The 72089-nt window shown below is 38.7% G+C and overlaps 2 protein-coding genes and 1 long non-coding RNA gene across 3 annotated transcripts; 2 read left to right on the top strand and 1 right to left on the bottom strand.

The window, feature by feature from the left end:
* Positions 1-19281: 19281 nt before the first annotated feature.
* Positions 19282-20307, top strand: LOC118484243 (probable receptor-like protein kinase At2g39360). The gene has a single exon (XM_035980245.1). It carries the CDS (start codon positions 19282-19284, stop codon positions 20305-20307), a length of 1026 nt encoding a protein of 341 aa, XP_035836138.1.
* Positions 20308-43430: 23123 nt separating this feature from the next.
* On the top strand, positions 43431-47892 carry LOC118484242 (probable receptor-like protein kinase At3g17420). The gene is made up of 5 exons (XM_035980244.1): positions 43431-44300; positions 44535-44684; positions 47032-47124; positions 47238-47296; positions 47481-47892. Exons 1-5 carry the CDS (start codon positions 43431-43433, stop codon positions 47890-47892), a joined length of 1584 nt encoding a protein of 527 aa, XP_035836137.1.
* A 1668-nt stretch (positions 47893-49560) lies between these two features.
* Positions 49561-53777, bottom strand: LOC118484364. The gene is made up of 3 exons (XR_004873455.1): positions 53686-53777; positions 49796-49877; positions 49561-49706 (listed from the first exon to the last, which is right to left on the bottom strand). It is a non-coding gene; the product is annotated as an uncharacterized LOC118484364 (long non-coding RNA).
* Between the last annotated feature and the right edge of the window lie 18312 nt (positions 53778-72089).

Here is a 72089-nt window from a genome sequence, read left to right as displayed (position 1 = left end):
AAGAGATGGTGGAGTGGTTTATAACAGAAAAATTGGGGATAACAACTAGGCCTGTTCCGGCTTATGCAACAAATAATCGAAGGATATGTCTATTAGATGTGTATCTGATAATAGAACGAGAAGGAGGATATCGGTACGTAACAGAGAATAATATTTGGCCGATGATAGCCAAAGAAATGGGGTTCGAATATAGTGATGGTGAACTGATACGTCTAGTATACATGATGTACTTAGATGTTCTCGTTTATTACTATAAATTCAAGACTATTCAATCCAAGGTCTATGATAAGAAGGTGACAGATGAAAAGGAAGTGCTTGGAGGTATGATGGATCCAAGAGGCAGCCAGAGTGAAGGAGGAGACGTCGAACGAGATTCTTGGTGAAGATGCAGGAAATGACGACGGTCAAGAGGTTGCTGGAAATCCAATGGAGCACTACGCACTGTTCACTGACGATGGATGGAATGAGATCAAACGAAGGAGGATCAGAAGGACCTTCGATTTCAACAGAGCAAGGGCAGCCGTGAATGAAGCTAATGCAAGTGTCCTTGAATACTCTCGTAAACCGAATCATGTTTAGGGGAGAGTATTAGAAGTATTATAAACATAATTCTTATTTATGATATGTAATAGTTATGTTATTATGTAAGTAGTATAGCGATGTAACTCGAATAATGAACCGGTGTGTCGGTTGGTTGATACCCTTTCAAATGGCAGTTATTCCCGCCATTTGTTCAACCGAAATGAACACATAACCGCTTCCTATCTGATATATATATATATATATGGCTTGGCGGGAACCATTCTCGTTACCAAGACAATTATTCATCCAATTGTCCCTACATATTCGTAATCATTCACTATTGTCAAACGTTGTTGTTCATTGTTAATATGGAGCAACGATATGATGATGTTACTGCTGCAAATCCGATCAATGTTACCGCTGCAAATCCGTTAAGGGTCCAACAAAGTGGTATCAGAGCGCCAGATTACTCAGAACCCAGGGCATCTTCCACAACATTACCGTGTCAACACTGTGCAGACGAGAGACGGGAACGGAAGTGGGTGATGAAGCGATGTTACTATTGTAATATTCCAGGCCACCAAATCTCCAACTGCAAAAGGAAAGAAGAGGATGAAGAATCTCAGTTGATACGAATCGCCATTAACACCGGTATGGAACAACAACGTGAGGATGAAGACGATGACCAAAGAAAGGGTCAGATAATGGAGTATCTAGTAGTCGGAACAGACGGGGGTTTGTGGTCAGAAATGTGGTACGTAAGCAAGACTCTCAAACATCATTTTTCTGGAAACCTTGATATGTTTAAACGTATGAAATGTATGAATGATGTCGAAACCAGAACGAGTGAAAATCAGTTTTATTTTATTCGGGGAATAGGACCGGTAGATGTTATTTCAGGGGCCGAAAAGATCAAGATTCAAAGTGTGTTCTTTACACAAGATATAGATAGGAACATCTTAAGTTATGATCAGTTAATTACACAAGGATTTACTGTAAAATTTACCGGTGATAAGTGCAAATTATTTCCAACATTTAGTGTACCCCTGAATAATAATGTAAGTGTGAAGTCTGGTTTATCAAAAGAGGAAGAAATGGGTTTAGTAGAAAAACGAAAGATGATGGATATGGAAACAGAGTTTATGATGTTCAAAACAAAATACTTGAATGATTATTTCAGTAAACTAGAAATATCATCTAACGAACCAGATTGGAACGTGATGATACTTCAAACGATGAAGTTCAAGGATTTTCTGGATTGTAAGGCATTACTTGATATGATGGACGATGATGACTATGTCCGGAAATACAAGTTTATACTGAACGCAAAGTTTGAAGAGATGGTGGAGTGGTTTATAACAGAAAAATTGGGGATAACAACTAGGCCTGTTCCGGCTTATGCAACAAATAATCGAAGGATATGTCTATTAGATGTGTATCTGATAATAGAACGAGAAGGAGGATATCGGTACGTAACAGAGAATAATATTTGGCCGATGATAGCCAAAGAAATGGGGTTCGAATATAGTGATGGTGAACTGATACGTCTAGTATACATGATGTACTTAGATGTTCTCGTTTATTACTATAAATTCAAGACTATTCAATCCAAGGTCTATGATAAGAAGGTGACAGATGAAAAGGAAGTGCTTGGAGGTATGATGGATCCAAGAGGCAGCCGGAGTGAAGGAGGAGACGTCGAACGAGATTCTTGGTGAAGATGCAGGAAATGACGACGGTCAAGAGGTTGCTGGAAATCCAATGGAGCACTACGCACTGTTCACTGACGATGGATGGAATGAGATCAAACGAAGGAGGATCAGAAGGACCTTCGATTTCAACAGAGCAAGGGCAGCCGTGAATGAAGCTAATGCAAGTGTCCTTGAATACTCTCGTAAACCGAATCATGTTTAGGGGAGAGTATTAGAAGTATTATAAACATAATTCTTATTTATGATATGTAATAGTTATGTTATTATGTAAGTAGTATAGCGATGTAACTCGAATAATGAACCGGTGTGTCGGTTGGTTGATACCCTTTCAAATGGCAGTTATTCCCGCCATTTGTTCAACCGAAATGAACACATAACCGCTTCCTATCTGATATATATATATATGGCTTGGCGGGAACCATTCTCGTTACCAAGACAATTATTCATCCAATTGTCCCTACATATTCGTAATCATTCACTATTGTCAAACGTTGTTGTTCATTGTTAATATGGAGCAACGATATGATGATGTTACTGCTGCAAATCCGATCAATGTTACCGCTGCAAATCCGTTAAGGGTCCAACAGAGATATATATGAATCTCAGTAGATACATATATACTCAACTCGAGGACCTCTAAGAGACTTTGTAAACACATCTGCTAGTTGATCATTAGACTTGGCTGACTCGGTCACAATGTGTTGGGGAACCGTATTATTTGCAGCGAAAGGTTTATATAAATTCGAATTCATAGACATGATTTCTGATGTGGGAATGTGCAGAAAATATCGGAAGAAACAAAGTGTGTAGAATGTGAACGGTTGAGTGGACAATTTCGGTTCAAAGAAACTGTCTTGATACCGGATCATGTTGTCGGCAATCTAATATATATACATTGGTTTTGGTGGTTGATTTGGCGGGAAACTGCTCCGGAAGTTGTTTAAAAGTTCACCCACTTATCAACTAAATTTGCATAAGATATCTACCTAATCCGACTGCATATCACATAAATAATACATAAACATAATTAAGTTTAACTTTATTCTAACATAATCCCCCTTAAACTAGATTATGTTTTGCTGCATTCATCATGACACTGTAATTGGCTTCAACCACGGCTTTACGGGCTTCGTTGAAGTTGAACCGGCGACGTTTCTTGTGCAGGTTCCATGATCCTCCCTAACTATTTCCGGCATAAAGAGCATAATGCTCTGTTGCAGCATCCTCCGGCACCGATTCTGCACTCTTTCTTCTTCCTTTGTCATCGTCGCCGGCATTTGAACTTTCTCCTTCATTCATGATCTCTTTATCCTGCACCTTTTCTTGAACAGATTTGAACCTGTAATAGTATATCAAAACATCCAAAGACATGGCATAAATGACACTTATAAAGTCTCTGTCTTGATATTCGAAGCCCAAATCTTTTGCTATTGCCGCCATAAGTTATCGATGGTGACACTTTGGTAGCATCCGTCTCTTTCCACCATTACATACAAGCCAAGCAAATCAATCCTTCTTCCATCAAACAACAACAGTGGGGGAATGGATCTTGAAGTCATTCCCATCTTCTCCTTTAAAAACCAACCCACCATTTCTTCGAATTTCTTTTCAAGATCATGTTTGTATTTGAACACGAAATCTCGGTCATCAATCATATCTAATAATGTTATGCAATATGTAAAGTCATGAAATTCTAACGCCCTTATGATCATCCGACTCTAGTCATTCTCATTATCATTCAAAACATTTAATGATTTGAAATATGAATTCAAATAATTATCTTTGAATTCGTCATCCACCGAACACAGATTCATCAGTCTTTGTTTCTCATTTAAACCCAATTCTTCCTCTTTTGTTAACCCACTCACTTCATTTACCGAGTTCACTACCGGAGATGAAAACATGGGAAATATCTTACACGTGTCACCAGATTTCCTGACCGTAAAACCTTGAAGAGTTAATTGATCAAGGCTAAGAACATTCCGAGCAAGTTCCGGTGAATACAAAACATTGTGTATTCTCAGTGTATCATTCCCAGTCTTATTTCCACATACCCCACCCCTCGTATAAACAGGAAATTGTTCATTCCTGATCTTGTTTCAACACCCATCATGTGTTTCACCCTTTTGAAAACATTAAGATTACCCGTGAAATGATTATTGAACGTTTGATTTACATACCAGATGTTTGCCCATTGTCCACCCTCAGTCCCGGTGACAATCATTTCATTCTGGCAGTGAACATCATCTTCCTGTCTTCTAATTCCAGCGTTGATAGCCTACTTTATCAGTTACGTCGCTTCGTCATTTTCTTTGGCCTTGCACATGTAAATTTGGTAACCCGGTAGATGGCAGTAGTAGCAAAGTCTCACACGAGGGATTCGTCTTTCTTTCTCGTTCTTCTCATCAGTACAATGTTGACATGGCATGGTGGTTGAGTTTGGTTTGATTTCTGCACGATTCCCTGTAGTGGCTCTGATACCACTATGTTGGGGAACCGGATTTTTTGCAGCGGAAGGTTTGTATAAATTCGAATTCATAGACATGATTTCTGATGTGGGAATGTGCAGAAAATATCGAAAAAAACAAAGTGTGTAGAATGTGAACGGTTGAGTGGACAATTTCGGTTGAAAGAAACTGTCTTGATACCGGATCATGTTGCCGGCAATCTAATATATATACATTGGTTTTGGCGGTTGATTTGGCGGGAAACTGCTCCGGCAAAAGTTCACCCGCTTATCAACTAAATTTGCATAAGATATCTACCTAATCCGAGTGCATATCGCATAAATAATACGTAAACATAATTAAGTTTAACTTTATTCTAACACAATGGTCTCATCAGTAAGCTTTCCTTAGACGAAATGACTATCAATGTGCTTTGCTCTCTGGTGGAATACTGGGTTAGAGGCAATATGGAAGGCAACTTCATGGTCACATATGAGCTTCATCAGGGAACTTTTGCAAAACTTTAATTCCTTGAGATGTTGGTTGACCCATACAAGTTCACATGTTGCCTTTGCTATTGCTTCGATGCTTTGCCTCTATGCTCGACCTTGCTTCCGTGTTTTCTTTTTTACTTTTCCAAGAAACCAAATTTCTTCCAAGTACGACACAAAATCCTGAAGTTGATGGCCAACTAAAAGGACATCCATCATAAGAGTCACAAGGAGAGAATTCAAGAACTCACTAATGACACTAAACAACAAATGAGATATCTTGTCATGTTACTATGAGATTGTTAAGTCTTCCAACTAATTGTCGACATTTATGTTGATCTTCCAAAGGCTCCCTCTGTCATAGTAGTAGTTTTATATTAAGATCCATTGGAGTGTCTACTGGTTTGCAATCTATTAGACTTGCTAGCTTCCTCTAATATATGTTGGGCATACTTCTCTTGAGATATTGAAATTCCATCTTTGGATTGGGAAACTTCAATACCATGAAAATATCTAAGTTTTCTTATATCCTTAACTTGGAAATGTTTAAACAAATAATCCTTTATTTGTTAAAAACCAAAAGGATCTTTTTGAGAGATTACTATATCATCCATGTAAACTATCATATATGTGCAATATGACCCTGAAAAAAGATCACTTTCAGAGATTACTATATCATCCATGTAAACTATCATATATGTGCAATATGACCTTGAATAGTGATATAAAATTAAATGAACTGTCCAACACCTTTTCGTCCGAAATTCTTTTAATGTCGTACTGAATCGACCAAAGTAATCCCTTGGAGATTGCTTAAGACTATAAAGAGACTTCCGTAATTTTTAGCCATATTAAATAAAGTTGATTTTCATTCAGTTTGTTTGATGTTTCTCATATAAAAAACGTGATACGACATTCGCATTACTTCACATTCTGAAATGTGAAGTCTTCGTATATTGAATTTTCAATCCTTCTCATGGTGGTTTATCTACGTAATATTTATAAAAATTGAATTATTGGGAAATAAATAAAATGTAAATTTTATTTCGATCCTCTTAAGCTTTTCTGATGTTATGAAAAAAATTTTATGGGTTTATTCTTTAAAGTAATAAGGGGTAAGCATGTTATGGTTCTAGAACCACTAAACCATGAATCCGAACCAGTACCACAATGGACCCGAACCTTTTGCTTTGCAAGGGTCGCTTCGCGGGTTTCAGAATTCTCAAAAAATGGTTCCGGGTCACTTCCGGTTCCAACCCATAGGTATTGAAATAGAGCCACAAGAACGGACTTCTAATGATAAATTTTATCTTAAAATACAATACATATCTTTTAAAAAAATTAGCAGATACCATGCAAATAAACCATCTAATTTGAAGGTTCTTTTGATTGATGCTACTAGTTTGAATTGTTTTGTTTTTTTTTGAGTCTGTGGTGATTACTGTGGAAGAAACGAAGAATTTAGAGAGTGTTTCGACTGAGGAATTGATGGGAATTCTACAATCTCACGAACTGAGATTGAAACGTTATGAAGATGTCCCAACCGAACATGCATTTCAAATGCATAACTCAAATCAAGACCGATTTAACCCATCAAGAAATGATACAGGGGGAAAGGGACGCGGTAAAAACAAGAGTCGAAACTGGAGTTTAATTAGATGATAAGCATAAGTAATAACCGGTGTGATAAGCGGGTGAACGATTCAAATAACTGCCTCCGGCAGTTACCCGCCAAAAATCAACCGCCAATTTCTTCGTTTTATCTCTGAATATTCTGCATTGTTTCTTGATCTGCACACTCATTTCACCATGACTGCAAATCATGTAAAACCTTCCGCTGCAACTACATATAAACATGCATATGATGATGATGATCCGATTTTCCAACAAAGTGGTATCAGAGCCACTACAAGAATTAATGCAGAAGTTAAACCGACTGCAACTTCCATGCCTTGTCAACACTGTATTGATGAGAAAAACGAAAAAAAACGACGAACCCCTCGTGAACGATTATGCTATTACTGCCATCTACCAGGGCACCAAATTTATATGTGTAAGGCCAAGGAGAACGACGAAGAGACGCAACTGATTAGAAAAGCAATTAATGCCGGAATCAGAATGCAAAAAGATGATGTGTACTGCCGAGAGGAGATGGTTGTCACCGGGACTGTTGGTGGACAATGGAGTGAAATCTGGTATGTTAATCCAACATTCAATCATCATTTTGTGGGTAATATCGATGTTTTCAAGAGGGTAAAACATATAATGGGTGTCGAAACAAAATCTAGAATGAATAATTTTTTTTTATTCGTAGAGTAGGAACAGTGGAGATGAAAACAGGGAACGAAACACTGCACATTCCCAGTGTATTCTACTCACCAGATATCGACCGGAATGTTCTAAGCCTTGAACAGTTAACACTCCAAGGTTTCACGGTCAGAAAATCCGGTGATTCATGCAAAATCTTTCCCATGTTTTCCTCTCCGGTGGTAAATACAATAAACGATGTGACTGGGTTGACGAAGGAGGAGTTGGGTTTAAAGGAGAGAAGAAGGCTGCAAGACATGTGCGGTATAGATGATGAATTCAAAAATGATTATTTGAATTCTTATTTCGAAAATGTTTTGGATAAAGATGAAGTTGACTGGAATTTAATGATCTTAAAAGCATTAGAATTCCATGAATTTAGTGATTGCAAGGCCTTGATCAATATGCTTGATGACCGAGAATACGTATTCAAGTATAAAGTTGATCTTCAAAGGAAATTTGAAGAGATGATCCGCTGGTTCCTGAACGAATATATGGGAATCAATTCAAGGCCAGTCCCACCCTACTCTTCGGATCAAAGAAAGATAGATCTGTTAAGTTTATATATACTGGTGACAAAGGATGGCGGATACCGAGAAGTGACTACTGAAAACACATGGCCAATCATAGCGAAAGACATGGGATTCGAGTATAAAGATGGAGATTACATGAGGATCATATACGCCATGTATGTACCTTGATGTTCTGGAATATTATTATAAATTTAAAACGGTACAAGATGAAGTGCATGTGAATGAGGTGGTGAATGATGGTGCTGAATCCTCTCAAAGATGTCACAGGAAGACAAGGAGTGCAGATATGGTTCGTGATGTTACTGCAGGTGAGGGTCATAATGGTGCCGAGTCAACACAAGTTGCACTGGAATCGATGATGATGACTGGAATCAAGTGAAAAGAAGGAAAAGGTTCAACTTCAATTATGCGAGATGGGCCGTTGAAGAAGCTAATCGGAGTGTCATGGATCAAGCTCGGAAACATAACCAAGTTTAAGGGGGTTATGTTAGAAGTATTAAACTTAGTTATGTTTATAATTTATGTTTTAATTATTCGAATTTATAAGTAGTAACATGTATGATATGAACTCGGATGATAGATGATAAATGTATGTAATAACCGGTGTGATAAGCGGGTGAACGATTCAAATAACTGCCTCCGGCAGTTACTGCCAAAAATCAACCGCCAAACTTTATGTATTTATTCAAGTGTACCAGCAATCTTGTCGGATACCAAGATAGTTTCAAGTTTCCGAAATTGTCCATTCAATTTCTTCGTTTTATCTCTGAATATTTTGCATTGTTTCTTGATCTGCACATTCATTTCTGATGTAGAGAGTGATACGGAAACGAAGATCAAACACGTTGATTCAAAGAATACCCTTGTGTTCTTCCCCAACCCCCAAGATTCCACCCAAAAGGCACGGAATTTGAAGTAAAAAACTGATTGTGTCAAAATTCAAGTCTGATCATTCATATTACTAGAGGGACATATAAATAAAAATCAAAATTCGAAATGGGCCTAAAAAAGATAACGGGCCAAACACACGGCCTAAAACAAAATGCCCAAAATAGTTCAAAGAACATAAAAATGCAAATAACTAATAAAAATAAGCGTTTTTTTGGCCCGGACGATGACCAAACCACCGTAGGCCATTTCCAGCAAGATGGAGCTCGTTCACACGTTCGTTTTGCCTGGTTGGACGCCCAAAACGGACCCCCGTAGCCCAAGTTAGAGCCATTTTAGTGAAGCCCCTTTTGTTACGCGGTCTTGGGCCTCCAAATACAAAATAGCCTGTTCCTCCACACTTGGGCCTGCATCAATTTCACCATGACTGCAAATCATGTAAAACCTTCCGCTGCAACTGCATATAAACATGCATATGATGATGATGATCCGGTTTTCCAACAGGTTCGCGGGTTTCAGAATTCTCAAAAAATGGTTCCGGGTCACTTCCGGTTCCAACCCATAGGTATTGAAATAGAGCCACAAGAACGGACTTCTAATGATAAATTTTATCTTAAAATACAATACATATCTTTTAAAAAAATTAGCAGATACCATGCAAATTTAAACCATCTAACTTGAAGGTTCTTTTGATTGATGCTACTAGTTTGAATTGTTTTGTTGTTTTTAATTGTTTTAGCTACCGTACAAAAGTTGATTTTTTAGGCTTTGAACTTAGGTTGGCTTTATTGTTTTTTAGCTATTGGACATGTTAAGAGGTTGAGAATCATCCAAACGAGTGCCATCATTTTTTCACAAAATCCATTTTGTTGCATGCCTAAACCGAATTCATTAGAATGTGGGGTATGGTGGGGCAAGGGTTTAGAGCATGGGTTGACACGTGGATTATGGGGCACCCAATACCAAAACCCAATTTCATAGGGGTATGGTGGGCGTGGCTGGGGTGGCGTGCCCAAGCCACATCATTATATATTTTTTTAAATAGATATATATATATATATATATATATATAAACCATTAAAAACTACATAAACATAAATAATAATTACAAAAAACATAGTATCAAAATAAAAACAATCATTCTTCCTTTGAATCGTCGTCTTTGTCGGTTTCGAACCAAGGAATCGTTGAAACATGATCCACCAAATCAGATCGAAGATTGTGATGTATATCCCTTTACTTGATCAAAAATTCATTTGTCGATTTATCTTCGTCTGTAACTGTCGCGTTATCTGGTTGGGGGTCATCGTCATCATAGTAGGTAACGACCGCTCTACCCTTATCCTCCAAAATCATGTTGTGAAGAATGATACATGCGTACATCACGTTTCCAATCTGATCCTTGTCCCATAGTCGACAAGGCATTGCCAATATTCACCACCTTTTCTTCAAAAAAACACCGAACGTTCGCTCGATGTCTTTAGGTGCAGCCATTTAGACCCTGTTAAAGTTTAATCGCTTTGGGTCTATGATACCGTGTTTTGTGAACGATATCCTTAAAAATAAGTTTCTACTCATACGAAAATGACGCCTAAATATTTTTTCATCATACTTAGGTTCGGCTGAGAAATAATCGCTTACCAACAAATTGTTAGCGGTGTGCCGTCAACGAGCGATGTACCTCCTCCGTTTTGGTTTCGAAGTCTCTTCCTCATCGTCTTCCACGATAGGTTTTATCACCGTCGCAATCGTTTGTAGAAATATTCCGCACCATGGTCAGATGATGATGACGATTCACTTGAACTTGAAGAACTCATGGCAAGATTGTGTTTTATGTGTTTGATATTGTGTGAGAAAAATGTTAAATATGTTAGGGTATTTATATAGGAAAAAAAGTTTTTGTTTTTGTTTTTTTTTTTATAAATTTCATGCTCAACGGCTAGCCCAAACGGCTAGTATTCTTGGTCAATGAGATTCTGCCATGTCATGCTCGTAGACTCGCCCAACGCCTGGGCTAAAACCCCCGCTAAAGGGGCCGCGCCGAAACCCAAGCTCACCCGGGGTGGTGACTTGGGTATTTGTACCCAACCCCCGCCCCATACCCCATAGTCTTATATGTTGTTTGTTGCAAGCCCAAAAAATTTCACAAAAACCATTTTGTTGCATACCTAAACCGAATTCATTATATGTTGTTTGCTGCAAGCCCAAAAAACAACTTCTTTGTAAATGGTTCTACATGGTCCAAAAGGGTATAGGACCCGTGAGACCCTTCTCCGTCCCGAACCGCTGTCTTCTTTTAAGGGTCTTGTTCCGGTTCTTATATTTTAAGAGAAACGGTTCCTGGTCGTTTCTCGAAGGTTCGAAACCTTTGCTCGCCCCTAAAAGTAACGACTCCAAAATTTTGGAAATAGATACTGAACATTGACAACACTAAAGATTGTTTTATGAAATAGATAGTAATACAATATCTCCCCAAATGAAAATTGCATTGACATAAAAAGTAAACAAATACAAGCTGCACCACTACCTATTCTTAAATAACAACCTCATATATATATATATATATATATATATATATATATATATATACATATACATACATACATATATATAGGGAGAGGATCATAAGAAAACTACATCCAAATGAGAAAACTAGAAAACTAACTAAAAAAACCTAAAAAAAAAGGCAAAAAAACATACCAATTTTTTTTACAATTTTTTATAAAAAAATCGCTACTTTTTATATATAAAAAAATTTCAAAAAAAAAATTGTTGTACTACACATGTGCATTATATGTGATTATATGTGTACTACACATGTACTGCACATGTGCACTATAATACAACAATAAAAAAAATTTATTTATTTATTTTTTTTTTGAATTTTTTTTAGTCTTTTTTAGTTAGTTTTTGGTTTTCTCATTTAAACTAGTTTTCTCATGACCCATCCCCTATATATATACAGAGTGTGTGTAACGTACAATAGGGCTTATCGTACAATACATACGCGATCATCCTAGCCGTACGATCTGGTGCGAATTCAATCTTCGCATGTTATAAAAAGGCAAATGAAATCGCATCTGAAAAAATGGCTAGCATGGGGTAATGTGAAGATTGGTATGGGGTGTGCAGATGGACAAAATCACATGTGGAAGATTGAATATCGCATGTGAAAAAATGGCTAGCATGGGGTAATGTGAAAAATGGCATAGGGTGTGTAGATGGATAAAATAGCATGTGGAAGATTGAATTCGCACCAGATCGTACGGACGGGATGATCGCGTACGTATCGTACGATAAGCCCTATTGTACGTTAACTGACACACACACACACACACACATATATATAGGATTAGGTTCAAGACTGAACACTAGTGTAGCTTGCAAACTGAGTGAACTAATCATGGACATACACGTGCGTAGATTAATGGCTAGGATTTGATGTTGAAATACACTAGTGTATTTTACGATTTGATGACGAGATCCTGGCCATACATGTGTGTAGATCAATTGCCAAGATTTGTTCACTCAGTTCGCAAATAGACTAGTGTTCACTCTAGAAGTGTATTATAACACTATATATAATACTATATAACACCATATAAACACCGTATAACAATATGTAACACCATATAATACCATATAACACTATGTAACACTATATAACATTATATAACAAATATAACACTATACATCTATCATAGACATGCTATCAGACAACCTATAATGTTATATTTGTTATATAATGATATATAGTGTTACATAGTGTTATATGGTGTTACATATTGTTATACGGTGTTTATAAGGTGTTATACAGTATTATATATAGTGTTATAATACACTTCTCACACTTTGAGCACTTTTTACAGGATCCTCTATCTATACATATATATATATATATATGAGAGAATCATGAGAAAACTAAAAAAGTCTAAAAAACATACCATTTTTACAATTTTTTTTATTATAAAGCGCTATTTTTTATATATAAAAAAGTTTTCAAAAAAAAAAACCTTGTGCAATATATGTGTACTGCATATGTGCAGTATATGTGTAATACATATGTGCATTACATGCATAAAATTAGCTTTTGAGTTTAGTTTAGCTTTTAGGGTTAGGTTTTTTGGAGGCTTAGGATTATGATTAGCTTTTTGGGTGTGTGTGTGGGGGGGGGGTTAGGTTTTTGGGGGGTGCGGGTGGGGGGTTTAGGTTTTTTCGCGTTTGTGTTTAGGGTTTAGTTTTAGGTTTTCGGGAGAGGGGGGCCGGTGGATGGGGGTTTAGGTTTTTAGGGGTTGGGGGGAGGGGGGGTTAGGCTTTTAGTGGGAGAGTGAATTTAGGTTTTTTTTTTTTTTTTGGGGGGGGGGGTGGGGTTAGGTTTTTGAGGGGCGGGTTAAGTGATTTAGCATTTTCCGTATTATTGCACATGTGCAGTACAATTTTTGTTTGAATTTTTTTATATATAAAAATAGCAAAAATTACTAAAAAATGTAAACTAAATTTTGGTATGTCTTTTAGACTTTTTTAATAAGTTTTTGGTTTTCTCATTTTAACTAGTTTTCTCATAATCCATCCTATATATATATATATATATATATATACATACATACATACAGGATCAAGATAAAGAGAAAACCACTCCGAGTTGTGAGAACTTAGATAACTCGGCCTTCCCAAGTGAGTTTTACCACAATTTTTTTCGCATTCCTAGACTATGTAGGTCCCTAGAAGAGGATCTAGAACACCTTTCCTTGTTATCGAGAACACCCGCAAGTGCGGAATCCAATCAGGTATTCAAACCGAGCAAAGAACACAAAATACACACACAAGATTCAACGATTAAAGCTCAATGTATTGATTCCAAAAGAGTTTGTTACAAGATGATGAAACTAGAAAAACTACACAAACTCTCAAATGCTCATAGAGTGTTCTCTGTCTTCTGTCTTTTCTGCAACATGCCTTATATACTAACCTTATCCACAACTCAACGAAGAACCTATTGGGCCCAACATGAAGCCCACAAAAAACCAACACCCAAGAAGAACCAGGGGTTCTTCGGCCATGAGAGGTTCTTCGCATGGGGGTTCTTCATGAAGGGGGTTGTTCGGCCTTGCATGTTCTTCGTGGAGACCATTAATCAGCAACCAAGTTTTTTCAAGATCTTTGTGGAGATGTGCAGCACCAATACTTGCAGACATGCAGAAAGATTGCAGAATACACACATAAACATCTTAACAGATTGTAAATGCATAATCTGGTTTTCATTACTTATGAAGTCAAGTTTATTCCAAAACTTGACGGAGGATATTAGGCTTCGGACTTCATTTCGTAAGGCAGTCGAACCGAACGAGTCGTATCCACAATGTGTATCAACAAACTCCCCCTTGGATGCTGCTCGAGAGGTTCATTCTTCACAAGGTCGTCAGATCTTTAAATCTTCACATGTCACGAACAGGGAGTGTATTAGTAAGCTCCCCCTTGAACGTTTCTCGTGAGACGTTGATCTTCAAATGTTAGATTCTTGTGGTGTTGATGAGTGGTCAGCAGCAACTCGATCATCTTGATCCCATGATTGCATCCATGTCATGTCTTCATTCCAAGCTGGTCATTAAAACACGTTCTATTCACCTTTAGCTGGTTTGAAATGCCGCATCTGCACGTACAAGAAAGCTAAACAAGTAATGAGAACAACCTCTTGGAATATAATCAAACGACACACATGTGACCAACTCTCAATCAACTACCGACCGACAACCGTTTGAAAGTTGCAAAAATTAGATCAATTTTAGATTTATACTTTCAACACTTGTTAATTTTGACCGTTTATGAAGATGCAGTTGTTTTAGGTTTCGATCAGGTTTTAGGTGAAAAAGACTCGAGATCCAACATCGGGCAATCAAAAATAAAACATAAATAAAATCTTTTTGGCTTTTATTAAGTTTATATTAAAACACACCTAAAATCTTTTTGGTATTTTTGCATATTTCAAATGTAAAGACAGAAAGCAGTAAATAAATATATACAAGGATGCAGAAAGGGAAAACATTAAATAAATATTTACATTCTTTTTGCGAGTTTCGAGGGTAAGAGAATCATATCAGTGTACGGTCACGCCAAAACGCTCTTGTTGTTCAATTAGTTAATATTAAGATAAGCATTCTATAACGATTATCGGTATTGTTGTCCACTTAAGCTCAACTTATCAGATGTACTCGTGGTTTGGGGATACGTTAAGGTATGATTTATACTTACCGGCCGGTGTTCATGCACACACGACACATTCCCTATTAAGGTCTGCACGAGAGTTCCTCTTACTGGTGAGTATACCATTTATCAAATGTTTTCAACGTATATGATGTGAGATACTCACTTATTTTGGATGAATACAAGCCCTATGTGATAAAATCACTTATTAATGAAGAACTTGATATTCGATGCATGCAGGGCACAAGAGCAAGTCCGTGAACAGGTTAGTACCATCGTACCGACAAAGAGACGAACTTAACTCCTGCAAAAAAAAAACTGTGATATATTATCACTTATTGATTTGGGACATGTAATTGTTTATCACTTATTGAGGTCGAATGCATCATGTATTATATTTACACGTATGTATGGTATCATGGAAGATCTAGACTTGCGTCCCCGTTGTTTTCCGGAACAAGAAACAACCATGATACCCAGATGATAAACAACATAAAGACCACGTATCTCAAAACCTTGGTAATCTATCAAACGAAATTTCGGTACCAAGACCATATGCCAATGAGCGATTCCCACACAGTCTTCAGTCGATTTAGGTTTATATTACCCTGCACACTTTAAAATGATTATGAGCCTACCGATACATCTTATATAGAGCTGCTTATCATTTTTCATTTTAGGTTTAAAGAGGTTTGGACAGACCATTGATGTACTATCATTTTCTCTTTTTTCTCACCAGGAAACTCATTTTTGTTTTTATATTGTTTTTGTGTTTTTGAAATTTTTCGACGTTTTTGTATTTTTAAAATTTTTCAATGTTTTTGTATTTTTCGTTTTTACTCCCCCTAAAATGCAAAAAGTACCAGAAATTAAGAAAACACAGACAAATATTTACAAAAATGATTTCCGATGTTGGTTTTACTCTGGTTTGACCTTAATGCCGTTTACCATTAGTAAATAGTCAAGTGATTTGTCAAAAGCTTTGGTAAAAAGGTCGGCACGTTGGTCATCGGACCTTAACAACATCGATAAGTCTTTTATCAAAATAATCACGTATTAAGTGATATTTGATTTCGATGTGTTTGGTCTTTGAGTGCTGCACAGGATTTCTAATGATCTGTAAGGCAGCTGAATTATAAACGAAAATAGGAGTAGATAGGAATTCAAAACCGTAGTCGCGCATTTGTTGTTGGGTCCACAAGACTTGGGAGCAACAACTTGAGGCAGCAATGTATTCAACATCACAGGTTGATGTAGCGACACAAGTCTGCTTCTTGCACTGCCATGTGACCAGGCGATTTCCTAAAAACTGACATCCAGCCGTTGTGGATTTACCGTCGATTTTGTAACCACCAAAATAAGAATCACTGAACGCGATCAAGTCGAAGCTATCATCCCTAGGGTACCAGAGATCGGTGTCCGGGGAACCCTTCAGATAGCGGAAAATCCTTTTTTACAGCTGCTAGATGTGAGGCCTACGGGTTGGCTTGATAGCGAGGGAGCAGGCACGTAGGATACATTATGTCGGGCCTCGAGGCTGTGAGATACATAAGAGATCCGATCATTGTGTGATAAAATGAAGAGTTAACGCTCTCACCCTTCAAATCCGGAGTAATCCTGTGATTCTACGGAAGTGTGGTACAAATGGGCGTCGCTTCGGACATCTAGAATCGGCTCAAGATGTCACCGACATATTTAGTCTGATGGATGAATTTCCCAGACTCCGTTTGTTGAACTTGTAGGCCCAAAAAGAAGTTCAGTTCCCCATGGCGCTCATCTCGAATTTCTCCTACATAACACGCTCGAAGTCCCTACACAAAACATCGTTAGTGGAACCAAATATAATATCATCTACATATACCTGAACCAACAAAAGATCTCCATCTTTTTCTTTGATGAAAAGAGTGCAGTCGATAAGGCCCCGGCGAAAATCGTTCTCCGACAGATAGTTAGATAAGGTTGCATACCAAGCTCTCGGTGCTTGATGTAATCCATAAAGAGCTTTATTGAGCAACCAAACCCGATCAGGATGAATAGGATCTTCAAAACCCGGAGGTTTTTCAACATACACATCTTCTTCAACCACACCATGTAAGAATGCACTTTTCACGTCCATTTGGTAAACCTTGAATCCCTCGAAGGAAGCATAGGCTAGAAAGATCCGAATAGCTTCAAGACGTGCAACCGTTGCATAAACCTCGTTGTAGTCTATCCCTTCAACCTGATGGAAACCTTGAACAACTAATCTCGCCTTGTTACGGACAACAACTCCACGGTCATCCTTCTTGCATTTGAAAACCCAACGGGTGCCAATCTTCTTGTAGTTTTCAGGCTTCTCAACCAGTTTCCAGACACCAAGCTTCTGGAATTGTTGCGGTTCCAGTTGTAGGTCCCTAGAGGAGGATCTAGAACACCATTCCTTGTTATCGAAAACACCCGCAAGTGCGGAATCCAAACGGGTATCAAACCGAGCAACGAACACAAAATACACACACAAGATTCAATGATTAAAGCTCAGTGTATTGATTCCAAAAGAGTAAAAGAGTTTGTTACAATATGATGAAACTAGAAAAACTACACAAACTCTCAAATGCTCACCCAGTGTCCTCTGTCTTCTGTCTTTGCTCTAACATGCCTTATATACTAACCTTATCCACAACTCAACGAAGAACCTATTGGGCCCAACATGAAGCCTATGAAAAACTAACACCCACGAAGAACCAGGGGTTTTTCGGCCATGAGAGGTTCTTCGCATGGGGTTTTTGGTGAAGGGGGTTGTTCGGCCTTCCATGTTCTTCGTGTAGACCATTAATCTGCAAACAAGTTTTTCATGGTCTTTCGTGGAATGATGTGCAGCAGCAATACTTGCAGACATGCAGAAAGATTGCAGAATACGCACATAAACATCTTAACAGATTGTAAATGCATAACCTGTTTTTCATCACATATGAAGTGAAGTTTATTCCGAAACTTGAAGGAGGATATCAGGCTTCGGACTTCATTTCGTAACACAGTCGAACCAAACGAGTCGTATCCACAAAGGGTATCAATAGATTAAAATGTATAGAAATACTATAGTAAATTTTTTTTTGAAATGGTGTTTTCGGCTCCTTACAACAAGTGTAAAAAGCTGATGATATAACATGACATCACTTTTTAAAGTATCTGCGTGCTTTTTTTTCAAAAATTTGTTTTTTTTTTCAAAAATTTGTTTTTTTTTTTTAAATTTTGGTAAGATTTTTTCTTGGATAAACCTTTTTCTGATGCCGAGTTCTCTAAACTCTCACAACTCGTATAAGTTCTAATTTTACCATGGATAGGGTTCATACGAGATCCACTCTTATTGCAAGAATCTTGAAAACCAATATGAACACAACAAAATAAACATTACCATCACCCAAAACCTAAACACCCACCCCCACCTCACCACAATCCAAAAACCTAAACAACCCTCTCCCCCCCCCCCAAACCAACCAAAAAAGAAACCTATACCTCACAAGAAAAAACCCCAAAAACCTAAACCCCACCACCTCACAAAAACCTAGAAAACCCTAACCCCAACCCCCCAAAAATCTAAAAAATCCTAACCTTCTTCCACAAAAACCTAAAACCTAAACCCCCTACCCACCACATCCCACCAAGCTACATGCTAAAAACAAAACTCTAAAGCTAAATCACATAACTAAATGCTATTTTTTTTCAATACAAACAAGGAATGATCACATATACTTTGTTTAAAGCCAATATCAGATGAAACTTCAATAAGATTTTCGTTCCATTTTCTAGGAGCCTGTTTAAGCTTATATAACGACTTAACTAACTTGCACACTTTTGTTTCATATTTTTAATAATAACACCGAGGTAATATAAACATCCTCGAACCATACAAAAACGCATTATTTACGTTAGTTGATACAACGACCAACCCTATTCAACAGCAAGACTAATCACAGACCTAACAATGACCATTTTTTTTGCCTGTACTGGAATTTTTGTGCTAGTTTTTTATTAGATTTTTTTTGTTGTATTTTGAGAAAAAAAAAATACGGTGTCACATGTTATCTTCACACTTCTATTTATAAGGACCAAAATTTTATAGTATCAAAATACCCTTTATTCCTACTTAGTGTAACATGTCAGTTTTCAATTACTTTAATAAACAATGTTGCAGGAGGAAACCATGGTACTCTCAAGATTTCGGATGAGTGATATATCGAAGGCCACAGAAAGGTTCTCTGAAAGATTCCTCATCGGGTTTCATGAATATGGCAAGGTGTATAAAGCAGAACTTGATGATTTTGAAAATAAAAGTTCATTGCCATTTAAAGAGAAAAATGACGGTAAATGGCAAAAGAGACGCACCAGTGTAGCTATAAAATGCTTTTCTAGTAGCGTAGATGTAAAGCAAAGGTTCTTTTCTGAAATTGTAATGCGCACTAGTTATAAGCATCCCAACATAGTCTCTCTTCTAGGCTTTTGTGATGAAGGTGATGAGCTTATCCTTGTTTATGAACATGCCTCTAACAATAGCCTCCACAACTATGTGAAAAATGTTGATAAGATGGGTAATCTTACATGGAGGCAACGTCTACACATGTGCCTCGGTATTGCACATGGACTCAATCGCCTTCACACCAAGATGGGTAGCCAACAAAGGACAATCCATGGAGACATTAGAAGTGCCAACATTTTGTTAGGAAAGAATTTGGAGCCGAAGATTGCTTACTTTGGGATCTCAAAATTTCACTTAGCATATCAAGAGGAAAGCAGTAGACAAGTTTATTGGGATCCCGAATTTGAAAAATCATCATTAATAAAAAAAGAATCAGACATTTACTCCTTCGGGGTTACACTATTTGAGATCTTTTGTGGGACGTTGGCAAATGATCCCTATTACACAATTGCAGATCCTAAAGGTCTTGTACCCTATGCATGGAGCCACTTCAATAATAAAAGCATACAGAAATTGATAGATCCTAAACTTTTTAAAAAAGCAATTGATGATGACATTTTGACTTCAAATATTAGAGGACCAAATCTAGATTCTGTAGACACATTTTTGAAAATTGCCTATCAATGTGTGAAAGAAACTCAAGCCAAGCGTCCGTCAATGGAAACCCTCATCAAGCAACTTGAGATAGCATTAGACTTTCAAGTAAGTCAATATTTCGGAAGTATACCATTCTCTCTTCTATTCAGATTCTAAATCACTATTAGAATGTCTTATGCTTAACCATTATCAATCTAAGGGAAATGTGGGATTTATTTACAAGTTTTTATTCGGAATAACTAGAACTTTAGATGTATCCTATTACGTTATATACATTAATTTATAATACATACATTTAATCGATCTTTAGTTTGTAGATTTATTCAATTATTGGGCTTGCTAGAATAACAAGAAAGCTATTGATATAACATATAAATTCTAGACTATTGATTAGCAAGATTTCTATCCATCTGTTTAACCTATTATTTTAACTTTCAGAATGTATATTGTGTACGTTGAGTCCGGAAGCAAGTAGTTACAATGATTAAAAGATCACGTGCTCACTTTTTTTGTGTCTTATATCGAAATAGATCCTTGGAGTACATGTGCATATGCGTATTTGAAAACCCAAAAACCATTTGTTCCTCCACTTTCTAAGAATGGAGAACGATAGAAAGGAAAAACTATAGAATTAAAGAGGTCATGCAGATGCTATGAGTTTTATACATCTAAATTCAAAAGAAAGTGTAGGTCCCTTTTCGCGGAGGATTACGAACCTAAACCTTGTTATACAAACCTACTAGCGAGTGCGGAATCCAAGCTAGCAAGCAAACCGAGTTAGTAGCAAGTAGAGAAACAAACACACAAGTTCACCGATTAACACAACTTGTATTAATGCAATGAGGGTTCGGTTACAAGCTCAATGTTTACAGAAATCTTCTATAAACTCTCTAAGTGTGTGTGTGTGAGTCCTGGACAGAATGCTCTCAAAGCTCTCTATCTCTCGAATGTGCAAATGGCAGAACTTCAGAACTCTCCCACACTCAACACATGCATGGGTATATATACCCAGCCCATGAAGTCTTGATCGAAGGATCTGATAGATGGTCCGAAGGATCATCTATCGATCATAGTTCACACGAAAGATCAGCATGGACCTCGAAGGATCATCCTTCGAGGTCTGATGGTCGAACCATGGTCGAACCATATCTTTCGATCACCTCGAAGGATCAGGTGTATCCTTCGAGGCTATCCTTCGATCAGAACATCTTTCAACTGTTGTCCAAGTCAAACCGGAGGATGGTTGACTTGGTCAACTTACAACACTTCAAAGGACATCGTACATACAGACCGAATACAGACAAAGTACAGACACAAGTGCACCAACAAACTCCCCCTTGGCTGTAGCTTTGTCTTTATCTTCTATAGTTGCAGACTCGTCTCGAACTTCGACGGTCTTTGGTCTTCGAGTTATCAAAACTCTGATGTCCTTTCAAGTCTTCAATGTCGGAGGATCTTCAAAGTCTTCACTTCTTGAAAGCAGAGAGTGTATCAACAAACTACCCGTATCATGTAGGAAGTGTGTTGACAAACTCCCCCTTAACATAAGCTCCCCCTTGAGTTATGCTCGTGAAAAGACTTTATCTTTATGAAGTGAGATCCTTGTGGTGTTGATGATGGCCAGCTGCAACTCGATCATCTTCATCTTTTGAGCGCCTTCTCGTCGTGTCTTCATTCCAATGCTTGTCATCGACTATGTTCTCCCAGCCTTTAGAATCTGCACATGCAAGAAATCTAAACGCGTAATGAGAACAACTGCTTGGAATATAGTATAAACAAATGACACACGAATGACCATGTCATAATCAAACACCGTCCGACAGTTTGAAAGTTTAATATATTTGCCAATTTTAGTTCTTAACTTTCAAACATGCAAATTTTTGACCGTTTATGAAGATTTAGTCAGTTCGGTTTTCAGTCAGGTTTCAGGTAACGAAGACTTGAGCTCCAACATCGTACGATCGAAAATAAAGCAGAAATAAAATCTTTTTGGCTTTTATAAAGTTTACATTAAAACACACCTAAAATCTTTTTGGTATTTTTGAAAGTAAAAGACAACAATTTAAAATCCTTTGAGTGTTATCAAACGACATCACCGCTAATGTCGTGCTGATATGCACCAAACGACGAAACTGTTTAAAAGAAAACAATAATAGTTAAGCAGTAAATAAATAAATATATACAAACATTCTTTTTGCGAGTTTCGAGGGTAAGAGAATCATATCAGTGTACGGTCATGCCAAAACACTCTTGTTGTTCAGTTAGTTAACATTAAGATAAGCATCCTATAACAATTATCGGTATTGTTGTCCACTTAAGCTCAACTTATCAGATGTAATCATGTTTAGAGGATACGTTAATGTATGATTTATACTTACCGACCGGTGTTCATCCACATCACGACACATTCCCGTATCAAGGTATGCACGAGAGTTCATCTTACCGGTGAGTATACCGATTATCATCTGTTTGACCGTATAAATTGTGAGATACTCACTTATTTTGATTTGAAAACAAGCCCTATGTGATATAATCACTTATTGATGAGGAACTTGATTTTCGTATGCATGAGGGCACAGGTGCAAGTCCGTGAACAGGTCAGTACTTCCGTACAGCAGAGAGACGAACTTGACACCCGGATAAATGTGATATTTTTATCACTTATTTGATATGGACATGTGATTGTTTATCACTTATTGAGGACGAATGCAGTATGCAATATGTACACGTATGTATAGTATCATGGAAGATCTAGACTTGCGTCCCCGTTATTTTTCGGTAAAAGATACAACCATGATACCCAGATGATAAGCAGCATAAAGACCGAATATCTCAGAACCTCGGCAATCTATCAAACGAAATTTCGGTACTAAGACCATATGCCAATGAATGGTTCCCACCTGGTCTTCAGTCGATTAAAATTTATATCACCCTGCACACTTTAAAATGATTGTGAGCCTACCGATACATCTTATATAGAGCTGCTTATCGTTTTTCATTTAAGGTTTAAAGAGGTTTGGATAGACCACTGATGTACTATCATTTTCTCTTTTGCTCGCCAGGAAACTCATTTTTGTTTTTCTATTGTTTTTGTGTTTTTGAAATTTTTCGATGTTTTTGGATTTTCTGATTTTTGGATTTACTCCCCCTAAAATCAATAAACTAAGATAAATTTAAAAAAAAACACACAAAGATATTTACAAAAATGATTTTCCGATGTTGGTTTTACTCTTGCTTGACCTTAATGCCGTTTACCAATAATAAAAAGTCAAATCTTGATTTGTCAAAAGCTTTGGTAAATAAGTCGGCACGTTGGTCATCGGTGTGGACCTTAACAACATCGATTAGCCTTTTCTCAAAGCAATCACGTATGAAGTGATATTTGATTTCGATGTGTTTGGTCTTTGAATGCTGCACAGGATTTCTAGTGATATCTAAAGCAGCAGAATTATCAACGTAAATAGGAGTAGTTAGGAATTCAAAACCGTAGTCCCGCATTTGTTGTTGGATCCAAAGAACTTGGGAGCAACAACTTGAGGCAGCAATGTATTCAGCTTCGCATGTTGATGTAGCTACACACGTCTGCTTCTTGCACTGCCATGTGACTAGGCGATTTCCTAAGAACTGACATCCAGCCGTTGTGGACTTGCCGTCGATTTTGCATCCGCCAAAATCAGAATCACTGAAAGCTACCAATTCAAAGTTATTATCCCTAGGGTACCACAGACCGGTGTCAGGGTACGCCTTCAAATAACGAAAAATCCTTTTAACAGCAGCAAGATGTGAGGCCTTCGGGTTAACTTGATATCTGGCAAGCAGGCACGTTGGGTACATTATGTCTGGCCTTGATGCTGTGAGGTACATAAGAGATCCGATCATAGCGCGATAGATTGAAGGGCTAACAGCTTCTCCCTTCAAGTCTGGAGTAATTCCGTGATTAGTTGGCAATGGGGTACCAATGGGCGTTGCATCAGACATCTGGAACCGGCTCAAGATGTCACCAACATATTTAGTCTGATGGATGAATATCCCAGACTCCGTTTGTTGTACTTGTAGGCCCAAGAAGAAGGTCATTTCCCCCATAGCACTCATCTCGAATTTATCCTGCATAATGCGCTCGAATTCCCTACACAAGACATCATTAGTAGAACCAAAAATAATGTCATCAACGTATACCTGTACCAGAAGAAGATCTCCATCTTGTTCCTTGATGAAAAGAGTACAGTCGATAAGACCTCTACGAAAACCGTTCTCCAGCAGATAGTGTGATAAGGTTGCATACCAAGCTCGTGGTGCTTGATGAAGACCATAAAGAGCTTTGTTGAGCAACCAAACCCGATCGGGATGGATAGGATCTTCAAAACCTGGAGGCTGTTCGACGTACACCTCTTCTTCAACCACACCATGTAAAAATGCACTTTTCACGTCCATCTGATAGACCTTGAATCCTTTGAAGGACGCATAGGCTAGAAAGATTCGAATTGCTTCGAGACGTGCAACAGGTGCATAGACTTCGTTGTAGTCGATCCCTTCAATCTGACGAAAACCTTGAACGACTAAACGAGCTTTGTTTCGGATAACAACTCCGCGGTCATCCTTTTTGCATTTGAAAACCCAACGGGTACCAATCTTCTTGTATCCAGCAGGTTTCTCTACTAGTTTCCAGACACCCAGCTTCTGGAATTGTTGCAGTTCTTCCTGCATTGCTTCAACCCAAGCGTTATCTTTCAAGGCTTCTTTCCATGTTCTTGGTTCTTCCTGTGAGACATAACACGCGAAAGACCAATCGTTTTGTTGCCCGGATTCTCGAATAGCTGCATACAAGCCTGCATTGTTGTTGTTTCGCAACATGTTTCTTGTTTGTACGCCACTTTGCACATTTCCAATGATGTTTTGTTGAGGATGGGTATTATGAATCCTTGTTTCTGGATTATCTGGAACTGGAACATTTATACCCAGGTTGTTAAGATTAAGATCAACAACCAATTCAAGACCCGGAATTGACGAAGAGGATGATGCAGTAGTCTCAGCTGTTCGATGTGTATCCACTGGAGGAGTACCCTCTGAAGTACCATGAACTGCTGTTGTAGGAGCTTCTTGATCTGCATCTAGAAATTCATCATCCTCTGAAGATTCGTTCAATTCGTTTGCATCATGAAAATCCTCATTGTTGAGAGTATTGTTGTTCACCGAAGAAGATGGTTCTTGATTCACAAGAATCGGACGAACCACCGGTGAAACTGTTGCATTGTCACTCTCGAAAAACATCCTAGCCGCAGCATTTTCTTCAGCGGCTTCAACATTGATCGAATTGAAAAAGTCATCATACTCAAACATCCAAGGTTGACCTGGATTTTTGACTGGCAATGTGTGCCTTTGTACTCTGACCTCAGACCATTCCTCGACCCTTTTAGTCTCTAGATTCCAGACTCGTAAGTTAGGGGTGGCATACCCAAGAAAGTATCCATCAATTGCTCTTGCCCCAAACTTTCCATTAGGATCGATGATTGTGCATGGAGCTCCAAACGGTTCGAGATAAGACAAATCTGGTTTCCGTTTTTGAAGAAGCTCAAAGCAGGTCTTGTTGTGCCTTTTGACTGTAAGGACTCTGTTCAATGTGTAACATGCAGAGGCCACAGCTTCAGTCCAGAATGGAATGGGCAACTGTGACTCTACCAACATTGTCCTAGCAGTCTCGATCAATGTGCGGTTCTTACGTTCAGCGACACCATTCTGTTGAGGAGTATAAGCTGCACTAAACTCATGAAGAATACCCTTTGAAGTGCAGAACTCCGCCATGGAATGATTTTTAAATTCAGTACCATTGTCGCTACGTATCCGCCTAACCTTCAACTTATACAAATTCTCAATCTGAATGATCAAGTTTTTGATAATACCAAAGGTTTCACTCTTGTGTGCCATGAACGCAACCCAAGAAAATCTTGAATAATCATCAGTAACCACGAGGCAGTATTGATCACCCCGAATACTCTTGTGCTTGACAGGACCGAACAAATCCATGTGCAAACGCTCAAGAGGAACTGCCACTGTGTTGATCTTCTTTGTAGGGTGCTTCTTCTTTGTTTGTTTTCCTTTCTGGCACGAAACACAAACGTCTTGAAGATGAAAATTTTTGAGGGGAACACCATTCACCAATTCATTTGAAACCAAATGATTCATTTTTCGTAAGTGAATGTGACCCATTCGTCTGTGCCAAGAGATAGTGTCTTTTTCTGTGGCTTTAGAAACGAAACATGTTGCTTGTGCAGACGTAGTAATAGCTTGGCTCATGTCAAGGACGTACAAATCATTTATCCTTGGAGCCGACAAGAGAATCCATTCTTTTGGAATTTTGAAGCCGGGTTTCAGCACATAACATCCATTAGCATCAAAGTGTACTGAAAATTTCTTGTCACAAATTTGAGAAACACTAAGAAGATTGTGATCAAGTTGTTGCACAAAATTGATCTTGTCAAAGCTGACAATCCCGTTAGATATCATTCCTTCACCCGTTATATATCCACCTTTATCTCCAGCAAAAGCAACATAACCTCCTCTAATAGATTTAACGTCGTAGAGAAGCTTCATGTCGCCCGTCATGTGCCTGGATGCCCCACTATCAACAATCCAATGACTACTGATAGTTCCTCCTGAAGCACCCTGCACATGAACTCAAATGAATTAGTTGGAGATGGGGACCCAAGCCATTGTGGTCTTGGGTCTTCCATTTTCATCAATGACAATAACTTCTTGTCTTTGATGGTTGGTGAATTGTGATGGTCCCCCTGATTCAGTAACCGTTTTTGGTTTCCAAGTCTGTTTGGTTTCACCAGTGTTTTTCTTTAAAAGTTTAACTTCTTGATGATTTGAAGTTTTAGAATTGTCTGGTTTTACAACAACAGATTGTTTTTGAACCGCATCGGTTTTAATCGCTTTTTCTATCTTTTTGACCTGTTGGCGTTTCTGTTTCTTTTCCCTTTCTTTTACAAGGCGGGGATCTTGTTTTGTGGAAACAGTTGGCTTACGGTCAGTTTTGCCACGGGGATCATCAACCTTTCCTTTTTGTTTATGAAGATATGGACAATTACGAATAATATGTCCAATGGTTCCACACTCAAAACATGATCTTCGTTCTACAAACCCCGAAGAATCATGTGATCGTCTAGCCGATGATGTTGAACTTTGTGAACCCGAGGTACTAGGTTTTGAACTGCTTGGTTCATTTCTTTTCTCGACAATAGCTTTCTTGACAAAATCTAAGTTAGATTGATTTTCAAACTTTTCAATTTTGTCTGTTCCCGTCGATTTCACAAAGTTAACATTCTTCTTCTTCTTTTGGTTCGGCTTCTTGTTAGATTGAGCCGGTGTTTTACCTTTGGGTTTGGTGTGATTTTGCTGTGTTGGCACTGTTGGCAATTTCTTGTTGCCAAATTGCTTTCGAATTTCAGCCTTTGGAATAGGAGGACACTGTGTAACTGTAACTTTAGGTCCTGCCTTTCCCAAGAACTTACTCGTCGAATTCTCAAAGACTTTGCAGATTAAGGATTGATTAACATTCTTAATGGGAAAATCTTTGTCTGAGTAAATTTTATCATCACCAACTAGAGTGTACAGCAAATTCACACTCTCCGACTCCTTCTCAGACGAGGACTCAGTTGCAACAGTCTTAGCGGGTTTGACAGGGGGATCACATAGAATGTGATTCTCAAGAGGTATGTCCTCATTTTTGACTACCGCATCAGACTTTGCTGGGACAGTATCGTCAGATTCATCATCAGACGAATCAGCATCCTCAATCACAACTGGAGGATCTTGATTCTGTTCAGCACTCACAAATGTATCTGCTGACACATCTGAATCTGAGGATACTTCCTTTTGGTATCCGAGTCCTGCAGCAAACTCCTTAACATCTAGAGGCACAGAAGGTTCAAAGAAAACCCTGTCCTCTTCATCAGGCATGGCATCATAATTATGTCTCACTGGTGGTGGACACTTCTTGTAGCCTATGCATGTGACATCTCTCTTTTCCTTCTGAACGTCAATGATGTGATCTAACACATAGCTAGAACTCAAATAACTGTCTAGCTTGAGTTGGATCGCATCACTTTCGGTTTTCACACAAGCCATCTCCTTTTGCATACTCTCAAGGCGAGATATATACAAATTAATATCAGTTTGTTTTCTTGAAACCATTTTAGTCAGTTCAGTTTTATCTTTCTTTAATGTTTCAATTACTGACTTAAATTCCTTTTCATGGTTTTCATAAAACATGTTGGCTTCTGTGCATTTAGAGAGATCCACAGTCAGCTTCTGATTGTGAATGAATGTCACATCATATTTCTCTTGCAAAGCGTCATGCTTACTTTGCAAGTCACTCAAATTCTCATTCACAGTAGTATGTTTGTCTTGCAAGTCAAACAAACTAGCTTGTAAAGCATCATGTTTGCCTTGCAACTCAGACATACTTTTCTCCATATCAGCACATCTAGCATGCAACCTAACACATTCATCACAATTAACAGCAGTGGGTTCATCGACACATACCTGACTTGATGAACCGTCGACATTAGCCATAAAGGCTGAATGGAGAGAAGACGAAGTATAAGCAGCTTGATCCACCAGAATAGATCTTCTTTGAGTTTCTGCTGCAGCTTCCTCCAAAAGTTCATCAATATCTGCATCGATTGCTGCATTCGATGTCTCACCCACATAATCATCACCAGAATTGGATGATTCTTCATCAGCACTCCTGCTATAACCCGAAGAGTCTTCATCTTCAGACGATTCACCACCACTTGCAGAAGATTCTCTACCACTGGTGTGAACCAACTCTTTCACAATTTTGTAGGTCCCTTTTCTCGGAGGATCGAGAACAAACCTAAACCTTGTTATACTAACCCACTAGCGAGTGCGGAATCCAAGCTAGCGGGCAAACCGGGATGATGCAAGAACAAACACAAGAACACACAAAGTTCACCGATTAACACCACTGTATTAATACGTATGAAGGTTTACGGTTACAAGCACAATGTTTACAATCTTGTTTGCAAACTCTCTAAAGTGTGTGTGTGTGTGTGTTTTCCAGCAGAGTTTCTCTAACTCTCCAAATGTGCATCTCTAACACTAACACACTGCATGGGTATTTATACCCATACATAACAGGTCTTGGTCGAAGGATCGATAGATGGTCCGAAGGATCATCTGTCGATGACAATGTGTCCGAAAGATCAGCATGGACATCGAAGGATCATCCTTCGATGCCTAATGGTCGAACCATGGTCGAACCATATCTTTCGAGCACCTCGAAGGATTAGCAGTATCCTTCGAGGCTATCCTTCGATCCAGACAACATCATGTTGTCCAAGTCAAACTAGGAGGATAGTTGACTTGGTCAACTTACAGACTGATTTAGGACATCGTTTACATACAGACCGAATACAGACAAAGTACAGACACAAGTGCACCAACAAACTCCCCCTTGGCTGTAGCTTTGTCTTTATCTTGTCTTTATCTTCTATAGATGTAGACTTGTCTCGAACTTCGACAGTCTTTGGTCTTCGAGTTTCCAAAACTCTGATGTCCTTTCAAGTCTTCATGGTCGGAGGATCTTCAAAGTCTTCACGTCTTGAAAGCAGAGAGTGTATCAACAAACTACCCGTATCATGTAGGCAGTGTGTTAACAAACTCCCCCTTAACATAAGCTCCCCCTTGAGTTATGCTCGTGAAATACTTTAACTTTATGAAGTGAGATCCTTGTGGTGTTGATGATAGCCAGCGGCAACTCGATCATCTTCATCTTTTAAGTGCCTTCTCGTCGTGTCTTCATTCCAAAGCTTGTCATCGACCATGTTCTCCTAGCCTTTAGAATCTGCACATGCAAGAAATCTAAACGCGTAATGAGAACAACTGCTTGGAACATAGTATGAGCAAATGACACACGAATGACCATGTCACAATCAAGCACCGTCCGACAGTTTGAAAGTTTAATAAATTTTTCAAATTTTAAATTCTAACTTTCAAAACATGCAAATTTCGACCGTTTATGAAGATTTAGTCAGTTTGGTTTTCGTTCAGGTTTCAGGCAACGAAGACTTGAGCTCCAACATCGTACGATCGAAAATAAAGCAGAAATAAAATCTTTTTGGCTTTTATAAAGTTTATATTAAAACACAGATTTTAGGTGTGTTTTTGAAATTAAAAGACAACAATTTAATATCCTTTGAGTGTTATCAAACGACATCACCGCTAATGTCGTGCTGATATGCACCAAACGACGAAACTGTTTAAAAGAAAAACAATAAAAGTTAAGCAGTAAATAAATATATACAGACATTCTTTTTTGCGAGTTTCGAGGGTAAGAGAATCATATCAGTGTACGGTCATGCCAAAACACTCTTGTTGTTCAGTTAGTTAACATTAAGATAAGCATCCTATAACAATTATCGGTATTGTTATCCACTTAAGCTCAACTTATCAGATGTAATCATGTTTAGAGGATACGTTAATGTATGGTTTATACTTACCAACCGGTGTTCATCCACATCACGACACATTCCCGTATCAAGGTATGCACGAGAGTTCATCTTACCGGTGAGTATACCGATTATCATCTGTTTGACCGTATAAAATTGTGAGATACTCACTTATTTTGATTTAAAAAACAAGCCCTATGTGATATAATCACTTATTGATGAGGAACTTGAATTTCATATGCATGAGGGCACAGGTGCAAGTCCGTGAACAGGTCAGTACTTCCGTACAGCAGAGAGACGAACTTGACACCCGGATAAATGTGATATTTTATCACTTATTTGATTTGGACATGTGATTGTTTATCACTTATTGAGGTCGAATGCAGTATGCAATATGTACACGTATGTATAGTATCATGGAAGATCTAGACTTGCGTCCCCGTTATTTTTCGGTAAAAGATACAACCATGATACCCAGATGATAAGCAGCATAAGGACCGAATATCTCAGAACCTCGGCAATCTATCAAACGAAATTTCGGTACTAAGACCATATGCCAATGAATGGTTCCCACCTGGTCTTCAGTCGATTAAGATTTATATCACCCTGCACACTTTAAAGTGATTGTGAGCCTACCGATACATCTTATATAGAGCTGCTTATCGTTTTGCATTTAAGGTTTAAAGAGGTTTGGATAGACCACTGATGTACTATCATTTTCTCTTTTGCTCGCCAGGAAACTCATTTTTGTTTTTCTATTGTTTTTGTGTTTTTGAAATTTTTCAATGTTTTTGTATTTTCCGATTTTTGGATTTACTCCCCCTAAAATCAACAAACTAAGATAAATTTAAAAACACACGAAGATATTTACAAAAATGATTTTCCGATGTCGGTTTACTCTTGCTTGACCTTAATGCCATTTACCAATAATAAGAAGTCAAATCTAGATTTGTCAAAAGCTTTGGTAAATAAGTCGGCACGTTGGTCATCGGTGTGGACCTTAACAACATCGATTAGCCTTTTCTCAAAGCAGTCACGTATGAAGTGATATTTGATTTCGATGTGTTTGGTCTTTGAATGCTGCACAGGATTTTTAGTGATATCTAAAGCAGCAGAATTATCAACGTATATAGGAGTAGTTAGGAATTCAAAACCGTAGTCCCGCAATTGTTGTTGGATCCAAAGAACTTGTGAACAACAACTTGAGGCAGCAATGTATTCAGCTTCGCATGTTGATGTAGCTACACACGTCTGCTTCTTGCACTGCCATGTGACTAGGCGATTTCCTAAAAACTGACATCCAGCCGTTGTGGATTTGCCGTCGATTTTACATCCGCCAAAATCAGAATCACTGAATGCGACCAAGTCAAAGTTATTATCCCTAGGATACCACAGACCGGTGTCTGGATAAGCCTTCAAATAACGAAAAATCCTTTTGACAGCTGCAAGATGTGAGGCCTTCGGGTTAACTTGATATCTGGCAAGCAGGCACGTTGGGTACATTATATCTGGCCTTGATGCTGTGAGGTACATAAGGGATCCGATCATCGCGCGATAGTATGAAGGGCTAACAGGTTCACCCTTCAAGTCAGGAGTTATTCCATGATTAGTTGGCAATGGGGTACCAATGGGCGTTGCATCGGACATCTGGAACCGGCTCAAGATGTCACCAACATATTTAGTCTGATGAATGAATATCCCAGACTCCGTTTGTTGCACTTGTAGGCCCAAAAAGAAATTCATTTCCCCCATAGCACTCATCTCGAACTTATCCTGCATGATGCGCTCGAAATTCCTACACAAAACATCATTAGTAGAACCAAAAATAATATCATCAACATATACCTGTACCAGAAGAAGATCTCCATCTTGTTCTTTGATGAAGAGAGTACAATCGATAAGACCTCTTCGAAAACCGTTCTCCAACAGATATGTAGATAGGGTTGCATACCAAGCTCGTGGCGCTTGATGAAGACCATATAGAGCTTTGTTGAGCAACCAAACCCGATCGGGATGAACAGGATCTTCAAAACCTGGAGGCTGTTCGACATATACCTCTTCTTCAACCACACCATGTAAAAATGCACTTTTGACGTCCATCTGGTAAACTTTGAATCCTTTGAATGATGCATAAGCCAGAAAGATCCGAATAGCTTCCAGACGTGCAACTGGTGCATAGACTTCGTTGTAGTCGATCCCCTCTATCTGACGAAAACCTTGAACGACTAAACGAGCTTTGTTTCGAATAACCACTCCACGGTCGTCTTTCTTGCATTTGAAGACCCATCGAGTGCCAATCTTCTTATAATTCTCAGGCTTTTCAACAAGCTTCCAAACACCCAGCTTGTGAAATTGCTGTAATTCTTCCTGCATGGCCTCAACCCAAGCACTGTCTTTCAATGCTTCTTTCCACGACTTTGGTTCTTCTTGTGACACATAACACGCGAAGGACCAGTCATTTTGTTGACCAGATTCTCTTATAGCTGAATACAAACCAGCATTCCGGTTGTTTCTCAGCTGATTACGCGTCTGCACCCCGCGATGGACATCTCCTATGATATTCTGCTGGGGATGGGTATCGTGAATCCGCATTTCAGGATTATCTGGCACACGTGCATTGATACCCAAATTGTTCAGATTAAGATCAACAACCAACTCCACACCAGGAATGTGGTTAGAAGTGGATGCATTCCCTTCAGCAGTATCTATATTCTGCGTATGAGGTGTATCCCCAGAGGCACCTTGAACAGGAGCAGCTGGAGCTGAAGATCCTTCGGCTGCATCATGATATTCATCATCTTCAGAAGAGTCATTATAATCAGCAGCATCTTCATAAACCTCATTTTGAACCATATTGTTGACTGACGTAGAAGCTTGAGGGTCAACAACAATAGGTCTAACCAATGGCGAGACAGCAGCGTTGTCACTTTCCAACAACATTCGAGCCGCTGCTGATTCTTCGTCAAAGGTTGGCAGATTGAAGGAGTCAAAAAGCCCATCATAATCGAACATCCACGGATCACCCGGAGCCCTAACAGGACTCGTGTACCTTTGAACCCTAACTTCACTCCATAGCTCAATCTTTTTGGTAGCTAGATTCCAAACACGAAAATTCGGAGTTGCATATCCAAGGAAGAAACCCTCGATAGCTCGTGCACCAAACTTTCCATCCGGTTCAATCATAGTACAAGGAGCACCAAACGGTTCAAGGTAAGAAAGATCCGGTTTCCTTCTCTGAAGGAGTTCGAAGCAAGTCTTGCCATGTCTCTTAACTGTAAGAACTCTGTTCAACGTGTAGCAAGCAGCCGATACAGCCTCTCCCCAGAATTGAATAGGGAGTTCCGACTCTACTAACATTGTTCTTGCAGTTTCAATAATAGTTCGATTCTTCCTCTCAGCGACACCATTTTGTTGTGGAGTATAACGAGAACTGTACTCATGAAGAATGCCTTTAGAAGTACAAAACTCATCCATAACTTGATTCTTGAATTCAGTTCCATTGTCGCTTCGGATCCTTTTCACTTTCAACGTATAGAGATTCTCCAACATTGTAAGAAGATCCTTGAGGATGCCAGGAGTTTCACTCTTGTGTGCCATAAAAGATACCCAAGAAAATCTAGAGTAGTCATCAGTAACTACTAAACAATAAGCATCACCAAACGTTGTCTTGTGCTTCATAGGTCCAAAAAGGTCCATATGAAGACGTTCGAGAGGCATGCTGACAGTGTTGATTTTCTTCAAAGGGTGAGACTTCTTCGTTTGCTTCCCCTTTTGGCAAGAGACACAGATATCTTGTAGATGAAAACTTCTAACAGGCACACCATTCACAAGATTATTTTTCACCAAATGGTTCATCTTTCTCAAGTGAATGTGCCCCATTCTTCTGTGCCAAGATATAGACTCCTTTTCTGTGGCTTTTGAGACAAAACAAGTAACTTGTGCAGATGTAGTAATCGCTTGGCTCATATCGAGAATATAAAGATCATTAACTCTCGGAGCCGATAAGAGAACCCATTCTTGTGGAATTTTGAATCCAGGCTTCAGCACATAACAGCCAGCATCATCAAAAATCACTGAGAACTTTTTATCGCAGATTTGCGACACACTGAGAAGATTGTGATCAATTTGCTTCACATAATTGATCTTATCAAAGCACACGATGCCATTTGAGATACTTCCTTCTCCAGTGATGTACCCTCCTTTATCACCCGCAAAGGCAACATACCCTCCTCTGATATTTCTCACGTCATACAGGAGCCGTAAGTCGCCAGTCATGTGCCTGGATGCTCCACTATCAACAATCCAATGACTATTAATAGTTCCTCCTAGAACATCCTGCACATGTCAAATAAACACATCAGTTGAGAATGGGGACCCAAGCCTTAGTGGTCTTGGGTCGTCCCTTGGCATCACGATACGTAAGCTCTATCTCTTGATGGTTTTCAAGAACAACCGCTCCCCCTGAATTGTCACCCGACTTAGGTAACCAAGTTTGTCTTTGCCTACCAGTTTTTGAAGATTCTGGTTTTACAGGTTGTGACACTCTTGGTTCCTTTTGAACTGTTTTAACTTCAGATTTTAAAGCTTTTTCAACAGTTTTTATGTTCTTACGTCGTTGTTTAGTTTCTTGTTCTTTTACAGTTCGTTTATCTTGTTTAGGTGAAACTGACCGACGTTGAGGGTGAACTGCTTCAGGTGGAGCCTTTTCAACCAACTTCTTCTTTGGAGCATTTGGGCAATTTCTGATAATGTGCCCAATTTTTCCACATTTGAAACAAGTTCTCCTTTCAACAGACTTAGGAGAACTTGATCGACTACCAGATGTCGATCTTGTAGAACCTGAGGTACTTGCTTTTTCATCACACCCGTTTGTGTGTTGGGTGTAATTGTTATCACTGTTTCGTTTCAAAATTTTGACTTGTTGTACAAAATCAGTATTTGATTTGTTTTCAAAAGTCTCAATTTTATCTGTACCTCTTGATGCTACAAACTTAACATCTTTTCCTTTCTTCATGTCACGAGCTCCTTTTGATTCAACTTTACCCTTTGGCTTTGGAGCTCGTTGTGGTTGTTTACCCTTAGAAGCAGTAGGTTGTCGAGTGGTTGGAGATTTTTGATTGCCAAATTGTTTCCTAATCTCAGCCTTAGGAATTGGATCACATTGTGTTACCACAATTCCTGGAAGTGTTTTTCCCAAAAATTTATTTGTATTGTCTTCAAAGACTTTGTCAATCAAAGATTTATTTACATTTTTAATTGGAAAAACATGATCTGAGTAGATTTTATTATCTCCGACCAAAGTGTACAACACATTACTGCTTTTAACAGTAGACACACCTGTTTTATCAACTTTGACAGGATCAATCACTTGCTCCTTAACAGATGGAACATCAGGAGTATCAGGATCACAAAGGATGTGATTCTCTGGTGGAATGACTACTCCTTTCATCTTGCTAAGTGATTTATCCTGATCACCTACATCCAATTCCGATTCATCATCCGATGACTCGCAGTCCTCGATGATTGGAGGACTTTGTTTCACGGATGTTGAAGCTTCCTGTTGCTTTGTGGATGTATTCTCAGAATTCTCCGGTTTGAACCCTAGGCCAGTAGAAAATTCCTCAAAATTCAAAGGCACACTGGGTTCATACCGAGGCAATTCCTCTTCATCAGGCATCTTGGTATAGTTGTCCATCAAAGGGGGTGGACATGCCTTATACCCTACACCTTTCACGTTACCCTTCAGTTGTTGAACGTCTATGATGTGATCAAGCACAAATCGGGAGTTAGAATAACTATCCAATTTCTGTTTGATCGCATCATGCTTGCATTGGGCAATGGCTAATTGCTTCTTAGTTTCTTCCACAAGGTTAATGTATTCGTTTATGCTTACTTGTTTGTGGTAAACTACTTTGTTAACCTCGGACACATTTTTCTTTAATGTTTCTATTACAGATTTAAATTCTTTTTCATTCCGGGTTAAAGCCATGTTTGCCTCTTGGCATTTCGACAGTTCAATAACCAAATTCTGATTATGACTATGAAGCTTTTCTGATTCAAGCTTCATCTCTGCACATGAGTTACAAATACTAGGGACAGGAGGTTCAGAAGTTACCTGACTAGTAGAGGCTGAGCCGTTTGCCATAAAGGCAGATTGAAAAGAAAAAGCTCCATCTTCAGAAAATAGCTTTTCCATTTCCGTTGATGTAGCAGCAGCCTTCCTAATCAGAATTGATTTCTGACATTTAAGCTCATCAGCTTCATTCAGAAGATCCTGAATGTCTTCACTTTCTTCCTCCTCATCAGGCTCTGAGTGATTATCCCCAGAAACAGAGCCTTCTTCATCCGAACTGCCCGAATAACCAGAACTGTCATCGCTCCCAGAAGATTCTTCTTTATGAACCTGCTCGATGACTTTAGCATACAATGCAGTTCCACTTCCTTGATCACCTTCACCAAACTGCACTGACCAGTCACATCCTTCATCAGCTTGAACAGCCAAAGCCCGATTGTGATTGGTAGCTCCAGGCTGTCCCTGATTGTTATTCACTGCCACCATCCTCCGTTCACGGTTTTCTTGTTGGGCATTCGCATTAGTCTGGTTTCTGAACGGGTTGTGATTGCCGTGTTTTGTTGGTCGAGTGCACTCACGTTTAAAGTGCCCTTTCTCGCCACAATTAAAGCACGTGACGGCATTAATATCAAACCCATACTTCGTGTTTTTCTTTCCTTCCAACGAAGTTCTTCCAGTTCTCGCCATGAAATCTTTTGCCCTTCTAACCGCACTAGCAAAAGCCCATTTAATATCCATCAACTCCATTTCTTCCTTGTCGATCTGATCATAATCTTCATTGGTCATGTTGATGTTTCCAAGCTGACCAGCTACCAAACCACAGTAAGCACTGACCATGGTGTTGATAATTTCCATATGTTCCTTAGCAACTTCAATGCTAAGGTGTGAAAGATTTGAGTTGTCGACTCGGATTGTGTGATGACTTTGAGGTTGAGGTTGAGGATTGCTTGTATAGTGAGCTTGCTGTTGTTGTTGTTGAGGTTGTGGTTGTGGCTGTGTTGGAACAGGAATATAGGACCTCGGATCGAATTGAGGTTGTGGTGGAGCAGCTGTTGATTGAGAAAATGGAAAGGAACTCGTATTGGACACAAAAGCAGTTTGAAGCTTCGGTTGCTGAACAGAACTAGCTGAAGGACCAAAACCAGGCAAATACATTTCTGTATTCTGAGGGGCTGGAGCACGCCTTGCTTTCCTAATTTCTTCATCATTTTTATGTTCCAGCTTCTGAATGAACTCATAGATGTTAATCTCATCTAGAGCTTTAGTATGCTTCAACAACTCAATAAACGAACTCCATTTTGGGGGTAGGGCGTCAGCAAACCTATTCACCATGTCTTGTTGAGTAGCTGCCACCCCATAAGCACACATTTCACTGATCAAATGATAGAAACGTGTGGTCATATCATTCAGAGTCTCGTTTTCCAAGAACTGAAAGGATTCAAATTCTTTCTTCAACAAATCATGCCTAGATTTTCGAGCAGCTGCATTGCCTTCTCCTCTAGCAACTAAGGCATCCCACAATGCTTTCGTGGTCTTGCAATATGAAAACTGATGGTAGATGTCTTTGTTGAGTGCTTGAGTAAGTATGGCATAGGCCTTTTTCTCCAATTCATAAGCCTTCTTGTCATTTTCAAGCATGTTGGCGTAACCTTCTGAAGTGGATGCTCTACTTTCAAGACTTTCGTTGAATGCATTGACAAAACACATCCAAAGATCGGTGCTTTGTCCTTGAACATATGTGTGAAAGCGGCCTTTCCATGACGGAAAATCGTTCATGTGGTTCAGCTTTGGTGGACGATTGTTACTGCCCGTTTCACTTTCACTAATCAGAAGATTCTGAAGACTTTGACTTTGATTGGAAACCAAAGCCCATTGACGTGAACTTATTGATTGTTGTTGTTTTGGAATGGCACTCGTCATATATTCAGCCATCGACATCTGTTTCAGATCTGGTTGTGGATCCGTACTCCAATCCCAAGGACTTGTGCAACTCATTGTGATCGAAAATTAATAAATAACCTACACACCACAAACTGTTAACAGCAAACAGACAACAATGAAGGATACAATCTGATCGAAAGATCAAGACTTGTTCGAAGGATCAACAGTGATCGAAAGATTACTGTTGAGTTTCGAGCAAAGCCTTCGAAAGATTCTCAATGAAAGATCCTTATCTTTCGACTGATTATCACGAAAGATTCACAGTTCGAAAGATCTATATCTTTCGAATACTGATCTCGAAAGATTCACAATGAAAGATCCTTATCTTTCGAGATGAATCCTTATCTTTCGGACAACCAACTTTCGAAAAGATTCCAACTACGAAGGATAACCCTTAGACTTCGAAAGACTACTCGAAGGATGCTTATCTTTCGAGCTGCCTTTGATCGAAAGATGTCGAAGGATATCTTTCGATGTCGAAGGATATCTTTCGACAGCTCTGACACACTGACACAAAGTACGACAGGTTGGTGAAAAGTTGATGTGGTTGGTGAGCCAACTTTCGGCAGAAAGGATGGTTCTGTCAACAACTTTTTCACCAACTTTTGACTTTCAAAAATTTTTGCCAAAATAAGCAACCTTATCTTCAAGATCTGGTCACCGGAAACAAATCGGAATATGGCCGGAAAAATCAAAGTTTTACAAACACGATTTTTATGTTACCCAAACCGACCCCGAACACTCCCGATAGGTTTAGAACACGTTTTTCAGTTTCAAAACGCAAGGAAATCTCCAAAAACGGGTGCTAAACCAAGTGTTCAAACACACCAAGAACTCGAACAACCCGGTTTTAAACAAGGTAAAGAGCGAGGCTCTGATACCACTTGTAGGTCCCTTTTCTCGGAGGATCGAGAACAAACCTAAACCTTGTTATACTAACCCACTAGCGAGTGCGGAATCCAAGCTAGCGGGCAAACCGGGATGATGCAAGAACAAACACAAGAACACACAAAGTTCACCGATTAACACCACTGTATTAATACGTATGAAGGTTTACGGTTACAAGCACAATGTTTACAATCTTGTTTGCAAACTCTCTAAAGTGTGTGTGTGTGTGTGTTTTCCAGCAGAGTTTCTCTAACTCTCCAAATGTGCATCTCTAACACTAACACACTGCATGGGTATTTATACCCATACATAACAGGTCTTGGTCGAAGGATCGATAGATGGTCCGAAGGATCATCTGTCGATGACAATGTGTCCGAAAGATCAGCATGGACATCGAAGGATCATCCTTCGATGCCTAATGGTCGAACCATGGTCGAACCATATCTTTCGAGCACCTCGAAGGATTAGCAGTATCCTTCGAGGCTATCCTTCGATCCAGACAACATCATGTTGTCCAAGTCAAACTAGGAGGATAGTTGACTTGGTCAACTTACAGACTGATTTAGGACATCGTTTACATACAGACCGAATACAGACAAAGTACAGACACAAGTGCACCAACAAATTTGAGCAAAACATGCTGTTTCATCAGGAGCATCACCACCCAACTGGATTGACCAGTCACAACCTTCATCCACCTGAACTGCAAGTGCTCGGTTTGTTTGGTTATTTGCAGGCACCAATGAACGCTCAGTGTTTCTGTTCTGATTCTGCTGGTTGCCTCGGTTTCTGAAGGGATTTTGATTCCCGTGCTGTACTGGCTTTGTACATTCCCTTTTAAAATGGCCCCGTTCACCACAGTTGAAGCACTTAACAGCTTGCTTATCGAACCCATACTTGGTGTCTCGCTTGCTTTCCAAGCTGGTTCTGCCAGTACTTTCCATCCAATCCTTTGCTCTTCTCACAGCACTCGCAAAGGCCCACTTGATATCCATCAAGTCCATCTCTTCCTTATCAATCTGCCTGTAATCTTCTTGTGTCAGATTAATGTTTCCAATCTGACCTTCTATCAACCCACAGTACGCGCTCACTACAGTGTTAAGCAGCTCCATGTGTTCCTTAGCTACTTCTACACTGATTTTAGAGAAGCTTGACGTGTCGAGCTGTACTGTACTTGACTTTGATTGTTGACCTGCAGCAGATGATGTTCCTCCATAACACGCATATTGTGGTTGTTGAGCAGGAGGAGGAGGAGGTGGTTGTATTGGATTTCCATACAGATCTGTGGTTGGAGGCGGCTTTACAGGAACTTGCACTGGATTGCCATACATATCCGTGCTTGTGACAAATGCCGTTTGAAGTGGAGCATGTGAACCGGCTTTTGCAGATGAAGTAGTGGAAGTGCCATAATACATCTCTGGATTCTGTGGCACTGCAACTCTCTTTGCCTTCAACGTTTCTTCCTGATCCTTGTTCTCCAGAAGCTGCACGAAATCGTTGATATTTGTAGTTTTCAACGTTCCGTTGTACTTCAAGATTTCCAGGAAGTTATTCCATTGAGGAGGCAATGCATCGGCAAACTTCTTTACCACCTCTGTTGGAGTCGTTGTGACCTCAAAGTTGGTCAGCTCAGTAAGTAGGTGATAGAAACGGCTCGTCATATCTCCCAAGGACTCCTTATCCATACATGTGAAGCCATCGAATTCTTTCTTCAGTAGATCTCGTCGTAGTTGACGTGTGGCTTCATTACCTACTCCTCTTGTCTTCAATGCATCCCACAGCTTCTTCGTAGTCTTGAAACTGACGAACTGATGATAAATATCCTTGCTCAGTGCTTGAGTGAGAATAGCGTATGCTTTCTTTTCTAAGTCATACGTCTTCTTTTGATCATCAGGAAGATCGGCAAATGTAGCTGTCGAAGAAGCAGCAACCTCGATAGTTTGATCGAATTCCGTAGTGAACCGCAACCACAACTCTGTATTTTGACCAAGAATGTATGTATGGAAACGATCAACCCATCCCGGATATTCATTAAGATGCATCAACTTTGGAGGCCTGTTCAAACTTCCGGTTTCACTTTCGCTTAGAAGAAGACTTTGAATACTCGGAGTTTGATTTGAAACAAACGCCCATTGACCAGCTGGAGTGGCATTTGTTTGTGAGGATGTAGATACCGGAGATTCGGCCCATGATGGAGATTGACTGGTATTCATGTATTTTCCACTGTCTGGAGCCGGACTTCCCCACCAACTCGGATTCATGATATATAAGCAAAATAAATGCTAAGTAAGAATGATCCGAAAGATACACAGCCGAAGGATCCTGGTCGAAGGATCTAAAATCACAGAAACTTGTTAGCAACAAACTGACCACAATCGAAAGATATAACCTTGTTCGAAGGATCAACAGTACTCGAAAGATTACTGTTGACTCTCGAACAATGATCTCGAAAGACTCAAGAACACGAAAGATTCCCTTTTGAAAGATCCTTATCTTTCGTGTTAAACCCTTATCTTTCGAACAACAGATCTCGAAAGATTCACCAATACGAAGGATCCTAATCTTTCGGACACTAGTCTTTCGAAAAGATTCCTTTCTCGAAGGAGATAATTCAAACTTTGAAAGATGAATCGAAGGATAGTAATCTTTCGACCCTTTCTTGATCGAAATATGATCCTTCGAGACTTCTGACACAAACAAATCTGATGTGAAAGGTTGGTGAAAAGGTGACAGGTTGGTAGGTCAACTTTCGGCAAGATGGTATGTGCAGGCTGTCCTATCACCACCAACTTTGAAAGTTTGCCAAAAAAGTTTTCCAAAAATGACAACCTTATCTTCAACACCAGTCACCGGAATTTTGAACCGGAATATAGCCGGAAAATTCAAAATCACTTAAAACAATTTTTCAAGTTACCCAACCCCACTTTAAACACTCCCGGTTAGTTTAGACACGTTTTTACTCAAAGAAAGTGCAAGAAACTAAGTAAAAACAGGTGCAAAACCAAGTGTTTCAACACACCAAAACTTGTAAAAAAACCCGGTTTTAAACAAGGTTAAGAGCCTTAGCTCTGATACCACTTGTAGGTCCCTTTTCGCGGAGGATTACGAACCTAAACCTTGTTATACAAACCTACTAGCGAGTGCGGAATCCAAGCTAGCAAGCAAACCGAGTTAGTAGCAAGTAGAGAAACAAACACACAAGTTCACCGATTAACACAACTTGTATTAATGCAATGAGGGTTCGGTTACAAGCTCAATGTTTACAGAAATCTTCTATAAACTCTCTAAGTGTGTGTGTGTGAGTCCTGGACAGAATGCTCTCAAAGCTCTCTATCTCTCGAATGTGCAAATGGCAGAACTTCAGAACTCTCCCACACTCAACACATGCATGGGTATATATACCCAGCCCATGAAGTCTTGATCGAAGGATCTGATAGATGGTCCGAAGGATCATCTATCGATCATAGTTCACACGAAAGATCAGCATGGACCTCGAAGGATCATCCTTCGAGGTCTGATGGTCGAACCATGGTCGAACCATATCTTTCGATCACCTCGAAGGATCAGGTGTATCCTTCGAGGCTATCCTTCGATCAGAACATCTTTCAACTGTTGTCCAAGTCAAACCGGAGGATGGTTGACTTGGTCAACTTACAACACTTCAAAGGACATCGTACATACAGACCGAATACAGACAAAGTACAGACACAAATGCACCAACAGAAAGTGAAAGTTTTAACCCATCAATAAAAATAGTTTCCTTTTTTTTAATTCTTTGGATATTGAATACGGTTATGGTCACTAGTTATATATTTAATCTTCAAATTCAATAGTATCACGAATGTGACTATTTTGTTATTATAAAACTACTTTCGTGTAATTATTTGAACTATGATGTTGATTTAATGTCTTATGATTCACAGGAAAACCGCATACTAAGCCTGGAAATTTCCCTTAAAGACATTATGTTGGCCACAGAAAACTTCAGTGTAAATTGCTTTGGAAGTGGAAGATATTGGAAAGCATATGAAGGAAAACTACCAAATGCTAGTACTACTATCGTTGCAAAGCGGTGGGATAGCAAGTCTGATGATCAATTTGGGACAGAACTGGATATTCTATTCAAGCGTAAGCATAAGAACATCATTCGTCTTGTAGGCTACTGTAGCGAGAGGAATGAGAACATCATCGTTTACGAGCACATGTCTAAAGGAAGTCTTGATAAATATTTAAAAGACTCAAAACTTAAATGGATGAAAAGGCTCCAGATATGTATTGATGTCGCAAGTGCATTGGATTTTCTTCATGGAGAGAATGTAACACTGAAGAAGGTAGTACACAGGAACATCAAAAGCCACAGCATTTTACTAAATGATGATTGGGATGCGAAAATCTCTAATTTTGAGTTGTCCTCATTAGATTCATCACACCAGAATATAAAATATATCAACAAAGATGCTTATCTTGACCCGCAGTACAATCAAGGTTCCTTAACTGAAAAATCAGATATATATTCATTTGGTGTGATTTTATTTGAAATTTTGTGCGGAAGATTGACATGGGAAGAGGGGCATGAAGCTGGCCCTTTGGCTAAACACTACTATGAACAAGCAAAACTTGATGAAATGGTGTTTGCGGATATAAAGGAACAAATTGTGCCACAATCATTGACAACATTTGTGGACATTGCCTATGAATGCTTACATGAAGATGCTGATAAGCGACCGAAGGCAGGTGATGTGGTAATACAACTTAAAAAAGCGTTGGAAATTCAAGTAAGTTTTCATATTTGCCCAAACGTTGGCTTCCTTTTATTGCTATAACTAATAGTTGCATATTAAACAATTGATTTCCACAAAAATATATAAATTTAGGAGAGAATTTTTCTAAAATAATGAAAAGTGATAATGGAGAAAAATAACATTTTATTGTCATATGCTGTGCCAAAATGTCAAATAAATACTGAACTTATAAATATTTATTTATATAATTGATTAATTAATACACAGGAAGACTTTGAAATATGGGAGCCCAAACTACCTAGAGACTACAAAGAAATAATGGGATTGTCACAAATCCCTGAAATCTACCATACCAAACAGAAAAAGGATATCTACGAGAAGCTCTCTGGTGGAATTCTCCTTCCAAAGGAGAAAGTGGTAATTAGCTCATTACTTTATTTAATGTATTTTTGCTATTTAACTAAACATGTATACTGTTCAGGGAGTTAAGTCATTTCATTAATTTTTTTGTGATTAATTTCTTAATGAATATTCACTTACAAAGTATCCTCAAAGGGATAGTTCAAAAATCGTACAAGCCTTTTCACATAATTAACAGGGCTTATTTGATTTGATTTATTTTGTTTTGTGTATCAGTGGTTTATACTAAGCGATAGTGGAGAATCAAATAAAATGATTTCAGCAACAGCAGAGATGTTTACTTATAAAAACCATCAGCAATCACACAAGTTTAGATCTATTCACATATCAAGGTTCACCCACTCTCTCTGTCTGTCTCTCTCTCTTTGTATTTGCATGCCCGCACACATCATTTAAATTTTAATTTTTTCTGCAAAAACTATTTATATCGTCAACCAAAAAAGTTAACTGTAATCAATGTTGATTAGTTAATAGTTGCACACTAAGTTAACTATTTATATCGTCAACAAATAAGCCTTGGCTCTGATACCACTATATAAATCCTAGACCATGAATCTAACTCACAATCAAGAACAAGAACAATAATTGAACAGGAAGAACAAAGGGATTTACCCTAAATAAACTTTGTATTGATAATCAAGATACTGGACACTTTTACAAACTGAAATTCTAGACCTATTTACAATGGCGGAACTAGCCCAAAAGGTTAGGGGTATCCTAATTTTGTTTTTTTAGGATCAGGGGTATCCTTTATATAACCGAAACGAAATTGAGTGGTATTTTTACACTACGGAAATGAAGTTAAGGGGTATTTTTACACTACGTAGACGGGGTTGAGGGGTAGCCCGTGCTACCCCTACTAACTCTTTAAGTCCGCCCCTGGGTCACCCCTTGCTGCAGGAAAACGTGATAATCCAAAAACTGATTTTTTACGTTTTCACTTATTTATTTTTTTAAAAATATATATACTTGCCAAACACTCAAATAGTTGATTATCTGATTATTGTGATATCAAACAACATAATCAAATCCAAACACTATCTTTCTGCAGCACGTTTTGTTACAGCTAATTATCTGATTCTGATTATTCAAAACGCATAATCTATTTTCAAAACTCAACTCCAAACACCCTCTTAGTCGTGTCACAACACAAAGTTGATAACCTAGATATGAAGAGATGCGACGTTCGCTGACCAACACATCAATTCAGAAAAGGCGCCAAACATCAGAAGACACATGGATTGATTGAAGAGTCACAATGGTTCAGATGCAACTCTTCAGTATGTATAAATAGGCAGGGGCGGACTTAAAGAGTTAGTAGGGGTAGCACGGGCTACCCCTCAACCCCGTCTACGTAGTGTAAAAATACCCCTTAACTTCATTTCCGTAGTGTAAAAATACCACTCAATTTCGTTTCGGTTATATAAAGGATACCCCTGATCCTAAAAAAACAAAATTAGGATACCCCTAACCTTTTGGGCTAGTTCCGCCATTGGGGTGACCTACTTATGGATTATCACGTTTTGAACTCTACAAAACGTAAAAAATAACGTTTTATTAATTTTTTTTTACCAAACACTAAAATAGATTTTTTGCGATTTCAAAATACAATAATCAAATAATCAGGTTGAAAACGCAATCCCAAACACCCCCTAACCCTTATACAATGCCATATGTTCTAAATACATAATAATTATATTATACTATATACAAATTACACTTTTGACCCATATCTTTTCTTTCAAACTTGATTAACAAAACTTATATTGGATATTCAAATTTAAAGTGCAACATCAATGACAAACTAAACTTATATTTGGGTCGGGAAGATACAATGAATGCTATAGACTAATCGCCTATAACATGTACAGGTTTCAGAAAGTGGCAAAGATATTGGATATTTCAAATTTAAAGATCCAAGTTAGTGCAGACAACCGACTTTTATCTCCAGATGTCACATACGGGATTTATTTAGTCTTCAAGATTTCTGATCCAAGAATATTCTCACGTAACTGTATGTTCATGAACCTAAAGTACAAGAACGGGACTGAAACTTTACATTCATATTTTGCAACGTGGAGAGATAACGATTGGATGATGATTGAATTGCACCGTTTCTTGAATCACAAGGAAGATGTTTCTTTCACGTTTCTACTAGAGAGCTTTTCAAGATACTATTGCACAAGTGGTGCCATCTTTATTGAAGGCATTGAATTTCAAGCCATTAAAAATGCAAGTTTGAAATATACACCTTGGTTCTCATTCTAGATTATTATGTCTTAAATTTTATGTTGTAAGTTACTGTTTATAATCTAATCACTAATGTTATAATTTGTATACACAGATGGCACATGAAAATAACAAGAATCAAAAGAAAGTCCAGCAAGTTCACCAATCATACTCGGACTTGGAAAAACTACTAACTGTCAATGAAAAGGTTTTTTTTTTTTTTTTTTTAACTTCTTTCTCATTAATATATATTAGTGTTTGAAGAATCAAAATATTCCTTGTGATCTTGGTACTTAATTCTCTTCTTAATTTGACGAGCAGATGTATATAAGAGAATTGAATGGAAAGAAACATCTTATGCTTTCTGCAACGGAGGTCGTGTACAACTCTGAAAAATGGAATCCTTTTCGCTCTAAATCCTCAGCTGACTCGAGGTTGCATTTTGATTAAGTTTTAAAAATTAACTTGTAAAGTCCTTTAATACAATATCTACGTTGTATTCTTATGTTTCAAAAAGATGGTATTTTGTCTCTAAGAAGAATGTACCCAATATCATACATGCAGATTTCAAAATGTGACGGAGCTTCTACCTCAACAAGTATTTAGAATCAAGTACAAGATTGAAACTGAACTGTTGTCACCATTCACTGAATACACATGTTATCTTGTGTTCAAGGTTTCAAAAAAATGTCAAGGGCTGCATTGTCCAGTGAAAGTACGGAATCTACTCCACCGCAAAAATAAAGGAAACCAAATTATTTATTTTAGAACCCCATCCCATTTGAATCATCATGATGATTTTTGGGTTCCAGAGCAAAGAAAAGATGGGTGGATGGAGGTTATGATCTGGAAGTTCAACTCAAAGTACAATAATAATCTTGGAAAAGATGTTATTCCTATGAATTTGAAACTCGTAACTTATGAGGGAACCATGTCAGGGCTTATCATATGTGGCTTGGAGTTTCGACCAACGTAGAGGAATATGTTTGACAAATATTCGGTCGTGTTGGTGTTCTATTGGGTCCAGTGTTCAATGTTCATTTGTATCTCAAAAGCCAAAATTTAACCGACTCGACATTTGAATAATTGAAATTGAATCAATTGAAATTTAAAATTGTTGACCTGAGACTCAAGAACCAAATCCAATATAATGTTTTATGTACGTTTTTTATACATATTATCTAAGTAAAGAACGGGATATCTCCATGTACAGTGGCAGACCCAAAAATTATTTTCTGATGGTGCAAATGAGTGGTTTAACTAAATTTTCAAGAGGTGCGATAGGGATTTGGTCCTATAAAATACACATTTTTTTTTCAAAGGGTGCGCCCGCTGACCCAACTCTCTACTTAGGTCTGCCCCTATAGATAATGTTTTATATCTTTGTACAGTTAATATATTTGGAAGGGGTGATTTAACAAGTAAAAATTCTTTCGTCTAAGTCTTGTTTGTGTGTTCCTTTCATTTTTCTCATTTTGATCAATGAATAATGCTTTTAGTGTATGTTCCTTTCATTATGAACAATTATGAACAATGAATAACTAGTTGTATACCCGTCCGGAGGTGGGTGTTTTAACATCATAATGACATAAGTATTTTTTTTTCTATGCATTAAACACAAAAAAAAAACCTCTAAACTAATGTTATCTACATTACTCACAAACTCGATCCACATATTTGGCTATACACTGCTTGACCCATCCATCACCCATGTAACCACTTAGCCCATATACATGTTTAAATGTGAATTGAGATGAAATTGCCACTTCTAACGATTAAGAGGTGAAATGCATACGGAATCACTGCAGATTCAATAATGCCAGGATGCAGCTTTATATACATGTCTATTGGTCAGGTATTGTAAAGTTATATTTTGGTCGTGTATTGTAATGCTATAAAAAGAAAGCAATCAAGTAAAGCGAAAAAGAATAAAAAAAGTCAAGCGCAAAAGAATCAAAAAATTATGTATATGCATTGATATTTACCGATTTTCATAAATTTTAGCCATTGTTTAAATATTAATATAAGAGTATGCTTTAAGAAAGTTGTCAAAATCAAACTATAAAACCAGCCAGTCCAAAGGACCCAAAACTTACTAGATGCACAAAGGTCAAAACCATCATGGTCGAACCTAAGGGGTTTGATTCCCAATTTCGATTGTATAGTCGAAGGTGAAACATCAGCTGTCACTACAAAAAAAAAATGCCATCTAGTGGCATGCAAAAAGTGCCACAGAAAAACAAGAAAGTGCCACTAAAGAACCTTGTAAGAATGGGCGGCACACAAAAAAAGTGCCACAAAAAGCGCTGACGCTAGAGCCTTTTAGTGGCACTTTTTCAATGTGTCGCACAAAGTTTTTAGGCTTTTAGTGGCATTTTTTATCTGGCAGTACAAACTTTTAAGCTTTTAGTGGCGCATATTTTTTGCCACAAAAATCACATCAAATTAAATGCCATTGATGTTTATCATATTAATTTTAGTTAATTACAATTATCATTTATTTACATTAAAAATTAAAAACAAAATTGTAAAATGTAGAAATCATAAAATAATCACTTCAATTAAAAGTTCAATCAATCTTCCAAAGATTACAAATGTCTAATAAGCGTCGATCTAAGTCTAATAATCAAACATATAACCCAAATAAACTAACAAGTGTATGAATAAAAAGTCAAAACTTCATGGTGTTCATGAATCTCTTTCACAATCTTCATGCGAGTTAAATAATCATCGTGTTAATGTTTTCTTAGTAGTCATACTTCCACTTCATAGTTCCCGACACTTATCAACCTGAAATTTCACAATTCATGTTAAATTGATTAGATCTCATAACCATAGCTATCAAAGATGTAAGAGTAGTTAATAAAAGGCAAACTTACTTCTTTTGACATCACTTTAAGCTCTTCAACGAAAAGATTGTGTGGTTTTTTCAATACCCCTGGTTGTCGGAAGTGCCATCACCTAACAACAAGAGAGTTCATGATGAATGTATACCCTTCAGTTTATAATGAGTCGAATTGAGTTGTCTTCTGTCTTAGACAGGTCAATTGATGTAGGTCCGTGTTTCGGGATCCAATCCGTGATTTTCATGTTCATGTTCAAAGATGGAAGAGATAAGAGAGGATAAACATAACAAACTTTGTATTAATCCGGTAGTAAACATTACAAGTCGGCCCGATTACATGATAACCGAACTAATACCAAAGAAGTATACATCCAGGGAGAAATCAAGTGGTGATTTCTCCCGGTGAGGACTCAAACCTCCATTCACTCTCTAGCACACACTTGTGCTCTCACTCTTGTGTTGCAAATGACAAGGTGTTGGTATTTATACCAAACACAGGTTGCACGGTCGAAGGATCAAACTGACTGGTCGATAGATCATCTGTCGACCATCCAGCTTTCGAAAGATACACACATACCTCGAAGGATGCCATATCCTTCGAGGTCCATCTTCAACCTTCGATGGATATCTTTCGAGCTCATCGAAGGATACACAATCCTTCGATGCCTTATCCTTCGACACCAACATTAAACAACCATAAACTGTCTAGCAAACACACACGGTCAACCGAATAACCCTCTCGTTTGACCACTTCAAACGAGCGGGTCTATACACGTTCGATAGACCGTTTCACTAACTATTACAAATTCAGCGTAAAATAAAAACTAATCTATTCGACAAGCATCGGACACAAAATCTGCATCAACAAATTCCCCCTTGTCCGTTGCTGTCGAATGCTGAAAATGCAACTGCAATCATCGATCTTCAGTCAAGTAATCATCTTCTCTGTGTAAACAAATTCCCCCTTGACCGATGATCCAGGTAAGTAGTATCTTGATGCTCATTGTATAAAACTTCCCCCTCAAAGTACGCGTATCCAAGTCGAGTGTTGTGCAATTTCCTCAAAAGGCTCAATTGACCGATCTTCCGCTGATCTTCCAATACTCCAACCGGCATTTGATAAGGGTTCCATTCTATAACAACTGCATCAACTCTTGATCTTTAAGCATACCTATGATTGCGTTTAGAAATTTACCGAAGAAATTCAACATATGAAAAATTTTTATCCCCCCATTTCTTTGGTAAAATCTCTAAACCTTAACAGATTCTTTCCACTTCAAAGAAACTGTCGTCAAATGTTCACCAATTCCCTCCACTGAGCAGAACTGTCATCAATCTTTATTGAATGTTCTCGGTTCCGAAAATTCACGAACATGACTTTCTTCTTTGCATAATCTAGTTGAATAAGAACGTCCCCTGGTACCCCGTAGGATCTGACTTGTATCCCCTCAAAGACCAAAGACTTTGTGAACTCGTTAGGACCGGTATAGACGTTCCAGGTTCATACGTTCGTCTTCAAATGCGAGAATATGACAATAAACAAAATCCTTTCGAACATTTCTGAATAACCGGTAACAATCATAAATACTGATGCGCGGAAGCGAACATATCGTGTTGTTTTTGGCCCATAATAGTCGCGTCACCATTTTTGCCATTGCATCGGTAACCGTGACTACCCCACAATTTTTCAAACATCAAGTTTTCATCATCTTCTGTTTTCATCGTTCCGAATCATCCCGCGCGCTCCCAAAACCCATACGAATTTTGACCTTGATATTAGGAGCGCGATTCAGATCAACTCCGCAAATATCCGACCCCACTTTGCAACTCACAGAATAGAGACGAGTCCATAACTCTATGTCTCAGCTAAACATTTGATCCATAAACCCAATGCTAACCTATGATTTTAAATTCAACTTTTGAATTTTAAATCACTAAAGTTGAATTTAAAGTCAATAAATTAGATCAAAAATTTGTGACTTTGGTTAGTGCCACGAAGAATGGATCCAAATTGTTTGATAGAGGCCCAAATGCTACTTCATTATTTCCAACATTGATGGGCCTATTTGTACAAGTGAGCCCAACAGACAAAACATCCTTGTACAGCTTTCACCCACAAGTCAAAAACCCTATTTTTTTTTTTAAACATAAGCAGCCGACACTCATGTACAGCCTCTCTCTCTTCTCTGCGATACACAAAGAATCAAGCTGTCATGGAATCTTTCACAGTCTCTCTCTCTCTCCTCAAAAGTCAACAACCCTAAATTTCTTTATTAAAAAGGAACATCAAAGCCGACATACGCAGACTTTCACGAAGGATAATTACTTTCGAATAAAGATGATCCTTCAAAATCTGTCTTATCTGTTCAATCTTTCGAAGTTTTGTATGCATCAAGGAATCCTTCGACATCAAGATGACATGACCTTTCGAAATCTATTCATGATCAGTAAAGGTGATCTTTCGAATTTGATGGGAATTATAATTGATCCTTCGATTCTGTTGATGAAGATGACATGACCCTTCGAACAGAAAGTTGACATGACCCTTCGAACAGAAAGTTGACCTTTCGAAATCCTTTCTGATCTTTCGAGAACTGAAGTTGACCTTTTGAAAATTTAGATGATCCTTCAAGGAATTGTTTTGACCTTTCGAATTTATTGTGGGTAAAGTTGATCCTTCGAAGTCCTTTACATCTTTCAAAATATGAAGATGTGAAGAACATCAAGAACACAGAACTGAGTAAATTTGCAGATTCGATGAAAACGCTTGTACACAATTTTTGATGAAGAAAACTTGAAGATTTAGGAGAAAAACATAAAACCCAACACTCGTTTTATCACAGATCTGAATATTCGGGTCCAGATCTGAGTTTTTCTCATTTTCACCATTTTTACATCTTGAACAAAAACCCACAAAAATCACAGATCTAGAGCACATGTGACTTAGTAAACGGTTAGTTTTACTAAATCGGGCACCATGGCTCTGATACCAATTGTAGGTCCGTGTTTCAGGATCCAATCCGTGATTTTCATGTTCATGTTCAAAGATGGAAGAGATAAGAGAGGATAAACATAACAAACTTTGTATTAATCCGGTAGTAAACATTACAAGTCGGCCCGATTACATGATAACCGAACTAATACCAAAGAAGTATACATCCAGGGAGAAATCAAGTGGTGATTTCTCCCGGTGAGGACTCAAACCTCCATTCACTCTCTAGCACACACTTGTGCTCTCACTCTTGTGTTGCAAATGACAAGGTGTTGGTATTTATACCAAACACAGGTTGCACGGTCGAAGGATCAAACTGACTGGTCGATAGATCATCTGTCGACCATCCAGCTTTCGAAAGATACACACATACCTCGAAGGATGCCATATCCTTCGAGGTCCATCTTCAACCTTCGATGGATATCTTTCGAGCTCATCGAAGGATACACAATCCTTCGATGCCTTATCCTTCGACACCAACATTAAACAACCATAAACTGTCTAGCAAACACACACGGTCAACCGAATAACCCTCTCGTTTGACCACTTCAAACGAGCGGGTCTATACACGTTCGATAGACCGTTTCACTAACTATTACAAATTCAGCGTAAAATAAAAACTAATCTATTCGACAAGCATCGGACACAAAATCTGCATCAACAATTGATGAACTAAAACATTGCTAAAAATATGGTGAATGGGTCAATAGGGTCAAAAGATGTCCAAAGTATATTCTTTAAGCATGCAATCTCTATTTTTTGTACTGATGTAGTTTTTTAATCAATAAAAACCTGCTAAGTAGAAGTTACACCTCTAGATGGAGAAATAGAACACACGCATACCTCTAAACATAGTAGGCTCTTAATATCTTGTTCGGTAAAAAAGCCACGTAGAGAAAATGCATAAGTGAATTAAAGTTAATACAACACACCTTCAAATTTGTAGCATATAAGATGAGTGACTTTGGTTGCAATCAGCAGTTTCGAAAATACCTAGTTACTGACTACCGGTACAGTATTCAAATCTTCATCCCTAGTTAGAATAATGTAAGAATTATTAGAAACAATAAACTCGATTATATCTTAGTTTATTATTATGATATGTATCTGTAACATTATTACTATTATGTGTGTATATTGTATAAATAAGCGAAGAGGCATGTGTCATACATGACATCGGTTCGAATGGCAGTTATTGGCGCCAAATCCTAACTGCCATAAACAACCGCCAACCGCCATCTTCATGTCTGTATATATATACATTTACCGGCAGTTTTGTTCGGTACCAAGATATTAATCCTTAATATCCTTATTCCAAATTCTCACTATTATTAATTCATTCAAGTGTTGATAAACTGATTCAACATGAAATCCATTTATGGTGGTGATGAATCAAGTTCAGTTTATGAACATGGTGTTCATGACAAACTTCCGCTGCCAACAAGAATTTGGTAAAATCATTATCATCCTTAACCCTGTCAATATACTATGGTCAATCTAATTTCGAGAGCCTAACCAAATAACTAATCCTAAATGAGTTGAGTTGTATACAAGCTTAGTATTAAAAGTAAAATCTGAAGCATGGCCCTAATTGAACCAATAGTCTTTAAATTGTTCGCATGCTTATATTTTTACAATACAATGACTTCACATGTTTTGAATATGGATACCAGAAATGCTTGAGATAACTCACATGTAAATAATATGGATACCAATAATTCTCAGAAAATATATGAAATTAATGTTGAAACAAGCTGGTACCTTGAATACATAGCCAATGCCCTGAGAGTGGCTACAACGGTGACAAGAAAAATCTGATGTGGATCACCCAATAGATCTGCAAAAAACTACAGATGGAAGCCTATAAAAACTGAAGCTAAAATGAACAGAAGGCCATTAAAAACAAATAGGTACTCGCCAGAGCAAGAGCAAGCTGAGGCTTTCTATTCCCAAATCTGGTTATTGTTCTTGAACCACAAAAGGAAACATTATTAGTTTTTTTTCTCTTTAGAATTTCATCGAAAGCATGGTGGGCCTAAACTAGACATCTTAACCATAATCCAAAGCAGCAATTTCTTTTAATAAATCTTTTAAACCTTCACCAATATCATAACCATCCTCTCTGTCTCTCAAGAAATCACCCACCAGCATTGAAACATGAAAAAACAATTGAAACAAGAACATAAAGAAGATGAATACAGCCAAACCGAATTAAGTCAATAACCAAATGGAGAAGGCAATCGAGTTAATAAATACGGGTTGGGATCCACGAGATATCAGATACTTGTTTAGTATTTATTTGACTCTTGTAACCTGTAGCTTACCCATTTAACCCTTTAGAAGAATACAGTAGTTTTTTTATTAAAATAAAACAGTAATTCTACCTTATGAAACCATATACTCAACTAACAAAAAACTGTGAGATATCGATCCCACCCACCGCAGGAGGAGTTATTATTACATGTCTGTCTGGTAATCAAATATGCCACTTTGGCAAACACCTACACAAGAAAATACAATAAAGCAAAATGAATTTCAACTAACCCTCTAATTCAAAAAAAAAATGAATATGCTAATTCCAACTAAACCCTAACCTTTCACCTAAAAATTGCAAACCCAATTTGAAAATAGATCTCCACAATGTCTTTCGATTTCAATTTCAATTCTATTTCAATTTACAAACCCTAACATCACAAAAGCACGAAGATTGAAATACATAACGAAAACAAAACGACCCAAATTCATATAATTTATCTCAGAATTCCGGTGTCTTTAATAGTATTTGAAGCAACACCACCCCAAATTAAACACATATGTTATGAATGTTCCACCACCAGTTGTTAATAATTAAGCATGATTTGATCTAGAAAAGAGATTGAGTATGGAAATGAGGAGGAGGGAGACCTTATCAAACTGAACAAGTATTTGAATAGCAAGCTCTGGACTAAGAATCCCATTGGAGACCATCTCATCAAGGGTTTCAGTCAAACACATGCCAATCGTTACCCTTTTTCTACACTCTTAACCACTGTTACCGTCTTTTATCAGCAACTAGACATTAAACGCTAAAAGCATGAATCACTGAGTAAGCAGCTTGGAGTCACATGCCACTATTTTCACTTGACCGACAGTCATCGTACTTGAACATGGCGTCTTGAACAACGAAGGTCCACACATTGTCACAGAATCTGTAGGTGTGTAAGTGTCCCTATTATCATACAAAAGTGATATGACTTTTAGTACCATGTAAGAAAAAAACGCCTACCAAACATGCTTGAATTAAAAACTAACATTCCAATGTTTCCTAGATATGAAGATAATTCTACTAAAGACGCTTGTGAAACTGGATTTTTGGAATACAGTAGCAACTATGATCAACAATAGTAATAAGTTATGTACTTTTGCATTAGTTTTATGTCCAGTCACTTGAAGATAATATAATGCAGATAAATGCTAGGTGTAAATAAACAAAACATGTACCTTGATGGTCACCTTGTGTAGGTCCCTCTCGGAGGATGAGGTTCAACCTTAACCTTGTTATACTAACCCACTAGCAAGTGCGGAATCCAGGCTAGTGAGCAAACCGAGTTGAAGCAAGCACAAACACAAACACACAAAGATTCACCGATTAACACCACTTGTATTAATACGTATGAAAGGTTCGGTTACAAGCACAATATTTACAAATCAGTTTTGCAAACTCTCAAAGTGTGTGTGTGTGTTCTGGACAGAATGCTCTCACTATCTCTCGTATCTTTCTGTCTGTGTGCATCTATCTATCTTGAACACACTGCATGGGTATATATATACCCAGCACAGCAGGTCTGGTCGAAGGATCAGGATGACTGCTCGATAGATGATCTATCGAGCATAAAGCTATCGAAGGATACACAGGGACCTCGAAGGATGATCTATCGAGGTCCATCAATCATCCATCGAAGCATATCTTTCGAGGTCATCGAAGGTGTAGGTCCCTCTCGGAGGATGAGGTCCAACCTTAACCTTGTTATACTAACCCACTAGCAAGTGCGGAATCCAAGCTAGTGAGCAAACCGGGATGATGCAAGCACAAACACAAACACACAAGGTTCACCGATTAACACCACTTGTATTAATACGAATGAAAGGTTGTTGGTGCACTTGTGTCTGTACTTTGTCTGTATTCGGTCTGTGTATAAACGATGTCCTAAGTTAGTCTGTAAGTTGACCAAGTCAACTATCCTCCTAGTTTGACTTGGCCAATATGTTGTAATGTAAAGTGTCTGAGTCGAAGGATAAGGGATCGAAGGATGATGTGGATCCTTCGATCCCCACGAAAGATATGCTTCGAACTATGTGTAGGTCCCTTTTCTTGGAGGATCGAGAACAAACCTAAACCTTGTTATACAAACTCACTAGCGAGTGCGGAATCCAAGCTAGCGAGCAAACCGGGATGATGCAAGAACAAACACAAGAACACACAAGATTCAACGATTAACACCACTTGTATTAATGCGTATGAAGGTTCCGGTTACAAGCACAATGTTTACAATCAGTTTGCAAACTCTCAAAGTGTGTGTGTGTGTGTTTTCAGCAGAGTATCCTCTCTATCTCTCGGATATGCTCTCTCTTGGTGTCTACTTTGTGTCTGTCTGTCTTAAATGAACACAACACACTACATGGGTATTTATACCCACACACAGCAGGTCTGGTCGAAGGATCCGATAGATGGTCCGAAGGATCATCTATCGATGACAACATGTTCGAATGATCAGCAATGACCTCGAAGGATGATCCTTCGAGGTCCAACAATTCGAAGCATATCTTTCGAGTACCTCGAAGGATCAACAGTATCCTTCGAGGCTATCCTTCGATTCAGACTAGCATATTACAAACAGATTGACCAAGTCAAACTAGGAGGATAGTTGACTTGGTCAACTTACAGACTAACTTTGGACATCGTTTATATACAGACCGAATACAGACAAAGTACAGACACAAGTGCACCAACAAACTCCCCCTTGGCTGTAGCTTTGTCTTTATCTTCCATAGTTGTAGACTCGTCTCGAACTTCGACGGTCTTTGGTCTTCGAGTTCCCAAAACTCTGATGTCCTTTCAAGTCTTCAATGTCGGAGGATCTTCAAAGTCTTCACGCCTTGAAAGCAGAGAGTGTATCAACAAACTACCCGTATCATGTAGGAAGTGTGTTGACAAACTCCCCCTTAACATAAGCTCCCCCTTGAGTTATGCTCGTGAAATACTTTAACTTTATGAAGTGAGATCCTTGTGGTGTTGATGATGGCCAGCGGCAACTCGATCATATTCATCTTTTGAGCGCCTTCTCGTCGTGTCTTCATTCCAAAGCTTGTCATCGACCATGTTCTCCTAGTCCTTTAGAATCTGCACATGCAAGAAATCTAAACGCATAATGAGAACAACTACTTGGAATATAGTTAATCATAAACAAGTGACATACTCATGACCATTATCACAATCAAACACCGTCCGACAGTTTGAAAGTTTAATAAATTTGTCAATTTTAGCCTTTAACTTTCAAAACTTGCAAATTTCGACCGTTTATGAAGATTTAGTCAGTTCGGTTTTCGTTCAGGTTTCAGGTAACGAAGACTCGAGCTCCAACATCGTACGATCGAAAATAAGGTAGAAGAAAAATCTTTTTGGCTTTTATAAAGTTTATATTAAAACACTCCTAAAATCTTTTTGGTATTTTTGAAAGTAAAAGACAACAATTTAAAATCCTTTGAGTGTTATCAAACGACATCACCGCTAATGTCGTGCTGATATGCACCAAACGACGAAACTGTTTTAAAAGAAAACAATAAAAGTTAAGCAGTAAATAAATAAATATATACAAACATTCTTTTTGCGAGTTTCGAGGGTAAGAGAATCATATCAGTGTACGGTCATGCCAAAACACTCTTGTTGTTCAGTTAATTAACATTAAGATAAGCATCCTATAACAATTATCGGTATTGTTGTCCACTTAAGCTCAACTTATCAGATGTAATCATGGCGAGGGGATACGTTAAGGTATGATTTATACTTACAGACCGGTGTTCATCCACATCACGACACATTCCCGTATCAAGGTATGCACGAGAGTTCATCTTACCGGTGAGTATACCGATTATCATCTGTTTGACCGTATAAAATGTGAGATACTCACTTATTTTGATTTGAAAACAAGCCCTTTGTGATATAATCACTTATTGATGAGGAACTTGATTTTCGTATGCATGAGGGCACAGGTGCAAGTCCGTGAACAGGTCAGTACTTCCGTACAGCAGAGAGACGAACTTGACACCCGGATAAATGTGATATTTTATCACTTATTTGAAGGGACATGTGATTGTTTATCACTTATTGAGGTCGAATGCAGTATGTAATATGTACACGTATGTATAGTATCATGGAAGATCTAGACTTGCGTCCCCGATATTTTTCGGTAAAAGATACAACCATGATACCCAGATGATAAGCAGCATAAAGACCGAATATCTCAGAACCTCGGCAATCTATCAAACGAAATTTCGGTACTAAGACCATATGCCAATGAATGGTTCCCACCTGGTCTTCAGTCGATTAAGATTTATATCACCCTGCACACTTTAAAATGATTGTGAGCCTACCGATACATCTTATATAGAGCTGCTTATCGTTTTTCATTTAAGGTTTAAAAAGGTTTGGATAGACCACTGACGTACTATCATTTTCTCTTTTGCTCTCCGGAAAACTCATTTTTGTTTTTCTATTGTTTTTGTGTTTTTGAAATTTTTCGATGTTTTTGGATTTTCAGATTTTTGAATTTACTCCCCCTAAAATCAATAAACTAAGATAAATTTAAAAACACACACAGATTTTGTACAAAAAGTCAAGATTTTGAAGCGTAACAGCGATAACAATTACACCCAACACACAAACGGGTGTGATGAACGAGCAAGTACCTCAGGTTCTACAGGTTCAACATCTGCCAGTCGAACAAATTCTCCTAAGTTTGGTGAAAGGAGAACTTGTTTCAAATGTGGGAAGTCTGGGCACATCATTAAAGATTGCACAAACCTGCCCAAACCAAATTTTGTTGAAAGAACCCCCTCTGAGCAAGGTCACTCACAACTTCGTCTTGTTTCTCCAAAACGTGATAAACGCACAATTAAAGAACAAGAAACAAAACAACGACGTAAAAATGTAAAGGTGATCGAAAAGGCTTTAAAACCGGAAACGGCGGTTAAACGGAAACCGAGTTTGTCACAACCATTAAAACCAGAAATTGTACATAATACACAATCTGGTAAACAAAAACAAAAATCTGGTAAACAAAAACAAACTTGGAAACCTAAATCAGGTGAAAGTTCAGGAGGAGGTGTTGTGCTTGAAAATTATCAGGAAATTGAAATTACATTTCTTGATTCTCAGGGGCAACCCAAGTCTATGAAGGCTTGGGTCCCCCTCTCCAACTAATCTCTGAGTGAGTGTGCAGGAAGTTCCAGGAGGAACTATCGATAGTCATAGGATTATTGATAGTGGAATGTCCTTGCACAAGATAGGCGACAGAAGAAATTGTTGCCTTTGATGGAGAGAAAGAAAAGAAAAAGAAAATGTGGTTGAATGATGGTGCAAAATTCGACCAAATGAAGCATGAGCCAAAATTTGGTCTTTATGGTTTTTGATCGGGTCCTCAGGAACGAATGAAGTGAAATGTGTGTCGACGGCTTGGCTTGGATTGAACATCCACACACCATTTCTGAAAGAGAAAGTCAAAGACCTTCGCTGGTACAATGTGGAAGACCAGCCGGACCCGGAGGTTTACGACCTTTTTGCTGTCAAGAGATTTCTCAGTAACTGCACATTCGACCTTGAAGTTCACACCGGGTGAATATTAAGTTGGGGGAGTGCTTAGATTCCTTGCAATGCACGGAACAGTTGCAGGATACGCCTTTATATTCTTAGTCTCTCCTATACTTGTCGATATTTAAGTTACTTTGTGAATTATTATTATCTTGAACAGCACTCTTTGACTTGACACGTTGATCTCGGATATCACCTCACACGTGATTGTTTCAATATGAAACTCATCAATGTTGTCATGGTCCGCACCGCTTACCGACATGCCAATTCACTTTTCCAAAATTTGTTAAATCTCTGATACCAATTGTAGGTCCGGGTTTCGGGATCGATTCCGTGATTTTCATGTTCATGTTCAAAGATGGAAGAGATAAGAGAGGATAAACAAACAAACTTTGTATTAATCCGGTAGTAAACATTACAAGTCGGCCCGATTACATGATAACCGAACTAATACCAAAGAAGTATACATCCGGGGAGAAACCAAGTGGTGATTTCTCCCGGTGAGGTCTCAAACCTCCACTCACTCTCTTGCACACACTTGTGCTCTCACTCTTTTGTTTTACAAGACAAGGTGTTGGTATTTATACCAAACACAGGTTGCACAGTCGAAGGATCAAGCTGACTGGTCGACAGATCATCTGTCGACCATCCAGCTTTCGAAAGACACATACATACCTCGAAGGATCACATATCCTTCGAGGTCCATCTTCATCCTTCGATGGTATCTTTCGAGCTCATCGAAGGATATTCATAATCCTTCGATGCCTTATCCTTCGACATCAACATATACAACCATAATTTGTCTAGCAAACACACACACGGTCAACCGAATAACCCTCTCGTTTGACCACTTCAAACGAGCGGGTCTATACACGTTCGATAGACCGTTTCACTAACTATTACAAATTCAGCGTAAAATAATAACTAATCTATTCGACAAGCATCGGACACAAAATCTGCATCAACAAATTCCCCCTTGTCCGTTGCTGTCGAATGCTGAAAATGCAACTGCAATCAATCTTCAGTCAAGTATTCATCTTCTCTGTGTTTGATTTGTTTTCAAAAGTCTCAATTTTATCCGTACCCTTTGATGCTACAAATTTAACATCTTTTGCTTTCTTCTTGTAACGAGCTCCTTTTGATTCAACCTTAGCCTTTGGCTTTGGAGCTCGTTGTTGTTGTTTACCCTTAAAAGCAATTGGTTGTTGCTTTGTCGGTGATTTCTGATTTCCAAATTGTTTTCTGATTTCAGCCTTTGGAATTGGATCACATTGAGTTACAGTAACTCCAGGGATCGTCTTTCCCAAAAACTTGCTTGTGTTATCTTCAAAAACTTTATCAATCAAGGATGGATTGACATTTTTAATTGGAAAATCATTGTTTGAATAAATTTTAACATCTCCGACCAAAGTGTACAACAAATTATTGCTTTTAACAGCAAACACACTTTCTTTGTCATTCTTGACATCTTGGACAGGATTTATCACTTTCTTGGCAACAGGTTGCACGACAGGAGTAGGAGGATCACAAAGAATATGATTCTCAATTGGAATTTCTACTCCTTTCGCCTCATCAAGTGATTCATCCTGTTCATTCACATCTGATTCATCATCTGAAGAATCACATTCCTCAATAGTTGGAGGACTTTGATTTGAAGCACATGATGACTTTTCTTTGTTATCAGATGAGCCCTCCGATGAATTGTCCGGTTTGAACCCTAGGCCAGTAGCAAATTCCTCAACATCAAGAGGCACACTGGGTTCATACCGGGGCATTTCCTCTTCATCGGGCATTTTGGTATAGTTGTTCATCAAAGGGGGCGGACATTTCTTATATCCTATCCCCTTCTGATTTCCTTTCGGTTGTTGAATCTCGATGATGTGATCAAGCACAAATTGGGAGTTAGAATAACTATCCAATTTTTGTTTGATCGCATCATGCTCGCATTGGGCAATGGCTAATTGCTTTTTGGTTTCCTCAACAAGGTTGATATAGTCGTTAATACTAACTTGTTTATGATACACAACTTTGTTCAATTCGGAAACACTTTTCTTTAGAGTTTCAATCACAATTTTAAACTCCTTTTCGTTTTGAGTTAACGCCATGTTTGCCTCTTTGCATTTGGCCAGTTCAATTACCAAACTTTGATTGTGACTATGAACCGTTTCAGATTCACGTCTCAATTCAACACATTCATGCTTCATTTTAGCACATTCACTACATATGCTAGGAGTTTCAACCTTTACCTGACTTGAAGAAGCTGTGACATTAGTCATAGAGACAGTTTGAGAAGAGAAAGATCCATCTTCAGTGAGAATCTTCTCCATTTCTTTCGATGTAGCATCAGCTTTCTCGATCAAGCCAGATTTCTTGTCAGCCTCATTCGACAAATCATTAGCTTCAGAATCAATTCTTTCATTCAGATTGGATTCTTCATCTGAACTGCCACTGTATCCTGAACTGTTATCATCTTCCGAAGATTGACCATCATTGACATTCTTGACAATCTCAACGTAAAATGCAGTTCTTGTTTGGTCACCGTTTCCCAACTGTATATCCGTACCACAATCGACGCTTTGGTCAAATTGAGGTTTTGTTGTGGAAACTTGAGGTTGAGGTTGTGGCTGTGTTGGGACAGGAATGCACGACCTCGGATCGAATTGAGGTTGTGAAACAGCTGTTGACTGAGGAAATGGAAAGGAACTCGTATTGGACACAAAAGCAGTTTGAAGCTTCGGTTGCTGAACAGAACTAGAACTAGCTGAAGGACCAAAACCAAGCAAATACATTTCTGTGTTTTGAGGAACAAGAGCTCGTTGAGCTTTCCTGATTTCTTGGTCATTCTTGTGTTCCAGCTTCTCAATGAATTCATAGATGTTGACTGTATTCAGAATACCCGTATGCTTCAGCTGCTCAATGAATGAACCCCACTTTGGTGGTAGAGCATCAGCAAAACGTGCTACCATTTCCTGTTGAGAGACACGAACACCACCAGAATACACCTCACACATCAAACGGTAATACCGAGTAATTATATCATTTAGGGTTTCATTCTCTAAAAATTGAAATGATTCAAACTTCTTCTTCAACATATCATGACGTGTCTTTCTGATAGCTTCATATCCTTCTCCTCTCGCTACTACAGGATTCTGTATGTTTTGATATTGATTCAACAGCAATCCCCATTGACTTGCACTTATTGATGGCTGTGGAATCATACTCTTTGCCCAATCTGCAATAGAGGTTAGTGCTTGAGTATGTTGTGAGTTCAAACTCCAATCCCAAGGACTTGTACAACTCATTTTGATCAAATATTAATTGAGATCCTAAACAAACACAAACTGTTAAGTTTAAACAAACAAGAATTGAAAGATAAAAACCTGTTCGAAAGATCAAGACTAGTTCGAATGATCAACAGTGATCGAAAGATTACTGTTGAGTTTCGAGCAAAGTCTTCGAAAGATTCACAAAGAAAGATTCTTATCTTTCGTACACAGATCTCGAAAGATGACACTTGTTCGAAAGATCAACAGTGTTCGAAGGATCACTGTTGATGGCTCGAACACTAACCTCGAAAGATAACCTTGAAAGATTCACCTAACACGAAGGATCCTTATCTTTCGAAATAAACAGTGACTCGAAGGATGATCTTTCGAAAAGATTCCTTGACTCGAAGGATAATTCTTAGACTTCGAAAGACTACTCGAAGGATGCTAATCTTTCGAGCTGTCGCTGATCGAAAGATGATCTTTCGAAGTCGAAGGATATCTTTCGGAACTTTCTGACACACTGACACAAAGTTGACGGGTAGGTGAGAAAGGTGATGGGTTGGTGCACAACTTTCGGCAGAAGGTATGTGCAGACCCAACTTTTCACCAAACTTTGAAAAGTTTTCCCAAAATGGACAACACCTTATCCACAACCAGTCGCCGGAAATATGATCGGAAAATGGCCGGAAAAATCAAAGTCTCTTAAAAACAAGTTTTCAAGTTACCCAACCCAACTTTGAACACTCCCGAAGGTTTAGAAGCCGTTTTTCAGTTTAGAAAAGCAAGAAAAACCACCAAAACGGGTGCTAAACCAAGTGTTCAAACACACCAAGAACTTGAACAACCCGGTTTTAAACAAGGTAAAGAGCCAAGCTCTGATACCACTTGTAGGTCCCTTTTCTCGGAGGATCGAGAACAAACCTAAACCTTGTTATACAAACTCACTAGCGAGTGCGGAATCCAAGCTAGCGAGCAAACCGGGATGATGCAAGAACAAACACAAGAACACACAAGATTCAACGATTAACACCACTTGTATTAATGCGTATGAAGGTTCCGGTTACAAGCACAATGTTTACAATCAGTTTGCAAACTCTCAAAGTGTGTGTGTGTGTGTTTTCAGCAGAGTATCCTCTCTATCTCTCGGATATGCTCTCTCTTGGTGTCTACTTTGTGTCTGTCTGTCTTAAATGAACACAACACACTACATGGGTATTTATACCCATACACAGCAGGTCTGGTCGAAGGATCCGATAGATGGTCCGAAGGATCATCTATCGATGACAACATGTTCGAATGATCAGCAATGACCTCGAAGGATGATCCTTCGAGGTCCAACAATTCGAAGCATATCTTTCGAGTACCTCGAAGGATCAACAGTATCCTTCGAGGCTATCCTTCGATTCAGACTAGCATATTACAAACAGATTGACCAAGTCAAACTAGGAGGATAGTTGACTTGGTCAACTTACAGACTAACTTTGGACATCGTTTATATACAGACCGAATACAGACAAAGTACAGACACAAGTGCACCAACACTATGGAACTCGAAAGATTACCTTTCGAGGTTCTTGCTGATCCTTCGATAGCTTTGTATTCGAAAGATGATCCTTCGGATCATCTATCAGATCCTTCGACCAGACCTGCTGTGTATGGGTATAAATACCCATGCAGTGTGTTGGTTTCAGTAGACACAAGATAGACAGAAGATAGAAGCACACAGACAGAAAAGAAGTTGAGAGCATTCTGTCCGAAACACACACACACACACTTTGAGAGTTTGCAAACTGATTGTAAACATTGTGCTTGTAACCGGAAACTTTCTACGCATTAATACGAGTGGTGTTAATCGTTGAGTCTTGTGTGCTCTTGTGTTTGTTCTTGCATCATCCCGGTTTGCTCGCTAGCTTGGATTCCGCACTCGCTAGTGAGTTTGTATAACAAGGTTTAGGTTTGTTCTCGATCCTCCGAGAAAAGGGACCTACAAGTGGTATCAGAGCTTGGCTCTTTACCTTGTTTAAAACCGGGTGTTGTTCAAGATCTTTGGTGTGTTTGAACACTTGGTTTAGCACCCGTTTTTGGTGGTTTTCTTGCTTGTTTAAACTGAAAAACGGTTTCTAAACCTTCGGGAGTGTTCAAGGTTGGGTTGGGTAACTTGAAAACTTGTTTTTAAGTGTCTTGGAAAATTTCGGCCATATCTCCGGTCAGTATTCCGGTGAACAGGTTTTGGATAAGATTTCCATTTTTGGCATATTTTATTTCAAAATCGCAGTTGGTAAGGAAGGTACAGTCTGACCATTCCTTTTTGCCGAAAGTTGGCTCACCAACCACATCAACTTTTCACCAACCTGTCGTACTTTTTGTCAGTGTGTCAGAGCATTCGAAAGATATCCTTCGACATCGAAAGATATCCTTCGACATCTTTCGATCAAAGGCAGCTCGAAAGATAAGCATCTTTCGATTAGTCTTTCGGAGTCTAAGCATTATCTTTCGTTTTTGGAATCTTCTCGAAAGATAAGGATCGTTCGTGTTGGTGAATCTTTCGAGATTAGTGTTCGAAAGATAAGGATCTTTCATTGTGAATCTTTCAAGACCTGTGTTCGAAACATAAGGAGAATCTTTCGAAATCATCTTTCGAAAGATAAGGATCCTTCGTGTGATCAATCTTTCGAATTCAATCCTTCGAAGTCTTTGTTCGAAACTCAACAGGGATCTTTCGAACCTTGTTGATCATTCGAACAAGCATTGATCTTTCGAACAAGTCAGTATCTTTCGATTCTTAGTTGCTTGTGTTTTTAACAGTTTGTGTTTGTGAAGGTTCTCAATTATTATTTAATCAAAATGAGCTGTACAAGTCCTTGGGATTGGAGTTTGGACTCACGAACCAATCAAGAGTTAGTCACTGCTGCAGATTGGGCAAAGAGTATGATTCCACAGCCTTCAATCAGTCCAAGTCAATGGGCTTTGGTATCAAATCAAAGTCAAAGTCTTCAGAACCTTCTGATTAGTGAGAGTGAAACTGGCAGCAACAATCGTCCACCTAAGTTGAACCATATGAACGATTTTCCATCATGGAAAAACCGTTTTCACACATATGTTCAAGGGCAAAGCACTGATCTTTGGACGTGTTTCATCAATGCGTTCAATACTAATCTTGAAACTGCTGCGTCAACTTCAGAGGGTTATGCCAATATGCTTGAAAATGACAAGAAGGCTTATGAATTGGAGAAAAAGGCCTTTGCCACACTTACTCAAGCACTCAACAAAGACATCTACCATCAGTTCTCATATTGCAAGACCACGAAAGCATTGTGGGATGCCTTAGTTGCTAGAGGAGAAGGCAATGCAGCTGCTCGAAAATCTCGGCATGATTTGTTGAAGAAAGAGTTTGAATCCTTTCAGTTTTTGGAAAACGAGACTCTGAATGATATGATCACACGTTTCTATCATTTGATTAGTGAGATGTGTGCTTATGGAGTTGTCTCTACTCAACAAGACATGGTGAGTAGATTTGCTGACGCCTTACCTCCAAAGTGGAGTTCTTTCATTGAACTGTTAAAGCATACCGGAACTCTAGATCAAGTCAACATCTATGAGTTCATTCAAAAGCTGGAACATAAAAATGATGAAGAAATTAGGAAAGCAAGGCGTGCTCCAGCTCCTCAGAATACAGAAATGTATCTTCCAGGATTCGATGTTTTGGCAAGATCTGCTGCAGCTCAGCAACAGCAACCTAAGCTGCAGACTGCATTTGTTTCCAATACAAGTTCAAGTTCTTTTCCGTTTCCTCAGTCAACAGCTGCTCCACCACAACCTCAATTCGATCCGAGGTCTTACATTCCTGTTCCAACACAGCCACAACCACAACCTCAACAACAACAACAGCAAGCTCACTATACAAGCAATCCTCAACCTCAACCCCAAAGTCATCACACAATCCGAGTCGACAACTCAAATCTTTCACACCTTAGCATTGAAGTTGCTAAGGAACATATGGAGATTATCAACACCATGGTCAGTGCATACTGTGGTTTGGTAGCAGGTCAGCTTGGAAACATCAACATGACCAATGAAGATTATGATCAGATCGACAAGGAAGAAATGGAGTTGATGGATATTAAATGGGCTTTTGCTAGTGCGGTTAGAAGGGCAAAAGATTTCATGGCACGAACTGGAAGAACTTCGTTGGAAGGAAAGAAAAACACGAAGTATGGGTTTGATATTAATGCCGTCACGTGCTTTAACTGTGGCGAGAAAGGGCACTTTAAACGTGAGTGCACTCGACCAACAAAACACGGCAATCACAACCCGTTCAGAAACCAGACTAATGTGAATGCCCAACAAGAAAACCGTGAACGGAGGATGGTGGCAGTGAATAACAATCAGGGACAGCCTGGAACTACCAATCACAATCGGGCTTTGGCTGTTCAAGCTGATGAAGGATGTGACTGGTCAGTGCAGTTTGGTGAAGGAGATCAGGGAAGTGGAACTGCATTGTATACTAAGGTCATCGAGCAGGTTCATAAAGAAGAATCTTCTGGAAGCGATGACAGTTCTGGTTATTCTGGCAGTTCGGATGAAGAAGGCTCTGTTTCTGGGGATAATCACTCAGAGCCTGATGAGGAGGAAGAAGGTGAAGATATTCAGGATCTTCTGAATGAAGCTGATGAGCTTAAATGTCAGAAATCAATTCTGATTAGGAAGGCTGCTGCTACATCAACGGAAATGGAAAAGCTATTTTCTGAAGATGGAGCTTTTTCTTTTCAAACTGCCTTTATGGCAAATGGTTCAGCCTCTTCTAGTCAGGTAACTTCTGAACCTCCTGCTCCTAGTATTTGTAAATCATGTGCAGAGATGAAGCTTGAATCAGAAAAGCTTCATAGTCATAACCAGAATTTGGTTATTGAACTGTCGAAATGCAAAGAGGCAAACATGGCTTTAACTCGGAATGAAAAAGAATTTAAATCTGTAATAGAAACATTAAAGAAAAATGTGTCCGAGGTTAACAAAGTAGTTTACCACAAGCAAGTAAGTATAAATGAATATATTAACCTTGTGGAAGAAACTAAAAAACAATTAGCCATTGCCCAATGCGAACATGATGCGATCAAACAGAAATTGGATAGTTATTCCAACTCCCAATTTGTGCTTGATCACATCATCGATGTTCAACAACTAAAGGGAAATCAGAAAGGCATAGGGTATAACAAATGTCCACCCCCTTTGATGAACAACTATACCAAGATGCCTGATGAGGAAGAAATGCCTCGGTATGAACCCAGTGTGCCTCTTGATGTTGAGGAGTTTACTACTGGCCTTGGGTTCAAACCGGACAATTCTTCAAACACAGCCTCTAAGGAACAAGAAACTTCACCATCCATGAAGCAAAGTCCTCCAATTATCGAGGACTATGAGACATCGGATGATGAATCAGAAGTGGCTGTAAGTGATCAGGATAAATCACTTAGCAAGATGAAAGGAGTAGATATTCCACGAGAGAATCACATCCTTTGTGATCCTGATACTCCTGAGGTTCCATCTGTTAAGAAGCAAGTGATTGATCCTGTCAAAGTTGATAAGCCAGGTGTGTCTACTGTTAAAAGCAGTAATGTGTTGTACACTTTGGTTGGAGATAATAAAATCTACTCAGATCATGTTTTTCCAATTAAAAATGTAAATAAATCTTTGATTGACAAAGTCTTTGAAGACAAGACAAACAAATTTTTGGGAAAAACACTTCCGGGAATTGTGGTAACACAATGTGATCCAATTCCTAAGGCTGAGATTAGAAAACAGTTTGGTAATCAAAAATCTCCAACCACTCAACAACCTACTGCTTCTAAGGGTAAACAACAACAACGAGCTCCAAAGCCAAAGGATAAGGTTGAATCAAAAGGAGCTCGTTACATGAAGAAAGGAAAAGATGTTAAATTTGTAGCATCAAAAGGTACAGATAAAATTGAGACTTTTGAAAACAAATCAAACACTGATTTTATACAACAAGTCAAGATTTTGAAACGTAACAGTGATAACAATTACACCCAACACACAAACGGGTGTGATGAAAGAGCAAGTACCTCAGGTTCTACAGGTTCAACATCTGGTAGTCGATCAAGTTCTCCTAAGTCTGTTGAAAGGAGAACTTGTTTCAAATGTGGAGAAATTGGGCACATTATCAGAAACTGCCCAAATGCTCCAAAGAAGAAATTGGTGGAAAAAGCTCCACCTGAAACAGTTCACCCTCAACGTCGATCAGTTTCACCTAAACATGATAAACGAACTGTAAAAGAACAAGAAACTAAACAACGACGTAAAAACATGAAAACTGTTGAAAAAGCTTTAAAATCTGAAGTTAAAACAGTTCAAAAGGAACCAAGAGTGTCACAACCTGTAAAACCAGAATCTTCAAAAACTGGTAGGCAAAGACAAACTTGGTTACCTAAGTCGGGTGACAATTCAGGGGGAGCAGTTGTTCTTGAAAACCATCAAGAGATCGAGCTTACGTTTCGTGATGCCAAGGGACGACCCAAGACCACTAAGGCTTGGGTCCCCATTCTCAACTGATGTGTTTACTTGACATGTGCAGGATGTTCTAGGAGGAACTATTAATAGTCATTGGATTGTTGATAGTGGGGCATCCAGGCACATGACTGGCGACTTACGGCTCCTATACGACGTGAGAAATATTAGAGGAGGGTATGTTGCTTTTGCGGGTGATAAAGGTGGGTACATCACTGGAGAAGGAAGTATCTCCAATGGTATCGTGTGCTTTGATAAGATCAATTATGTGAAGCAAATTGATCACAATCTTCTGAGTGTGTCGCAAATCTGCGATAAAAAATTCTCAGTGATTTTTGATGACGCTGGCTGCTATGTGCTGAAACCTGGTTTCAAAATTCCACAAGAATGGATTCTCTTATCGGCTCCGAGAGTTAATGATCTTTATATTCTCGATATGAGCCAGGCGATTACAACATCTGCACAAGTCACTTGTTTTGTCTCAAAAGCCACAGAAAAGGAGTCTATATCTTGGCACAGAAGAATGGGACATATTCACTTGAGAAAAATGAACCATTTGGTGAAAAATAATCTTGTGAATGGTGTGCCTGTGAGAAGTTTTCATCTACAAGATATCTGTGTCTCGTGCCAAAAGGGGAAGCAAACAAAGAAGTCTCACCCTTTGAAGAAAATCAACACTGTCAGCATGCCTCTCGAACGTCTTCATATGGACCTTTTTGGACCTATGAAGCACAAGACAACGTTTGGTGATGCCTATTGTTTAGTAGTTACTGATGACTACTCTAGATTTTCTTGGGTATCTTTTATGGCACACAAGAGTGAAACTCCTGGAATCCTCAAGGACCTTCTCACTATGTTGGAAAATCTCTATACGTTGAAAGTGAAAAGGATCCGAAGCGACATTGGAACTGAATTCAAGAATCAAGTTATGGATGAGTTTTGTACTTCTAAAGGCATTCTTCATGAGTACAGTTCTCGTTATACTCCACAACAAAATGGTGTCGCTGAGAGGAAGAATCGAACTATTATTGAAACTGCAAGAACAATGTTAGTAGAGTCGGAACTCCCTATTCAATTCTGGGGGGAGGCTGTATCGGCTGCATGCTACACGTTAAACAGAGTTCTTACAGTAAAGAGACATGGCAAGACTTGCTTCGAACTCCTTCAGAAAAGGAAACCGGATCTTTCTTACCTTGAACCGTTTGGTGCTCCATGTACTATGATTGAGCCAGATGGAAAGTTTGGTGCAAGAGCTATCGAGGGTTTCTTCCTTGGCTATGCTACTCCGAATTTTCGTGTTTGGAATCTAGCTACCAAAAAGATTGAGCTTTGGAGCGAAGTTAGGGTTCAAAGGTACACGAGTCCTGTTAGGGCTCCGGGTGATCCGTGGATGTTCGATTATGATGGGCTATTTGACTCCTTCAATCTGCCAACCTTTGACGAAGAATCAGCAGCGGCTAGGATGTTGTTGGAAAGTGACAACGCTGCTGTCTCGCCATTGGTTAGACCTATTGTTGTTGACCCTCAAGCTTCTTCGTCAGTCAACAATATGGTTCAAAATGAGGTTTATGAAGATGCTGCTGATTATAATGACTCTTCTGAAGATGATGAATATCATGATGCAGCTGAAGGATCTTCAGCTCCAGCTGCTCCTGTTCAAGGTGCTTCTGTAGATACACCTCATACGCAGAATGTAGAC

The sequence above is a fragment of the Helianthus annuus genome, chromosome 11 (genome assembly GCF_002127325.2).
Source record: "Helianthus annuus cultivar XRQ/B chromosome 11, HanXRQr2.0-SUNRISE, whole genome shotgun sequence".
Lineage (NCBI taxonomy): Eukaryota > Viridiplantae > Streptophyta > Magnoliopsida > Asterales > Asteraceae > Helianthus > Helianthus annuus.
This window is presented reverse-complemented; position numbering and strand designations above follow the sequence as displayed.

Coding starts and splice junctions, on each gene's coding strand:
- LOC118484243 (XM_035980245.1), top strand. CDS start 19,282: ATGGTACTCTCAAGATTTCGGATGAGTGATATATCGAAGGCCACAGAA.
- LOC118484242 (XM_035980244.1), top strand. CDS start 43,431: ATGTCTTATGATTCACAGGAAAACCGCATACTAAGCCTGGAAATTTCC. Junction 44,685..47,031: donor TCCTTCCAAAGGAGAAAGTG/GTAATTAGCTCA, acceptor TTGTATACACAG/ATGGCACATGAAAATAACAA. Junction 47,297..47,480: donor CTTTCTGCAACGGAGGTCGT/GTACAACTCTGA, acceptor TCATACATGCAG/ATTTCAAAATGTGACGGAGC.